Raw genomic sequence first — 72,089 nt, 5'->3', positions numbered from 1 at the left:
AGTAAACATGGGAAGGAACAACATGTTCTCACATGTGGCTAGAGCTGGAATCTGTATATTCTTTAATATAATTAAAGAATAATATTTCTTTATTATTATTACTACTTCTCTGCCCCTCTGGCTGGCTTTCCTCACTGGGAATTCTGGAAGATTTTTCTTCTAATTTTGACTGGGGGAAGTGGAAGTGAGAATTTGCTTTTCTGCTTAAATTTTGCTTTGTTTTAGAGCAAAATAAAAACATTACTAGTAAGATTTGTAAGGCTTAGAAGTTTGTAATTATTTCTTGCAAAACTTTTAACACCTTCTTTAAAGGCATCACATATTAGTCCTACTAGAAATAAAGAATGAAGAGTGATGGAAGAATGTTCTGAATAAGGATGTTTTCCTATTTTTTCATGTTATCATTTGTGAAACTGAAACTGAACTTGAAATAAGTGTTTTCAAAGTTCGACTTCAGCAAACTCTCTGTGTTATTTAAAAAAAAAAAATGTTTCCATGCACCTAGTAAAAGTACATTATGTTTCTTCAGGATTAAAGGTAGGCAAGTCAAAAAACCAAAGCAAATTAAAAAAAAATAAATCAAAAAAAGTGGGATGGTTCCTCCTGAAAAGAGACTGAAGGGTGACTTTACAGCAGAGTTTTGTTTTCCTGTGTGCTGGTGGAGGCTTATCCACGCTTAAACATTTTTCAGTCTGTGAGAGAACAGCCACACAGTTCCTCTAACGTATGCTGATTGAACATTTCTGTCAGCCTGGATTCACCTGAGAGGCATCGCAGTCCTGCTCTACTTCCTCCTCCTTTCTACACCACTGACATGTCCTTCAGCCCTGGCGGGGCTTTATGTCAGTTGGGATCCTTCCCTGATGGGGAAACCCTTAGTGGCCAGTTTAAAGCAGCTGGAGATATCTTTTAAAATGCTAGAGCAGCTGGAAAGGGGAGGGGGTGTGGTGTGTGGTGTGTGGTGTGTGGTGTGTGGTGTGTGGTGTGTGTAATCAAGACTGTCCTAAATTTTGCTTGGAAAACTTAACTTATTTGCTTTGACTTTAGGGACAGAGCAAATGGGACAAGGAATGGATGTTCTTCCAAACATGAAGTGTGGTTTTCATGTTGTTTCTTTTTTAGATTCTTTTTAACAATGAAATCAGAATCCCTCCTTTATCAGCGGTTGGTTATTTTGTGCATGTTTTTCAAGGCCTGTCAAAGGGTGTCAAGACCTATAGGACAAGTGCATTTTAATGACATCCCATCAGACATACAGATAAAGGTACACATTTCTTGTTGACACTTTTCCCTATTCTATGAGCTGCTCAGCTTACAGTGTCACAGTGACATGAGTGTTCAGTGGCCACCCAGTTCTCCCAGACAAAGGCTTGATAATATACAGTTAACAAAACTAAAAATACTTATTTTGTATTTCATAGTACATAACTGTATAATGTAAGCCCATTCATTTTAGGATATGTAATCTGAACCTGTTACAGCAAAGGGGAAGCCAAGCCTTCCATGCACCATTCCCACTTCATTTTTCAGTGCTGTCTTTTCCTTGCAGCCAGGCACTTGGAGTTTCTGTCTGCCTCTTATTTAAAGCAACTGACTCAAGTTCTGTACCTGAGTCCTCTGAGGCTACACTGCAGGTAAGGACCATATCCATGCTTAGGCATGAGGGAAAAATTATCTTGATGCAGTCAATGTCATGAACACAGGGAACTGATGACTTGGCATTCAAGTGCCGAGTCATCAATCATAAAGAATCAATCTTCACTCCCTGAGGAGCTGGCCCCAGGCAAACATAATTCTCTCTCACTGCCACAGACCTGACAGCTCTTGTCCCATTTGTAGGGAGTGTATTTGTACTTATTTCAACATTGATTCACTTGGCATTCAGAAGTATTTTCCAGATTCCCGGAAAATGTCACCTAATTCATCCTCTCTAAAAGGGATGGTGATGCTTGTATATTAGAGTATCCTAATACTTGTTTTCCTAGTAGTATATTACACTCTAAGAGCTGAATGGAAAACAAGTTCCTGTTGGTTCCCATATTGCCTTTTGTGCATGTGATTTGAAAAAGTGGAATGGTAGGCGCACAAGGAGGACTGTTAAAAGCTTTTGAGTGCTTTTAACTCAGGTTTTTTGTGTCTGTCAGCAGGTAGATTAATCAGTAACCTTTATTATTTGTATTCCAACAGCAACGAAAGGCATCATTCTGGACTATGACACCATTGGAGCCAGGACCTGTAGTAACCACAGAATGAAGGCTGGGCCCTACCTGCTTAAAGCTTATATGCTAACTTTTTGATTCAGTAATCTCTTTTTTTTCCTGGGCCAAAATGTCCTGAAAAACATCAAGATAAGTAAGCCCACTGAATTCCAGGAATTTGGAGTGCTGACTCAGGAGCATAGTTGCTGTACTCCTTGGACAAGAGAAAAAAAAATATTTTTTTTCTTCCCCTTAAATTATTCTTAGTCCTAGACAAGGAGTCAGAATAGCCAGGTCTCAAGCACCAGAATATGTGACTAGCTAATTATGTATGAAAGAGAGGAGTGCTTTTACAATGCTCTTTTCTGAATAGGTTCTTATCATAATTTGGGACCTCTTGAAAGATGGTATTTGGAGCTTAGAAATGCTCCAATAATTAGGAATCTGCGTCACATTTTTGTCTTTAGAAGCAGAGCTGGTACTCAAAACCTGCTGGAGAGAGCACTGTTCCAGAAAATGGAAGACCTTTTTCAATGTTCCTGCCATGCTGTGGGGAATAGGAACTCACATCTCCACCACGAAAACCAATCTCAATCACCAGTGCACGCACTGCTTCAGGAGGTTACATTCCTCTCCTCAAATGTGGCTTTCCACTTGGCCTGAACTTATCTAACATTGTGCTACAGGCTAAAAGGATTATCTCAACCATCTCCTGCCCCGACTGTGATCTCCTGCTGCTACCTTACATGAGTTCCAGAAATCATGCAACCGTGGAGTGAGATGATGCAGTTCACTGCTCTGGCTGAAAATTAATTCAGAAAAAAAAAAAACCCTCAATGTTTGATTTTCAGTCAGAGAAGCAAACTGATGAGACTCACCTTGTAGTCACCAACGTGCTAAATCTGACATGAGGTCAGGAATGGGGATGGAGGGGAAGGATGGCTGACTTCTTTCAGGCACAGCCTGAGTTAGATCATGAAACGACAGTGCCCACACTTGAGTTACTGTGTAATCAAGACTGACAAATTCTTGTCTTTAGAAGCAGGTTGTGCAAGAGAATGCAGAAGGGATCAGAGGCCTTGACAACTTCAAACACTGCTGGAAGTACAAAGCAATGTAAAGATTTTTTAGACAGTCATCCAAACTGTTCTTTCCTCCACTTACTGGACAATTGGCCAGATGTCTAACCCTACTCCTCATTTCTTACATTTCTTCCATTTTCCACAAAATGGAAAATCTTTTTATTTTCTTCTTTTTTTTTTTAATATTTAAAGGAATGATGGGGAATAAGTCAAATCAATAATAATCAATTTGAGCATTTAAGCACTGGAAAGAACCCAGGTTCTGTTGCTGTCATTTCTCAGGGTAAGATACACTGAAGTGGAGCTAGAATCTCTCTTTTTTTGGGGGTGGTGGTGGGAGGATTAAAGAGATCATATTCACTCTAGATGAAATTGATCTAAGGAATATAATGGCAGCAACTTAGCCTTCAAAATTTAGCTTAAGTGGGACTTTCATAGTATGGGACAATTGTGTGGGCTGTTCATATAGGTCTGAAATTATCTTCTCGCAGATAAACTGGGGTAATGATGGTGAATTTGCACCTTGTTACTCTGGCACTAAATTCCTGGTCTACAGGGAACTTGATAATCACATTTCACTTGCTAGAAGAATTTTTGTTCCAACTGCTTTGCTGATCTGGAATAAATAATTAGCAATACCAGAATTTAATGAAAAGTTCTGGTTTATCTTTACAGACACAAGGTTTCAAAATACATTTATATAAAGTTTGGGCAAGTCTCTAAACCAAACCTCTGAACCATCCGAGTTTTGTTCATTCTAAGCTTTAATGCTTGGGAAAGTGACCAATGAGGCATAAAGCAAATCTTATTGCTTCATCAGATGGTGAGTGCAATTTATGATCTACTGACAAACCCAGCAGAGAATGCTGAAATATTGTGGTCACGCCTAATAAAATAGCAGGTACAGTCTGCAGATAGGGCAAAGACTAATCTCAGCTTCATGCACTAATCTTTGCTGAAGCCAATGGGAGTAACCTTGGCCTCAGTTCAACAAAATATTTAAGCACATGCTTAAGTCCAGAACTGTGGTTAGAGTGACTACAGGCTACAAATGAAAGAAAGTAAGAGCAAACTCTCAGTGAAACTGGACAAGGTGGCCTATTTCACTCCGTTTACTAAGCCCGATAGCAAGTGCTGTTAAACACTGTTTAAGTCTCCCTTGTAAGAATTTTTTCAGTTTTGAAATGCTCTTAAGTATATTTTTAAAATTAAGGTTTTTCCATTTAGCTGAATTAAGTTTTGAATAGAAAATTTGTCCCACAGAACTGGGACAGTGATGATAGGCAAGTGATCAGGAGGTTCTGCTAGCCAAAGAAATGCACATTAGATCTGTAAAAAGTGGTTTAATTAGCCAGCATGTTTCCAGGAGACCCACGCAGACATTCGTAGTCCTTGCAATAACAGAGATGCAGAGTCTTGCTGAGACAATGAGGGACCTGCTTGCATGATGAATCCATGATTATCTTTCTCTCCACACATTTCTGCTTGTCCTTCTCACCTAGCTTAGGAGAGCTCTTTTCAGAGAGAATTTCAAGGGCTGCTTTATTTGTTAGGAGACAAGGAGGCACTAATAAATTCCTCTGTGTGAGGTATTTAATTACATAATAATGTGTACACTAATCAAGGTAAATGTGTTTGTGAAAACACCTTGATATGGGAACAGTTAATCACCCAAGGCATTGCTTCTTAACACACCTTGGAAGTTAACTTAATTAAATTAATTAGAACAATGAAAAAAATGAACTGTTTATTGGTCTACAATAGCCCGGAGCGAGTGCTTTTCCACCAATGCTAGGAAATCTCCCAGACTGCAAGTAATGTTTTTTTCCTGAGCCTCCGGTTCTTGCACTTATGGCAACTTGTAAGGAGCCTGAAACTGATGGCATTTTCCTCTGCAGCCTTAACATCTGAACCCTTTGTCTGCAGGAACCAGGTGATTTGTACCCAGAAGTACTGTACCTGCTGCCAAGACCCAGAAAATGAGCTCATCTGTGAGCAGATCTGTGAAGCTATGTGCTAGTTAGTTAGAAAAGAACAGTTAATACATAGGGGATATGCTTGCTCACAATCAAAAGCCAACAGAGACATGTGGAAAGACATCTTATTATCTCTAGTAAGCTTTACATTGGATCTCATTATCCATTATTGCTTTCTATCTCCAAATATTGCATCCAGTACAGCCATTTGCTATCCTGTTTTTCTGGTGGATCTAGCTGACAAATACGATTATGTTTTCCCCTGTGGCTTCAGCAAATTCTTGTTGACCACAGCTTTGACAGACATACAGCTGGTCTATAGGAATGTGGTTGTGTGTTTGGTTACACATGAAGCTTCAGTTAGCTGTGTGTGGACACCAGGGCTGACTTAATCTGCAGATTCATGTATAATTTAAGATGCTGTCAGGACAACATTGACATGGAAAAAAGCAGACACACTCTTCTAAGCCTTTCTTTCCTGTTCTTTTGTCTTCCCCTTTTTAGCTCCGGAGAAAACATTCCTATAGTGCTATGGAGAGACAGATCTGCTAGATGAAATATATGTATTTTGCTTGCTTACCTTAAAGCAAAAAAGCTCCTTCACTTGATTCCCAGTGTTAGCCACACAAATGTTTGTTTTAGCACAGGATGGGGAGGATATGCTACAGGAGATGGAAGGAGGGGTTGGGTGAGCATGCGATGGGTCTTTATGAAAGCAGTATCTTATACTGACTTAAATCATGCATGAAATTAATGCTGTAGCAAGTCATGCTGAGTGATGTAAGCAAAAGGGTTGGAATTCCAGCAGACGAATGGTTGTTCATAACTTTTGCCATGCATTGGCCTTTTGGAAGTGACCTAGATCATTCTCTCTAGGACACCCAGGGGAGGCTGGTCAGGGACAGTAAGGCCCGTGGATGCCTCAGGACCCTGACACCTACTTGTCATTTTCTCTCAGATGAAGCAGGGGAGAAAGGGCTTTGTCATTGCCACCAGTCTGAGATCGGGATTAGTCTTTCAAGTAAGAGAATAGTCCTTCTTTCTTCATCATGCTCTTCTGTTTGTGCTTGTAAAAGGGAAGATATAGTTTCTGAATGGACTAGTTTTAAAGAGGTGTATGTAAGTTATCACCAATACTCAAGGAATAATACTCATGGGCCAGGACCGCCTTGTCCTAGTCATTTTGCAAACATTGAACAAAACAATGGGCTTTGCTCCAAACTGGTACTCTTGGGTCAGCTAAGATGCTTCATAAACATGGGACTGGCTCCTGTGTTTGCCAGTCTGAAGAGCAGAACAGGACTGTGCACTCAAAGGTCCAACTCGGTGATCTTTCAAACCTGATTGCACTTCTTGATAGGACACAAATGGCAGCTTCCTGTCCTCCATAAAAACTCTGTCTTTTGTAGTTCACAAGAGTTTAGTAGCTGGTGCAACTGTCCATTCAGAGGAAAACCAGCATTCTCCCCCAAACTAATTTCTTCACATTGTGCATTCTAAGAACTTGTGCAGATGCACAACTGGATCCAGAAACAGGCTCGTTGTGTCAGTGTGGCTTTGCATCCCAATCCACATGTCCTACTGCTCAGCTTTGCAGTTTGAACACAGGCACATGTTCATACAGCCAGATTAGTCCCAGCTCTGGAGCTGATGTGGCCAACAGCAGCTCAAGGCTCTCCTCATCATGCCCTATTGGTGAGTGCTGATGAGCCCTGTGATACAGAGAGCTTGATTTACTGACCTGGAGTGTGTTAGTGGCTGAGTCAAAGGTGAAAAAAAAACCCACAAAAACCAACTGTGAAAACAGTACTGGTATTTTCAAAACCAATTAATGATTTTGATAGACAGTTTCTTCCTAGATAGCAGTTGTTTCTGCCAACTATTCTTTGGTTATCAGGACCTTTGAAGGCATCTCTAACCAGTTTAAGAAATGACTGTGAAGAAATGAACTGCAGGTACACTTCTGGACTTCATTATTTAGCCATGTAAATTAATCTGTCACTGCAATACTTTCCTTCTACTCCTGTTCTCGCTCACCTGTATGATCCACTCTGCCTCATTGTCACAACTGAAACACAGCAGATGAAAAGAGGGAAAAAGAAGGCATTCCTTGTATATGTGACACCAGTGTTCTCTGCTTGCGTTTTCTAATCATGCTTTTTCCAAAATCTCTATTTTCTTCTGCTTCCGGTTTTATATGCACTGTTTTTCTATGTAGGTGTCGGTTGTTCTCACTTTGCTTTCTTGTTCTTTTTTTTCCTCTTTATGTATGTTTTGTTATCTTAGAAATTTTTTGTTAGTTTGTGTGCATGTGCAAACGTGTTTATAATTTTCTTGGGACTCTTTCATCAGAACCTATTATCCCAAACCTATGTTGTTGCTATGTAACAAAGCCGTGCTGCTGTTTCGACATCTCTTTTTTTGCTTTATCACTGTGATTCTTTCCATTCTTAATTCTTTCTCTTTCTCCCAGACCTCTCTCTCTTCCTTCCTCTCCCCTGAAGAAGTCCAAAAGGCATACAACACATACACACATGCGCACACACGCACACACGCACATGCATACACAAACACAAAGAAACACTAGGGGAAAAATACCCTTCAATTCCTCCCATACTGTTTGGTGACTTATTTATTTATTTTCAAGGTCTCTCCTGGAGCTGAGAAATAAGAGACGAAAAGGCGTGTGTTATGCTGAGATAACACATACCTTAGGGGAAGTGTGAAACACACGGCAAAGAGGAGTGCCTTCAATGACCCAAGATGAGAGTTATCTTGTGGTAACATACACCTAGATGTGTCCCATTATGGCTGTGAAGGATGGGGATGGAGGAAGTGGAAATAAAAAGAATCCTAGAACTTAGATTCCTTTTATTGTTATTATTGTTTTTAAGTTAGTCTGCAGCATGTCTTTCTGTCATTAAAAGGAGAGTAGGATTCCAGCCAATAATCCTGTGGGAAGTCCATTATAATCTGAAATAATACATGCAGAGATGATAAAGCCAGAAGGGACACTCATATTTACTCTTACTGTGGATAGTTCCATATCACAATTTATTAAATGTCACTGAGTTACTCAGCATTGGATTCAATGTATTTGATTACTTACCTTCCCAAAAGGCATCTGTACTACTTCTGAAGACATCAAAATACGGGCAATCTATTACTTACTTGGGTAATTTGTTCCAATATATTATGACCCTTACTATTAAAAAGTTGTGTCTTCCTCCAGATTTGATTGTCTACCAGTTTGAATGTGTCCAATCATTTGTGCTTGTTCTGTGATATTGCATTAGATTAAACTACACATCCTACCTTGTCCTACCTATGTTGTAATCAAGTCACTTCCTGGCTTTCATTTCAGAAAATTAAGTTAATTGAGTTCTTTTAACCCTTCATTAAGAACATTTTTGAATCCTTATGATAATTTTTAACACTTTGTTATTCATTGCTTTATGTCAGAACCTTCATTGCTCAGGACTGTCACGACTCTAATCTCACAGTACCATTTACAGAAAATATCATCATTTCCCAATCCCTACTCCTCATTCCACAGTTTAGACACTGAATGAAAGTTTACATAGGTATATTACATATATGTTTTAAAAAAATCACATGGGAATCCATGATGAGTTTCTGGTTTTCAAAAGTGTTCAGAGTGTTGTTTCTAAAGAAGGCAAAGAGGTTTTGGACCTTCCTTTTCAAGGTATGACCTTGGCATGTGTTGCAATGAAACTAATTTTTATATGGCTGCCATGTTTTGAGACAGACAGATGATTTCCCTGTCCCCATCATTACTTACCAGCCTGTCAGTCTCTGCACCATCTGCAGAGTTTAGCTGTAGCGATTTCTTATTTACTTCCAGATCATTAATGAAAATATTGAATAATGCTGCACCAATTACCAAGCCACATTAGAAACAGCTCCCTCCTAAATCCTGGGATCATACAACATTAAGTACTGCATTTTGGGATCTGACAGTTAGCCAGTTCTTAATCCATTTAGCATATGTTTTATTCATATTGTATAGTGAAAATTTTTAAATTAGACTGTTTTTCAGTACTAAGTTAGATATATCCAAACATATTTTAAAAAAGGATGGAATGAAAGGAGTCTTATGATTTATTGGCCCTTTCAGCCATCCAGAAAAAACAAAAAAATCAACCTAAGAAGTTCCATCTGCATTTATTTGCTTTAACAAGCGGCTTTTCTTTCTAAAACATCAAGCTTTTGAAGTCACTGGAACTTGTCAGAGATTTTGGAAAGTAGGCTGATCCAAGCAAAAGGTAACAGAAGATTGCTGTAGTCCTTCCTTTGGTACATGAACTCATCTGATACCACGTGCAAAATCTTTCTAAGTGTGATCTTAAAAACAACTGTTTTTCTGTGTGACCTGGGTGAATTTAATTCAGTATTTGTTGTAGCAAATTGTGCTCAATGCCCAGTAGAATGCAATCCTTAGATTAATAGATTTTAAGACCAGAAGGGAACATTATGATTATGTGCTCTGACCTCTTGCATAGCGCCGGTCATGGAATTTTAGCCAGTAATTCTTGCCTCGGGCTCAATATCTTGTGATGCATAACAGCCTATTACTACAGCAAGTGTTGGACTTCTTTGGTGCATGAGAGTCAACTGTTTTCAGTATCAGTTTGGGGGTAACTTGGGGGTGGTTATGGAAATGGCTATGAAATAACATATACTTTAAACATTTATTTTTTAACGGAAGGTAGAATATTTCATATTCCTTTATATATATATATATAAAACATAGAATCATAGAATCATAGTATCATAGAACAGCCCAGGTTGGAAGGGACCTCCACAGATCATCTGGTTCCACCTTTTGTGGAAAAGGTAGCCTAGATAAGATTATCTAGCATCCTGTCCAATTGCATCTTGAAAACCTCCAGTGATGGGGACTCTACATGTCCCTGGGGAGGTTGTTCCAGTCAATGGTTGCTCTCAGTGTAAAAAATTTCTTTCTTATATCGAGGTGAAACTACTGGTGCGACTTGTTCCCATTGCCCCTTGTCTTCTCCATGTGGCTCCTTGTGAAGAGAGAGCCTCCATCCTCTTTGTAGCTACCCTTTAAGTACAGGAATACAGTGATGAGGTCCCCACTGAGCCTTCTCTTCTCCAGGGTGAAAAGACCTAACTCTTTCAGTCTTTCCTCATAGGGCAGCTTCTCCAGTCCTTTTCATCATCTTTGTGGCCCTCCTTTGGCTCCTCTCCAGTCTGTCCACATCTTCTTTGAACTGTGGGGACCAAAACTGGTCCAGGTGCAGTCTTAGCACTGAGTAGAGTGAAATGATCACATCTCTGTCTCTGCTAGTAATGGACCTGCAGATGCAGCCCAGGATTCAATTTGTCTTGTTGCTGCAGTGACACACTTCTGACTCATGTTCAGCTTGTTGTCCACCAGGACCGCCAGATCCCTTTCAGCAAGGTTGCTCCCCAGCCACACAGACCCTAGCCTGTACTGGGCTCTTTGATTATATTGTCCCAGGACATTTCCATTGTTTAAGTCTTACATTTCTCTTATATTTCTTTTTTTTTAATCTTTTACATTACAATTCCTGTGTTCTGGAGACATAGCGTGCTCCATGCTCTAGCTGACTGAAAAGCCTGAGGACTTGACATGGCTCAAGGTATGTTTACCTTGACAATTTAGTTTGGATCAGAAGTGTGTTTCTGAAGTGACCTTCTGTATCTTTCTCAGTTATTGCACTTTGGTGCACATCACAGAGTGAGTTTGGAGTGTGTGAACGGGATCCCTTTTGAACAAAAGTGATCCCAGTGATGAACTTTAATAGAATAGCTAAAGTGCTCCTGTAGCTTGTATTTATGGGCCAGCCTAGGGCTAGTCTGAATTAAAAAAAACAACTGAAAGGTATATAGTCTGGATACTGGGCCCGCAGCAGCAGTTGATTCTGCGTATCTACTCAAGTTGCATGACCCTGCTTGCTAATGTAAATGCATCCTCAGATATCTCCACATCACCCCACCCTGTGCAATGAATGGCTCTGGGGCTAAGCATACTGTTTTGCAAACAGCGAGAGTCAGCTGCAATCCTCCTTTACCTTTATCTATAAGCCAATAGGCCCCACTGGTGGGAGGAACCTGTGCTGGGAGGAACCTGCTTTGAAGTCAGCTGCAGGGCATGGTTTATCTACAGTCTGAATAATTATCTCATCAATAAATTAAAGCTGACTTTTTTACTGTGGTACCTTTCTATCCTCAGATGATATACAGTTTCAGACAACAGCTCTTCAATGTCATCACCCTTGCTGTGCCACAGACAGGAAGCTGGGTACTTCCATTTATCTCATGCATGAAGACACACATCTAGAGGGTGTGAAGTTGTTCTTCCAGATTAAAACCTGATGGCACTGAGTAGCAACGTCCTGGGGTACTCAGAAACGTGTTTCTAATACCTGCTTTTTACATTAAAAAGAGAAAGATGAAAGCTTAGGGGTCTTAGAAACCTGGAAAAGAATGCCATTTTCAATCTCATGGTACCTTAAAGCCATTATTTCAGTGGTCAGTGAGTGGCACATATGGAGTGTGTTTCTTGACTCTCTATTTCTTAGGATATTGGGGTATGCATCCAAGCTGACATCCTGCTTAGTAGTCCCAGCAGTTCATCTCCATATCATATACATATGGGCATATCATGGGCATGTATACTGAACATGATATGAACATGATATATTCAGTATACATATCATGGGCATGTATACTGAACAAACTACATACACTAGAGGCTAGGAAGACATAGATGGAAATTTTGATGCTGTGAAGAATGTGCTTTGTGAGCTAGCCAAGGCTTTGAGCATTCAGTGGCACTGATGTACCTTGTGTAACATACAGATAACTGCTAGCAATTTTTCTGACTGCCCTTTCCTCAAGGACGATGAACTTGTTATTGCTTCGCAGAGAAAAATGTAGGTCTCATATACTCGTTTTTCAGTTCTTCACTTGATTCTCAGGGTGCTGGTCAAGATGGCAGCCTTTCCAAATATGAACAGAGGAAAAACACAGTAGGGATGTAACAAAGCAAATTCTGCATTTAACAGTAACAGATTTTTATACCAGTCCTGCCAAGAGCTCTCACTATGAATGACGTGGACAACATTAACTTGTATTCCCAGGAACCTAATACTTAAATTCTTTTGAACACACTACTGGAAACAGGACATGCTAAGGGGTTGTCATTCTACTCACTAATAATGCCATATCCATTATTATCTTCAAATGCCCCTTTTAGAACTTTGCTGATCCCGTTGAATATTCTGGGTAGCTGAGTTTTCAAAACATATTCATTCCCAGTAGAGCTCTATGCTCTGTTGATTGGCTGCCTCCTTTCCTGATCATGCTCTGAACTTTAGTGGATGAAATTTTATACATAATCATGCTGCATTCTTTGCTGATTGAGCTGCCTATTATCACTGTTTATATAGCTATTACATTCTGAGTTTGCCAGTCCAGTTTCAAGCTTGTTTTTCCCCCAATATATTATGCAAAATAAACTGAACGGGAATTACAGTATTTCCAACCTGCTGTGTCTTCAGAATCTAAGATAGCAAAATGCTTAGGTTTTCTTTCAAATACTGGGATAAACGATTCTCCAAAGATTGAAGCTGCTGGTTATGGAAAGCTTGTGCCACTTACTATATGCAAAATAGGGAGATTTTCAAAGAAACTGATTGCATCTTTATTTGCTTTATCAAAGAATCTAAAACCATAGCTGAAACTATAGAAAATGCACTTTAGTGGTCTTAAAACAAATGATATCCCCAACAGATTTGTCGACTGCTTAGCACATAAGCCCAGGCTGCTGAAGCAAAAAGCATCTGGAATTTCTACTGCTAGAATATGCACCTTAATAAGGAAAAGATTCAAAAGTTCAATGCCTGAATTGTACAGCTTGGTCAGCAGAGTTTTCCAGCTGAACAAGCGTTGTCTGTGCAGCTGGCTTTGCCAAAAATAAATAAATAAGGGGAATGAATAAACTGGCGCTGAAAAATATTAATCTTCCCTAATAATAAAATATGCAAAAATGATAGTAAACTCTCTCCATTTATTAAATTAAATTATGCATCTCAATCAGCAAAGTGTGCAACAACTGTACTCAAGAAGGGCGTCACTAAATCAGGGGAAGATACAGCCCAATCAGGAAAATTTAACAACTTGATCATTAAATTAGGCAACACTACCAGAACCAAGGTAAATAAAAAAGGGATAAACTGTGCAGGCTGATCTTTGCAGGCTAGAACAGTGAGAGGGAGACTGAAAGACACCATTGGATAATAAATAGGTCGGTCTCCCAGGGGACCAGACCTTTAGCTGATGTAAATGATTATTGCTTTAATGAAGTCACTGGAGCTGTATCTGTTCTTCTAAAGTAAATACCTGGTACAGCAATTGTGTTGTGACTCTTTCTTTATGAAATGTTAGTTCCTTTGTACGCTGATGATCACTGCTACTGCTACCTACCCCCATCAGAAGCCTACTGTGATAGGCACTATAAAGGTAAGCAAGGAATTGAAGTCTAGTTCTTACTTGTGTAGTAGTGCTCTTTTGTGCCTTTCCCCAAATAATTTTCTGTTAAAAAAAAAAAGTAAAAAGTGTAAAAAGTGTTGGATGTACAAAATTCAATGTAAAAATCTTCCACTAGTGCTATGCAAAAGATCAACTTTCATGCTCAAATGGTTTCTACGAACCTTGAAACAGATAAGTCTACAGGGCAGTTCGATGTAGGTGTTACAAATGGCTACAGAGGGTTAAAAGGTATAAGGGGAAAGTACTGAATACAAAGAAAAAGGCAGTGACTCTGAGTGATTCCTGGAAGTGATTGATTCCTGGAAGTGGTGATTCCTGGAAGTGAACAGAAATTTTGGTATTGATTTGAATGGGAGAAGGGACAGGCCAGGCAGGCCTTGCTGATAATTTTTTAGCCTCTCTAATCAGACAACCTGTTGTAGGATGGTGGGTGAGGATGGTGATTAGAGGGTCCTTGTATATTACAATGAAGAGAGAATCATAAAAATAGGTAAGATGATATCAGGCCTTGTATAGCAGAAGAGGCTTACAGGCAGTATTGTCTGTCAATAAATATATCACCCTTTACCGCTAATTTCTAAGATAGGTCTGACCTGTTAATGATGGCTGCAAAGTGAACATGACCCTGCACCATAGGAGGCAGCCACTGTCCTGGAGTTTGCAGTCTACTAGACAGATCAGATGAAAGGATGAAAAGATATGAAGGGATTACGTGGCCAAATTGAGGAACAAGTGGAAGTCAGTATCAAAGCCGCTAAATCACACTGTCCTTACTTGGTCACAAACTTTCGTAAGTGGGTCCTGTAGCACAGGACCCACTAGATTGCTTTTCACTAACCTGTGTCAATTGTTAACTGTCAGTCGTCATTGATCAGCATCCTGTCCGTTTGTGAGGACTGGGAGCCTGAATATTTACTCAGGGCCTTTGGTGGGTGCATATGAGTTTTTCTAGCCTGTGTCAACATGTCATTGCTATTATCTTTACCTGTATCAAGTAGGCTAGAGGCAATCTGTTCTGAAATCATGTCTCCATTTTGCTGGGTAGATATATGCTTAGTCAAATCCTTAAGGAAAGCTGCCACTAATACAGTGTATGGAGGAGCTGAAGTTACTGAGCATTACAGGTGTTTATTTAACCTTGGCATACAAGGGAAAACTATAATGATTTGTTTTGTACCTGAAGCCCCAGAGAGGATTATGTTGCCTGTCTACTGCCTGTATGTGAGGTGTATGAGCAAAGCAACTTAAAAGCCACAGCCAATTTCTGTGCTTCATCAGGATCAAACATTTCCATTAAAATACTAACTTTTAAACATTAACATTAGTCTGAAATAATTATAAAATAATGGTCCCTGTGGCCATTATATCCTTAAGCGAGATGAGGTAATTTCTGCTGTTAGTGTTCTCAGCACTATTTTTCCAGCTTTCTTCTTTAACAATTCTTTTCAATAAATTCAGTGCTCTTGAAAATCAGATACTAATTTAAACAGCCCAAGAAGGCAGGTGCTAGAGAACACTAAAACACAGACACGCATAAAAATGTGCACACACACATACACACACATATACACACACAAAATAAAAGTCTGTATACACACAAGCGTGCAGAAGCTCTCCCGAGGCTTTGTATTCTTGATGGTTTCATAGCATGTCATATTTTACAGGTCATGGGGCCATAAGGGAAATGCATACACAGACTAAATTCAGTTGCCACAAACTGGCAGATGTCTGAAGGAACCATAGTTTCAGGAGCTGACAGAGATACAATTCACAGGAGTTTAACAGGGCTTTGAGAGGTAAAATGTCCTTTCATCTTCTGCATAATTCCCATGGTAAATTACTATTCTGCTCCCACTAGAGTCTTATAGGAGGTGAAATATCCAGCACCTCTGGGGCAGGGCTGGGTGCCCGGGAGACATTGATTCACTAAACACACAGGCATGTGCTTCAGAGCCAGTGACTTCAATAAGAACTGCCCACTTGTTCTCAGCTCTTATTGAAGCCAATGACTCTGAAGCACATGCCTGCGTGCTCTGCGGAGATAAAACTTGAGGAGTTGTCATGTTCCAAGGCTGGTTCGGGTACCAGCACACAGACCCCTTAAACTGGCTTAAAAATCCTACAAAACATAGATACACACATTTCACCACTTTGTCATGCCTTGGAAATCAAGGCATCAGGAAACAAAACAGCTTCTCTATAACGTTGGATAATGGATGAAAAGGTAAAATACATATGATACAACACAGGTTTACCTGAAATTATTCCTTAAGGAGCATTTGGCATTTACTTAATGGTGCAACCACCTGTTATAATAAGATTCAGAAGTTTGTTTATTCATTCACTTACTTATTGGAGAGTATCATTATTTAATTTCTGAAGTGTTGCACTAGGGACATAGAGGATTGGGGAGCATTTGCCCTTTTTCTAGATGCAATAAGAGGGCAATTTATACATACATTTGGGGAAGGATACTTCAAAATGTAAAATGTTTCATTAAACAGAAACTTACCCCAGCTGTTCATTTCATTTTTATACCTTATTGAAAGGAAGCTGCTGCCGATAGCTGTTCAAGGCAGCTGGTGTCTTATTTGAGGCTGTTAGTTGTGAATGGATGATCATACATGTCCATGTATTGGGCAGAGTTTGTAAATCTTCCTCAGGCCAGCTCTCAGCATTGGAAACATCTGCAGACTTTTATAACTCCCAGCTCACTGCAGTGACTGAGTCCTTTGCAACCATTAATGTATCAAATAGCCACATCACAATATCATTAGTGCCAGGAGAGAGGGTGTAATTCATTTCAGAAAATGTAGATGTTTATATATGAGGTGGTCAGTTCAGGACTTCCTTACAGTCAATGGACAGAAAGAAACACATTTAGATCATGTAGATGCATAAAATGGTGTAGGAGAATTGTGCTCTTTTTAAAATTGATTTCTCTAAACCGATGCAAAAAACCCCCCATGACAGACACTTTAGAAGGAAAGGGTCCGAGTTAATTTTTCAATGAAAACTCTTTGAGAGGAATACAAATAAATTATGTTTCCGTAAAGCCTCGTCTCCCTCCTACCCCTCCCCTATACACACGCCAAATAATCCTTTTTACTATAAGGGAAAATTTCTTATCTTAAGGGAAGATTGTGATGAACATTTTGACTAGCTGTGTTGCTTATCACCTCGTTGATCAGTTTATATACTGATATAACTGGCACAAGCTCTGCCACTGTTTCAGGACTGTATGTTTCTTATCAGAAAATGTTTTAGGCTACGTTAAACTTTTTTCTGCATGTCATAAAAATCCACTGAATTTACTGGTAGTTGAACATGTTCCTAAAGGTAAGTGTTGATAGATTTTGTAAAAAAATAATTTTAGCTGACCACCTAATTAAACATTAGCTTTCTGAGTCCTCACAAGGGGGCTGAATCCTTGTTGTTCAGATACTTTTCAGAGTACTAACTTTTGAGTTTGCAATTTGGTAATGTTCTTTTAGCATAATGTGTGTGCAATTTTAATGATGTCCTCAGTGTTCATGTATTGTACATTTAGAAGGCCTTTTTTAAAACAGATACTGCTCTGAACAGTAATTTATTATTACAGTACCTCAGAAGCTGTTTCTCAGAAGTATAGAGCAATTTTAAAAAGGAATTTTTCATATTAATTCTTGTTTGACCATGTCCCTTCCAGTATGAAAAAGCATAATTACTTTATTTTTTCATGTGACCTAACCTCAAACTGTCTTTAGAAAATATTACTCTTAGAAAGTATATATGCAATTTCTTTAAAATATATTGTTAAGATGTTTCTTTAATGAGAATCTGAGTGCAAAATTTATACTGCATGTTACTATCATTATATATCTAATTGGACAAGTGCACAGAAATGGAAAATGGAATTTTTCTGTAAGCTGACAAAAAGCGTGTATGTTTCCAGGTGTAAAGTATTTAACTGTATTAATCTGCAGATGTATAATTGTATTGCCGAGCCAAACAGGCAGTCTTACAATCATTGATAATTAATCTTGCAATTTAATTCTAAATCTCTGCATTTACTGTTCCATTTTCTCTATTACTGAATATTATATTTCCTTCTTAGAACAGTCTCTGTGTAAGTAGTACTTTTCACATAAGTACTTTACTCTGGTGTATAAAGAATAACATGCAATAGTATCATAAAATACTAAGGATAGGATTTATCTCACCTACCTTTAGTTGCCTAAAGATTAGGTACTTGTTCTAAGCTAGATAGCTGGACTCTCTTTATATTCAGTGGAGAAAATGGGCACCCTCAGAGACTGATTTGTCCTGCCTGTGTCAGACATCTGGCTTAAGTTGGGACAAATCACTATTTGGAGTTGTCTGTTTTTCTCTGCTAACTGTGTAGAGACCCTAGGTGATTATTTTAGGCCATTCACCTTTTAGACAGCGAAGGTTAGTTGAGATGAATCCTATCTCTAATTGTGGAAACCCAGATGGCAGGGGAGAAAAAAAAAAAAAGATGAAACAACAGAAACAAAACAACAACAGCTAAAATATGTTTCTTGCATTTATTTGAGAAAGAGGAGGCAGACACTCTATTTAAAACCAGTGCATAATGTTCTGTGCTAATCATGTAAAAGCCACAGCAAAGAAAACAGCGTTCTTCATGTGTGTGGATGTATGTAAAGGGACTAAGCAGTTTAACACATGCTTATGCTTCCAAAATATCTTTTGGATTGGACCCAAATTAAATTTAGTCAGGCCCAAACACCTGTTTAAGGCTGTGATGACACTGCCATATGGTGGGTCAGTTGCTGCACACATGCAGACATGATCAGGTTTATTTGGGCAGTTCAAGTACTAATAACCCAGACACCTATCTGGGACCCAGAGCATGTTTTTGGTGCATGAGATCCATAAGATTCACAGCTATGCTTCTCTGAGGTAGCTAGTTTACAGCTATCTTGGGCTACCTGCCCATGCTGTAGTAACATCTTGCTTTGTGGAAATGCCTGAGGGCTGCCTCATACTGCCACAAAACTTGGCAACATGGGGTGCAAAAACCTCACTTCCCACTCCTCCAGCCGCACGTCTACCTCCATCCCAATGTACCACTTTACCAATACTTGCAGTGTGGTACTCGGTGTAATCTCACATGCATGTTCATAAAACCTGAAAAGGAACAATAAGTACATCACAATTTACAGGCTTCAGGGTTTCCTTTATGCTATTTTAGGTCTTTTACCAAGCACAAAGGAACCAGACTGCTATGTCACACTCCCACCCTGGATGGCTATGTCAGACACTGTAGCATGATAAGAAAAAAAAGATCAAAGCACTTGGCCTTTACAGAAAAAGACTTGTTTCAGCAATGTTTTTAGGAAAAATAAGATAATTAAAAAAGCTTGTTCCTCTTGGACCATAATTAAATGAAAGCACAATTATAAAACTACTTAAAAATAGGGAAAATTATTTAAAACCAGTTATTTTAGGATTTGGAAGTAATTTGCATTTCACAGACTGAAAAAAAGCCCCAAAGACAATCCTAATCTGGGATATATTTTTATTGGTATTTTTATTAAGCTCAAAAAAGTTGTATTTCAAAAAGAAATTAAGCTGTAGTGAAATATATTTACAATAGTGTAATTTCATTTTTTTGACTTGAAAATATGGATATAGAAACAATCAAACAAAAAACTTTGATATCAGCAACATTGGTTTTTTTTTTATTTGAAGAAATAAAAACATTTTAAAGCAGATTTTTGACATAAGTATTCCACCTGTAAAATGTGTGGTCATTTGTAACTGCTATGAATGTATCCAAATGACTGTGTATACCACTTGAGACCCTGTTGTAAGTTCATCTGAATTCACATTGGCTGCTGTGTGTGACTGTGATACTGCAATGATGTGCATTGCCAGCATTTTACCTGTACTTTATGTGTTAATTTTAATAGTAAGCATCAGTTCCTTTAAAATCAAGGGAAAATTTCCCATTCACTCTTTCTGTCTTCAGTCTTTCAAATGGATACTTACCTGTCAGACTTCTCAATTTTGTGTTCCCTTTCTTTCAACAGAGGGTGGAAATCCTCGTTGCTCTTTCTGGTTTGCTAAGGACCAGACATTTGGGTGTCAGGCTAAATGTGCACACTTCCATCTGAGCTAGTCATCTATGCTCCCTTTGTCAAGTCCCTAGTCAATGGACAGTAACTGAAGTAACTGTCTAAAATTTCTCAGATGAACCATACCCTAAAATCGCCTATTTCTCTACTTGATTCTAAAACCCTCTAGGGCAATTGGATCAGCATTTGTTTACCAGTTTCAGATAACTATAATTACACTCGGTGAGTCCTGCCTCTTCTGTTGTCTCAGCCACTGCACTCCAGGATGACTAGTCTCTTTTCCCAGCATAGGTTGAGCTGTGCCAGTCATGAGAAGTGAATGAAACTTGTTCTGCTTTGGCTGTTCATGTTTAACACCGCATCAATAAATGGGCTCAGGTATGGCTTATGGTTTGAGAAAACCTAATGATTTCAATGGCTTGGTTTTGACTCAGTTTGACTCCACAGGCCTACACCTAAAAGACTAAGAATTAAAAAATAAACCTCTACTGGGGACAGTTACTGGTAAATCTGCCCCCTGATGAAACGTTATCTTTATCTATACTGTCTAGTAGGGCTGTATGAAAGAGATGTAACTGTGTAAGCAAAACAGCTGGTGCTAAGCACTTGATGACCACACTATAGACACTTCAAGAGTATTTGCTTGGGACTAGCCATAGCCTGAACCCACAGACTGCAGTCCATTAGCAGATGTAACGTATCTGAAGAACTCCTGGAACATATCTTCTGGTTTAATTTAATCTAAAAGGAATATAGTTCGCATGCTCCAAGACTGCCACGTAACGCAAACCAAGGCATGGTAAATGAAGACAATTGGGAAATTTGCTTCAGAAGCACACTTCTGGTCCAAGGTAAAACACGGATGTGGATGCATCCACTAATAAGTGTGATTAGGGCTTATTATTATACAAGCTGTGTGCAGTTACCTGCAGTCAAGAAGACATATTTTACAGATGTAATTTAACAATGTAAAGGCTATAACCTTAATGGTGAAATGTTTTCTTATTCATTTTTCTGTCCATAGTAAAAAGTAGATTTATGTAATCTGGACTGTTTGTCCCTTGAAGTTATGTTACTGTATTGTCAGGAAACAAACTCTTTTTGTTAAGAAATCTGATTACATGTTTGAGTTATTGACCTTTTTTAACACTTTTTTTTTTAAATGAAGATGCTCATTAAGATCTTTTGTCTACAAAACAAGTATGTTTTTCTATGCCATAGGGCAACCAAATTCTAATTGCTGGCTTCATTATACAGAAAAGTAGAAGTTTAACAATCAAGAGCATTATTACACATACATAATTGAGTTTCATTGCAACTTATGAAAACATAAACTGTCTTAAACACACTTGCAGAAAATGTTGCATCATCAAATCAACACTTTTATTATACAAAAGTAATTGTGTGTAAAGACACCAAACATATGTTACATATACAAGAGAAGAACCACAACAAAACAGAACTCTAATAAGATTCAGAAGTCTTACCAATTCTCAGATCTTCAAGAGTTCTTTTTGCTTTGCTTCTTAAATTAATATGACAGATAATGAAGGCCAGTGTAACTAACACTAATTAAACATACTTCAGCTGCTTTTGGACAAGGCCATTTGAACAAGGTCTAATTTGATACAGAAGATAGGATTCATTCAGAAGTCTGCAGATGAGTTTGTCTATCCTTATTGTCCATCTTAGAAGCTGGAGATAAGCTTTTACTGAATGTGTTTCATTTCATTCTAACCCAAATTTCAAAAAAAATGAACAAATAAGCCATTGCCTAAAATGCCTACTTCTTTCTATGCAGTCAAATTTAGATATCTGCATTGTATAAGTCTCAAGCTAGATGAGATCAATCCAATTTCTCTCAGTCTTCAACACAGATTGTTAATAGGATTTGAACTGGAACCTTCAGTCCAAATCAAAGGTGAAATTGTATTGCTAGACTCTTTTAGTAAGAAGAGGCATTGTGTGTATTGTGAGTCATTGTCAGCTCATCTTCTAATATTCAACGTCTTCTGCTTTGGAGACTCACTGAAGAGTCAATCAGTTTGTCAGCTGAGATGGTAGCCTTCAAACACACCTTTTCCACTCCAAGTCTTGGTTGTAGGACATAGTCTCTCGTCATTTATCATGATATCCTGTGGCAGGCCTTGTTAACACAAAGATGTGACTTAAGTCCAACCTTGTTGTTTGAGTTTGGACTCATTTGAGGTTTCCCTTCTGGAACTCCTGAGTGAAGCAGGTGGAAAACTTTTGCAAGATTGTTTTTCTTCTTGTCGGTGTGTTTCTTCACTGTAGCAATGTGATTTACCATTTACATGGGAATAAGCCTTCAGGTATGAGATAGCCTCAGCTAATTTAGAAGGGAACAGTGCAACACCCCAGGCAAATGTACATCCTCTGTAGACCAGTGCATTATTAGGGGACTCAGATAGATACGCAAGTTTCACTGGGTTGCAGTATTTTCTCCACATTAAGCGTATATAGGTATATATAATCTTCCATTTCCCACTGCCCCACATCTTACATTTTGGATTAAGCTAATCTCATTCTCAAATTTTAAATTATCTCCTAGAGAAAAACTTAAAAATCTATATTTGTATTGTTGTGGTTTAAACATCGTCAGCAACTAAGCACCACGCGGCTGCTCACTCACCCTCCGCCCCCACCGCCACCGGTGGGATGGGGGAAAGAATCGAAAAAAAAGTAAAACCCGTGGGTTGAGATAAAGACAGTTTAATAGGACAGCAGAGGAAGATATAATAATAATAATAATAATAATAATAATAATAATAATAATAATAATAATAATAATAATAAAAGAATGTACAAAGGAAGTGATGCAATTGCTCACCACCCACTGACTGATGCCCAGCCCGGCCCCCCTAGCCAACTCCCCCCTAGTTTATATACTGAGCATGATGTTATATGGTATGGAATAGCCCTCTGGCCAGTTTGGCTCAGCTGTCCTGGCTGTGCCCCCTGCCAGCTTCTTGTGCACCTGGCAGAGCCTGGGAAGCTGAAAAGACCTTGACCAGTGTAAGCATTACTTAACAACAACTAAAACATCAGTCTGCTTTCACATTATTCTCATACTAAATTCAAAACACAGCACTATACCAGCTAATAAGAATAAAATTAACTCTATCCAGCCAAAACCAGGACAAGTATTTAAATTTCACATGTTGCTCTGAGTTTAATTATTATTACTAGTAATATTTACTACTAATGTACATATTATTTTAGGGTACTAGCCTTGTTTGAGATGTCACTGTGTTTTGAAAAAACACATGGAAAGAGTCAACTCTCTAAAAGAAGATACTAGACTCTGAGGAGGATATAATAAATTGGGATGAATGGACTTAGGCAACAGTTCATAATACACCCATAACAGGGAACAGATTTCCTTGTTCCTAGTTCAGAGCCTTGTCCAAGAGACCACAATTCTAATTCAATCTCATCTCAATTAATCTAATCATTGGGTAGTAAGTTCCATATTACACCTTTTCCTGATCCTTAGCAATAAGTAATTAGTTCAGTATAAGCATCTGACATTTTCTCCTGACCATTAATAAAAAACAGTGCAGCTATTGATTCCAGTCAGTAGCACCTTGACTGTCTTCCCCCACAAATAAATGGTGAGTGCAGGAAATAACATAAAGCTTTTTTTTTCCTTGGGACTCGCAGTGTCTCCTTTGCCTTATCCATCAACTGTTTTGCTAGTATTTGTAATGTGCCCTAATGTGACATCTTTGCTTGGTTCCACATGTTTTATATATCAGTTCCTCTAACATTCAAGCAGACTTTATAGAGATCTATTCAGAGACTGATATATGTGCACTATTAATTGTATATATTATATACAGTATATGAAGCGAGAGGGAGAAAGAGAGAATCTGATTACTTTAGGGCATCAGCTCCTTTCAACCAATAATAATTTAACATCTCTATTAACTATCTTTTGATGTTCTCTGTAGAGGGTACATACTGTTTTATATACAGGATGCATAATAAATCCCTATGAATTATGCTGCAATTGAGTAGAAAGTCTATAATGCATAAGTGATGGAGCTGCAAAGCAGCTAGGAAGGATTTTCCTTTCAAAATAAGGTCACGTATTTATATCTCATAGTGCAACATGATGGGTGCTGAGGAGCAAGAGGCACTGAGTTGCACTTTCTGGTGTGCTAAGCCTTTCTGTATATTCACTGCTGCTGGAAAATGAGATGATAGATGATAAGAAGAAGATGAGGAAGAAAAACCCATAACCTTCTGAACCTCCAACCAAGGATTTGGGGTGACTTTCTTCAGAATAGAGAAAATAGAGGATGGGATTAATCTCAGCTATCATTAGCTAAATGAGGCATCTCTTCTCAAGTAGGCTAGCACTTTTAGTCACCTCTATTAGGTGGGATTGTTGAACCCTGAGAGGTGCCCACTTGTGCTACAGGTGCTCTCCCCCCTGATGCCAGAGGGAGCCTAGGGAACTAGCACAGACTAGATGCCTATCTCTTGCAGCCAGTAGGTTGGCAGCGGGGCATCCAGCTCACTGTCTGAAAGAAAGATATTCTGCATCCCAGCTGTATCTCCAATCCTTTGAGACTTCAGAATACATTTTAACTTATTGTGGCAAAGAGACTCTATGTCATAACAGGTAGCGTATCTGTCTGAGAAGAAAGGGAGCCATATTCCAGTATGTGTTGGCATATGACAGATCAGGGACTTGAGATTGATTTTATCAAAGTTGATGCATTGAACCATCTATGCAAGGAGCTGTCACTCACTGTTGCAGATCCCATCCTGGACCAGCCTGAAGTTCTGTTGAAGTAGTACATTAACATAGTAAGTTCTGTTTTGGAAAAATCAGTGTTTTCCATTTCAGAGAAATTTACTGAAAGAAATGCCAACTGTCTCAACTGCCTAGTCCTGCCCTGAAGATCTTTGCTCACCTTCTATCCATTTGAAAACAATCTTGTTTAACCATTTGCATTGCTTAAATTTGGAAATATGGTCACAAAATATTGTGTTTTCCTAGAGTAACTGCGTATTAGAAAAAAAAAAATCTGATATTCTTAGCTATAAATACAACAACAAAAGTTATTTAACTTTATTCATAGTCTTGAAAGTTGTCAGTTAGAAGTAAGGCTCAGAGAATTATCAATTTTAAAAAGTTGTTTTCTGGACATATCAGTTTGTTGTAACTAAAGTTGTCCATAAAAAAGGGTTCATTCCAAACATAGAAGCCTCTCAGCTTGAAAACCAAAATGGACAAAAATGCATGACTGTCAAAACATTATATGTTGCTTTTCAAACCAAACAAATAAACAAACAAACAAAAAGCTAAAACAAAACAAAAATCCTGAGTTGAGGGAGCTGGTTTACATGGTTTGCCTTTCAGGACATTAGTTAATGCATTAGAACTTATCTTAAAAATTAACTGAAAAAGAATTGGAACTGAAAGGACAAAGATTCAATCAATTTTTTTGAGCATCAATTTTTAAAAATCCTGTTTTCCTTATCTGGGGTAAGATTGCATTTTCATATATTCACAGTTGTCACAGATCAAAAAAAATAATTCTGGCTTGGTTTCAGCTAGAACCATTGTCACATCCTGTATGCTATGGCATTTGTATATAATGTCTATGTGTTTGCCAAAGAAACCACATACGAGTCTGTGCCTGTTTCTGTCCACAGTTAGGCAGGCAAATGTATAACATGCATTTATCACATGTGCTTGAGAACGGGAAAGAGACTATGTAGGGATTCATATGTGTGTAGGGACTCCAAAACCAGTCTAATTTTCTCTTATTCACAGAAATCTGTAAAGATTTGAATGCATGAGTGACTTCTCTCTTTCCAACATCACTGCTCTGTAAAACTGACCAAGAGATTTCATGTGCACATGATTTCTTGAGAAATGTAGGATGTTTCTATGTCCTCCCAGATCGGCCTCACACAAATTATAGGTGGAGAAATAACACAGTTTGTCCAAATAATAGGTAAAAAATAAAGTATCTAAACATGAGAAGAGAGTCCTGAAGCGCAAGGTTGAGTGAGAAGTTCCTATCTCCCTATGTCCCTCTTATCTAAATTGGGGGAGAGGGGGCTCTTAATGTGAGCAGAGAAACACTCAAAGGCTTTTCAATTCTGATTTCAGTTTTAGCTGGACACATACTAGAGTTACATATAGTTTAAAAAAAGGAATCTCAGTGTGAGGCAGCTTAAAAACCAGTGTGTCAGCAAACCTGTTTCTTTGTAGGATGAGTCCTTTCTCTCAGGAAGGATGGAAACCTTATTTTCAGTTCTTCAATTGTTTGTGGCTTCTTGGGTTTCAACAAACTCTACATAGTTGTATCAGGATCCTCAGGAAAGTCTCTTTCTGTTTCTTCTTAGGTCTGGCTGTGTCTAGATACCCTGTTCATCTCCAGAGTCCGCCTGTCTCAAGGATTCCTCTAAATGGTTTTCTGCCAAGGCTAGCCTGTCCTCTAGAAGCTTCTCCAGATGAATATAATCAAGTAGATTTCAGGAATAAGTTATTTCCCCTGTATGTACCACCATAACAGCTGAAACTAGGCAAATGGGAACTTCGCTCCCTATTGTGTAGTCCTCTTTTAAAAGAATTTGAGTCACAGGACACTGCAAGCTGACAATACAGGGTTGTCTTTGCCACTCAATAGGTTTTAGGTTTCTCACTGAGAAGTCAACAAACAACAAACAAATGACACCAGTGAGAAAAACAGTTTCCAGGAAGTGTAAACAATACAAAAGAAGAATACATTAAAAAACTGAAAAGGAAAAGCTATTAAAAACCAACAGGAAAAATTAAGTATAAATCTCTAGATTATTAAAACTTCAACTTTTCCTTCAAAAAATTATTACCTTATAGTTTTTAAACAGCTCTAATGCTGATGTGCTTAGTTCCCTACTAATTTTGACTAGTCAGCTGTACTAAGCATGACTACATTGTGAGCAATAGCATTAAAAAATGTAAAACCAGTGTAATACAAAAGGCAGCTGGCCCAGTAGTGCAAGACTAATGCAGTGTAGCCCCTCATTTCTTGTTGCTTCATGTTACCCAGTCAGTTCATCGCCTTGATGATTCAGATGCTTTTTAACTCTATGCGTATGTGAATGTGTGTGTGTGTGTGTGTGTGTGTGTATGTCTACACACACGTATGAGAATGCATGCATGTGTTACACATATATGTGATGTGATGTGACTACCAGTTTGGAGTCTTCGAGATCAGAGTGGCATGGAATAGAAAAAGCAAAAAAGACAAAGACATTGCTCTGGCACAAAAGAAAGCTCTGGCTTTACAATGCGTCAGGACTGAGTCACTCAACCTTGAACCATCCCCCTGACTCTCCAAAATCCTTCTGCAGGTAAGGACACTGCTCTAGAGTGGTATTCACCTGGTAAAAATGCTTACATTTATGGAGAGTGAATGGCTGGGAGGAAGGTAATTAAATATGATATTACACATAACGGTGCAGTGCAGAAATCATGCAGAGTGACTGTCAACATTCAGTGAATAAGACCAACTTGAAATGGAAGATGAAGTCACTAAGTTATTTTTGCACTGAATATCCAGAGACTGGCCTCATCATGGCCTCAGATCTCCAGTTACATTTCACAGCTACACTTGTGTCGCCATTGCTTGCCTTTAGCTTTTCAAAGCTCTATATTTTAAAGGCTCAGACAACAAAACCCACTGTGAGGAAATACTGGCAAACTATTAACCCATAACCAAGGACAGGCTGTGAGCAATATTTTAAAGAACACAATTTTTCCTCTTTGTATTCTGTTCATTGCTGCTTCTTGTGAGATGCATATAGGTTTTCTGTAGATTTTTGACTTAGATTATCTATCTTTTTTTTTCTTGTCTTTACCCTAAAACTTCTGACTTTGAGCAAGTTGCATTCCTACTTCTCATGCTTCCACTTCCCCATCTTTTAAAGGAATGAATAACGTCAGAGTAATTTACAAAGGAAGTTTGATAAAGGCTGGAAGAGTCAAATGCATGTGTTGCTAAAATACAGCTTGGGGGTTCTCCTAGCTGTCACATATTCCTTCACAGGAGTGGCTGAATAGTAATTATGAACTCATGCTTCACATCATGAGTGTGGTTGTTATGATTATTTGGAGAAAAAGAAGAACTTTAACAATTCCCCGAAGTAGCTGGCTGTGCAGGCCTGGCCCTGCGTTTTCACTGCCTGCTTTTTTCTTTTGTTCCTCTTCTGGTCCAGTTCCTCCATCTTCTACACCCCAGAATACTTTCCAATCTTTCTGAGGAAGAAAATCTCCCCCTTTTTCATGGCTGTAGCTTGCTTTTTTCTATGATTATTTTTCTTTTCTTTCTTTTGAGTAGTTACAGCTAAATCTACCTCACTTCAGCTTTTCTTACACCTCTTCCTATAAATATGTCATTCTTCTGCTAGTACTCAGATGCTGCCTACTTTTTACCACTTCTGCTATCATGTCGCGACTCTTCTATCCCTGGTACCCTCTCAGGTCTTAGCTTCCACAGCCATCACCTTTGTTTTCTGCCTCCAAGACTATTTTTGCAACATCTGCTTCAATTGATGGTCAACAACTGCTGCTGTTTTCTCTTCTATTTCAGAATGAGAAGTGAATCTCACCTGGAGCTCTGAGGATTTCTCCTGCACTCCTGGGGATGCTGTTTAGCCACTGACATTTTCCCTGCTAAGAGTTGTCACTGTGATTACTTGTATGTGGCACTTCTTCAGCATGAGAAAACATGCCCTAGCAAGTGACATTTGCCTTTGACCTTTTGTGACTCCTCTGCCTACTATTGCACATTCCTCAAGATAAGAGAACTCATAGTTTTCATGCTGTCTCTGTTTTATATTTAGGTGATTACAGTGGTCAGCTTTCCTCATTGAATGAGAGATCCAAAGGAGCGTTGCTTTGGAAGAGCTCAGAGCAACCAAGTATCAGTTCAGTTCTTTGGAACTGGGTGGGGTGAGAACCTTACGTGTTGAGCTGGAACATTGCAATGATTTATCCTGAAGGGAGGTCCCACTTGCTCAAGCAAAATATTCCTCAAAGTTATAATATAATATGAGGAACCAGGAATTGTTTACTAAAGGGGTTCTGTAAAATGACTGGGAATTGACTTTATGGCCTGAGGATATCCCCTCTTATCATGTGTGAAATCCAGACAATGGGCTCATGGCCCATGTTTTGCTTATAGATGATAGCTATCATGTTAAACTAGCTCAGTCCTTCTCAACCTGTGAACCATGAAGTATTAGAAATCAAGACAGAATCTGGGGAATGATTGCAGGGAATCATCATAGCTTCTCATTTACTTTGCCTATTTAGAAGGTCAAATCTCCAAGTCAGATATCTTCATTCTGTATCTACATGACAACTTGCTTGAAGGATATGGAACTTCCTACCAAGACATGTCAGATTCATCTACCTTCATAAATTTATGTCTGAGAGATCCCTGACAGAGCTGGGACCGAACTGGTCAGTCTATAAAGCACAATGTGATTAGCTTGGGTGACACACTGGATGGATATGTGTAGACAGTTTCCATTTTGTCATTTACTTATTCTGAGCTAATCTCTCCAGAACATCTGAAACACTGCTCAAATACCAAGAGTAGAGGAGTAATAGATGGTGATTGATAGTTTTCACTTTGCTTGCACAGTGTATCCAGCTCCCCTCATTCACTGCCCATTTAGGTAAGTTGCTTTTTACATTTTAACAATTCAGCAGAGACTAAAGTTGAGCTCACACAATTACCGAGCTTGCAACAAAAAACGTCTTTGTTCTGAATTGTCAGAGATTCTTTTCTATCTCCTATTGCTTCCTCACAATATCAGAGATGGTTCCAAATCTGTCAGCCTTGTTTTATTTTGAAAGTAAAGTCAAGATGCCTAAGGAATTTTAGAAAAGCCAAGTTTAAAGTGATGAGAAAAGCGATAGCAAACTTGTATGGAGACCATAAAGGGAACAGTATAGACACTTGGACTGTCACAGCATAGGCATTCATGGTCCCATGGGAATAGTAGGAGAGGGAAAGGGAAATGTTTTAGTTTTTCAGATTAGGATATCCAAGACATTACCAATATCCAAGGTTAGAAGAGTAAGAGGCAGATTTGCACATGTTTATGCAGACCAAGGAAGCCTGGGGAAAAAGAAAAAAAGCACCAAAGCCCACACACTGATCATGGGCAAATTCGTAATTATTCTGACACTGCTAGTGATTACTGCCATGCAGTCTTTTGGAATAGCTGCATCCCTTAACAGGGAATAGCACACTAGCACTGTTAAGGTAAGCCCTTCTGACATGTACTTTTGCAGAAATGTTTGAATAAACAAATACTGCAATAGTTGGAACTGCTTTATTCAGTCTTAATATGCATCTCAGATACACATATCATCTTGACAGGCATGAGCAAATGCCCAAAAGCTGCCTCTTTTTTTTCCTTTTTCTTGAGGCTGGCATTACAGCTATATGTATCTATGCCAGCCCAGTGGCTAACAGATCACATGAAGAAAAGACCTCATTCCTTCCTAAACCCTACTTTTCACCCACACTCATCCAAATGCGCAAGCATGTCTGGCTGGCCATCCTTTAGTACAGAAATGTGAAAATGATGGAAATCCTTCTCCTAATTGGTATGAGGTCATTGGTATGAGGCAAATACACTCAAGCTACAAAGTATTGAGAAAAGCAGTTAGCAGAACAAGAAACATAACAGATAAACAGTGTCTTCTGCAAAAAGCCTAGTTTAAATCAAAATAGTGCAGCCACAGTTTAAGTAACCTTTCCCTTCAACACTTGGCTCTACACACAGATACTGGTTTTCTTGATATGAGTTTGGATGAACAGAACTGTTGGGTTTCCTTACAGAGCAATTCATTTCACTTCCTCTTGCCTCCTCCTGAAGAAATAGGGAGAGCTTAATACAAAGAATTTTTGTGGGTTTTTTTGAATCATAGCCCCTGATATAACTGAGTTCAGGTATCAGCAGAGGTCTCTGGTTTGTATAAGACTAAAAAGGGCAGCAATAATGCAGGAATCTAACTGAAACATGCTGTTTGGAAGTGTCTATTTTTCCTAACTGATTGGCATTTTGTTACTACCAAACAGAAGAAGCAAATTTGCCTTGTTTTTTGCTGGGGAGCTGCTTTGCATTTAAAATATTATCTGGATTAACAGCTGCCCTCTGCCACACACATGCACACCCATGCTTTCATGACAACTTTGCTCCCAGGTTTCACCTTTAAACGCTTACTTGCAGCAAAGCTTCTGAGTGACCTGTGAACCATACAGAAAGTCTCCGAAGCCCTGAGGCAAAAGGGTTAACCACAGATGACAAAGTGCAACTGTCACTCCTATAACTAACCCTTCATGCCATTTTTTCTAATAGGCTTTTACACTTTCAAATTGCTCCATTCTCATCCTGAAAGAAACAGCTACTGATCCTGGGGCAAGAGCAAGTAAAAAATAAATGACAACTTGATTTAGCTGGGATGGCCTGTCACAAACAGACTGGTGATTTGTTGCTTTCTGCAGTTTAGTATACTGTAGCCCAGCCAGATACAGTCATTTGTATGGGAATGGGCTGGCAGCATTTGCTTCCATTCTGAGGAGGCTCTTCAGAAAGGTTTCTGAGCCTGCAGTCTGTATTTATAGCACCCACTGCACTGGTGCAAGTGCTGGCTTTTCCACCTGGTGGGACCTCTGTGCCGCAGGTTTTGAGACATGAAGCCCTCTGTGCTATTCCTTCTATGTTGGGTGCTGGGGCATAGCAGTACACTCCCATGTGGCCCCATCTCCACCTCCTTACTAGCACCTCTTAGTAAAAGGGTTTGTTCACGACCTCATGTGCATTCAGCTTTCTTCTGCTCCACTCTTCCACCCCACGCAGCCCCATGGTGTCTAGTCTGCACCTTTAGACCAGACCACAGAAACAGGGAAACAACAGGACTGGATTGAACAGTATCCAGCTTGGCCAGTGTGTTGTCTCTGAGAGTGACCAAAAGCAAATGCCTAGGGAATAACATGGGAACAGGGCAACTATATTTGTTACTTTCTCAAATACTCTCCCAGCATGTAGCAAAAATTGCTCAAAAGTCTCCTAGTCTCCAACATTTTGAGGGAATTCCTCATCCACAGACATGGCCTTTAATTGATAGCTTTTAATGATTTTTTTCTCTATAATTAGCCTAATGAGTCTTTCAATCTGTGTCATCCTTTTGCCTTTGTACCATCTTTCATTGAGGAGTACCACAGCTTCATTACATGCTATTGAAAGGACACAACCTGCTAACATGCCCGTGTCTTGCCACCTATCTGTCACTCATCACTTTACTCTAAGTTGGTGTTTGCTCTCCCTTTCTTTAACAGTCCTGAATGGAGGTGAAAGAAGGGACCCTTGCAATTTCTATAAATGTCTAAGTACACAAGCTTTACATTTAAAATACTTGTCTTTGTCATCCCAAGGCATATCATCATTCACCATCTCAAAATTTATTATCTAGCTGTCCCATTTTCCTATTTATTTGTCTCAATGGTCTCTGGTTGCACTGATTTCCACATTCATAACAGAGGCCCAGACTCAAGATATATAGCTTTCTGTTTCAGCAGAATCAAGGAAAATCTTTGAGTTTTTAGGGGGAAAACTTTGATTTTCCAGTTGCAACTAAAATAGGTTGAACCACATTATCAAGGGAGACAAACCACATTCAGCTTTTTGACTGACCTTTATGAATTCCATTAATCTTTAATGCGAAGGATGATTTTGATATGAATTTCTGAAGTTTTTCCATGTTTACATCTAAGTGAAAGACATAAGTGAGAACGTTACATGCTCCTTTAACATTGAATCACTCATGTTTAGAAAAGACCTAACGGTTCATGGACACTCCTCAAGGTTGATTCATCACCTGTGGTAAGCAGGCTTTTAAACTAGATGCCTTAACTGTCTAAAGTCAACAGTGATTAAACCAGGCTTACATCATTAAGTATACTAGAGACCTCCCAGATGCAATTTCTTTACTTTGTTGAGTGCAAAAATGCCCCCAAGCCCAAGCTTCTTGCTTTGATTGTTTTCCATAGATATTTACAAATAAATGGAAGAAGTGCAATAGGTGAGCATGGCTAGACATGAGGGCTTGTAGTATATCTAAATGTTATGTAATTTTCTTAAATTGTAATGTCTGCATCAGGGACAGGCATTGACCACTTTAGTACAATTCCTGGTGCAGTGCAGCCTTAACCCATGACTATAGTTTCTAGTCATTACCACACTACAAATAATAATAATTTGTAGTAGTAGTAAACAATATATTTAAAGGCAGGAAACAAATATAACCAATAGCAGAATTGTGCAATGCCAAAATGGCATTAGGAACCAGTAATCTGAAAAAGGAATCTGTTTGAAGAGATCATATTATGATGCTCTGACTTTACTGATTAGAAATTCTATAGGACAGAAACATAATTTTGTTCAAACTACCAGTAATAATTAGTGATATAGAAGTCTAATTATTTGTTGCTTTTTCCTTCAGAAACTCCATTTCAATCATTCAGAAAGTCTTTGTTTATTTATTGCTAACTAGCGTAAAAACCTCAATTTATACCATGAAATTAAAAAGTGGTATTGGTAGGAGCTGCCTTCATGCTGCAACTCTTATCAAGGAGGGGAAAAGAAAGAAGAAACATAGTGCTGCTGTTTGTTAATTAATAATAAGGCAGCCAAGCATTGCAGAACACTAAACCCACTCCACTACAGCTCAGATGTAAGTCTCCTTTTTTTCTTATTATCTATATTTCAGTCATTTCTAAAAGCCCCTGACTGGTTTCAGGGTGCCATTGTACAGGTACAGAATTGATGCATGTCCTTGAAGAATGCCATTCTGAATATAGTCAAACAGAGAGAACTGAGTCAGTGAAGCAGCTTGTCTATTAATACCCAACAATAAAAGTAAGAAAATAAATCTGTCTCCTTTCATTTAGTCCAGGATGCAAGTCAGTTGATCCTATGCCCTCCACCTATTTAAAATCTTAGTTCATATTTTTGACTCACATAATTCACAAATGCTATTTTTTAATGCTAGACAACACTTTTTAAAGGAATCCCCATCTTTATTATTGAACTACTATTTTGTTTTAAGCCATTTACTGTAGTTCATACTATTCAATTATTCAATATTAGAAAACATTAAAACTATATGAAGCCAACAATAGATACAATAGATTGGCAAAGAGAGAGTAAAATTACAGGCAGTATATAGCCTGCTTGTTTTTATTCATAATAATGTAAAATAAGGTGACTGTTTTTTAATATAGAAAAATTCAGAACTGAGACATTTCTTAGAACTGAGACATGGGCTAGAAAATTTCTGTGGGCTGTGATCAGAAAGCATGCTTCAAGAAAAACCATGTTTTGTCTTCTGTTCAATAAGATAATCTTGTACTAGCAAGTTATACACATTTTAAGATAGATTTTTAGACATTTTTATTAAGATAGTTTAGAATTAGTAAAAAATGAAATTATTTTTCTTCATGCTAAGAATTTTTTGACTTTTTTTTAAGTTTTCTTGTTTAAAATGGTGGTTTTTTGATACTGAACCTCTGTTCGTACTATGTAGATGTCCCAAAACCGTCCTTGAAATGTACTTCTCAAGTATACATAAATGAGGTAAGTATACATAAATAGGTAAATAATGACCTATTTTTTTTTCTCTGTAACAGGTTGGCCACCTGCGAGTAATCTTCAAGGTAAAGCTTAAGTTTTGAATCTCAACATCAGTTTTCTTTGACATTAATTATCCTTTTAATCAATCACTTCACAAAAGTCTTGAAGCTGTTGCATATGAATTCTTCATCTCTTCGTTGTATTGCATAGTTCTTCAACAAACCCTCAGGATGTTGTTTAAGATATTGGGGGAGAGGGTTGTTTGATTTATTTTATTTACCTCTTCCTGTGAAAATCCCATTCCTCTTTGCCTAGTTCCCTGAATCTTTAGACTATGTCTAGAAATTAATGTCGGTTTGACCTGACCCTTTGTACACTTCTGAAATTTTTCAAGGCCCTGAAATGCTTTGATTCTTTTTTTCTTTCAGTCCATGATCAGAAATAGAATTCTCTGATGCAAAATTGAAATCATCATTATTCCTGTACACTTCTAATACAAAGTTTCAGATACATATGGACTCAGTTTTTTCTAAATTAAGAACCTCAGTTTTGCTGGAGATCAGTTGTTACTGAAAAGGAGAAGGGTCTTTTTATTCATAAGCTTGTGTTCTGTGGGGTGTTTTTGCCCTTAAACATTTGCACGTACCTATATCTCGCACTGCTTTAAAACATAATATTTCCTAAAAAAAACAAGAGTAAACTAAAAAAACCCTGTATGCTTTGGTTTCCTCTCACTTAATTTTAGATGGGCAAATTAGAAGAACAGTTCCCTTTGTTTCCTGTTCTGGTCAAAATGGAAAAAAAAATCTACCAGCTGAAGGTCCCTCAAATCCCAGGTGTGCTTAGTGAGTCTGTGGAGCTGCTTTTCCTCTTCTATTGACTACCAAGAAAACCTAACCTGATGATGTTCCTAATTTGGAGCCTCTTAATTTGGTACCTCTGTTAAATATCTCTAAATGAGCAGCATAATTCTTTGTCAGCTGTGTGATTGTCTTAAACTCACTGTTTTAAAAATCTGGACAGCGCTCAAGCCAGATGTATTCCAAGCCAGAACTACACTAACTTATTCCCGAGGCTGTGTTGGTATTGGTCAGATACTTGAGATATACCTATTTGATTTGGTCTGAGAGCAATTTTTGTTTTGGTTCTGATTACCAAACCTGCTAACTTTGTCTCTTTACTAGATAACTGTTCACATTCTCATGAGGTTTACTTTTCACCTTGCACCTATGGATGCAGGTATAATTTTCTGATAATGAGTCCATTTTGTACATCCTTAAATAGTTTTTTACTACGGAAAAAAATTTTCTTAATTGTTTGGCAACTAACTTAACTTCATAACATACAGTCAAAAGTACAGGTGCTGAATATCCTAGTGCCAAATATCATTTGACTTAACCAGACAAGCAATCTGGCAGAGAATGAAATGACACATGACCAAAGTTGTGATTTATAAACCTCATGTTCTGCCCATTACTATTGTAATTTTTTGAGACAGTATGGGAGCAGTTTTTTTTTTTGTTGTTCTGTCCTGTCTACATTTTTATTTATTTATTTACCTTTCCATAGGTAAATGTCAAATGACTGTTTTGGACAGAGCAAAATTTGAAACTCCTAGCTAAACAAAGCATCAAATTTCCTTTGCTTAGGGGGGAAAAAAAAAAAAAAAAAAAAAAATTGATCTACTGACCGTGGATACTTTTAATCTGGCTATTAAAATACTCTAAAAATAAGAAAAAAATTATTCTGGAATAGTATGTTAATAATATAAGGAATAGGGGTGGAAAATGAACTAATTTTAAAATGGGACCTGATAAATGTATAGAATGGATTATAAGGTGTAATTGCATTTGGTATCAGAGGACAGGATTTGTCAGCTCAGATATCCTCTCCTGCTTCCTTATGCTGTGTTCTCCTGTTATTCACTCATGCTTTAAATAAAGCTCTTTTTATCAGAGATCATAAGCAAGAAATTGAAGAAAGTCCACCTATTTGGACCATCTGCATATGTCATAATTTCTGTCTATGTATCTTGATTGTAGCATGCCTACTTCTCTACTGTCTTGAGCCTCCTGTCATTTACATTTTTGCAAAGCAAACTTTATGGCAGGTATTAACTACTTGCATTCAGTATTTTAACATTTTACTGCTGCATTTTCCAGGTAGAACTCAGTATAGAATCAGATCCAAAAATGTTGTAGATTACAGGTTTACTGGCAACTAATAACTCTAGTACAGCTGTGGACAGAGGTTTGTGTTTGGATCATTATTGGTAGGGTTCTGCTTCAGCTCATTTCATAAGCAGACTCTACCTAGTAAACATAGTAACTAGAAATGGATGAGGAAAACTCAGTGAGATCCTTGCTGGAAAAGGTGTCTCTTACAAAACCAGCAAGAAAACAATACAAGAAATGTAAGTGATAATGAAATAGTGAAATATGAACAATAGATATGAACTCATCTTGATCAACAAAATGTAGAGTCAAAATATAATAAAACCAGTACTGTGCATCTTACTCATTGCATATGCAGAGACACCTTAACTAACATGAGTAATCTGAAAGAATGAAAGTCATCAGGAATGATGTTTGAGGGCTGTTTAAGTAATGTTACCTGAATATTATCTGATGAGTTAAAACAGAAAATAATGAAAAATATAAATTCTTTCTTTCTTTCTTCAAGCACCTCTTGAAATGTAGGGAGGTAAACTGCAGTCAGAGGACTCCAGGGCCATAAAGTCAGTTATTTCATCATTCTGCCTCCATTATCTTACTCTACACCTTTATGGAGATGCAAAAATGACTCTGCTATCTCTGGACATTACAAGGTCAGCCTGCTATTCAGTTCAGTGGCCTCCTTAAAGTGCTGTTGTCAACTCACGAGGCAGAGTTGGATAAGCTGAGTACAGGTGGCCGGCTCTACAGGAGAGAATAACTGCCTTTCCCCAGTCCCCACCCACCCTGCAGTCTACACTGAACCTGAGGAACTGCAGGAACAAGCCATGGATCAGTAAATTGGCAGAGCTCAGAGATCAGTCAGTCAGTCAATCTTAAGAGCAATTCATTCTTGGATTTGTGGATGCTGTGCAAAAGGATGCTTAGAAAAATCTAGGATAGGGTAGTTATTAAAGAAGATTAAAGGGTATTATCGAGTGCTTCAGCAAGTTATAATTAAAAAAAAAAAAAAAAAAAGGAGAGAGGAAAAAAGAGAGAGAGAGTGAGAAAGAGAGAGTAGGCTATTTTTTCCAGTCAGTGAAGTTTCAAGGATGAGAAGCCTAGTTTTGCTTTGTTATTGACTTCAATATTAATTATACAGTATTTTTTCCACTTAACAAAAAGAATCGGCTCCTTCAATCCAAATTCCCTAGTTAATTTCTTTAAGGTAATAATGCATACATAAGACACAGACTCAATGTTTTTGCCAATTAGAGGTGCGCCAGCCTAGCACACTTGCTGAAAATTTAGTCTCCTCTGAAAATTGAGTGCTTCATGACACATAGGTAGCCCAGGTATGAATCCTATCTTCCTAAATGTAAAAGGTAATTCAGCATTTGCTTCAATCATGCAAAGTGCTCTACAGGGAAGTATCTTTCTGTTTTTTCATCTTGAGGCAGAACTGGATGAATTTTATGGTGTTACATAGAACATCAGACTACATAACCTGATGGTCACATGTGCCCTTAAAAAACTGTGTGTATCTATCTATGTAATGACCTGTTCTTTTGTACATTTACCCTCACTATAGCAGCTGATTGCCCTCAAACTAAGATATTTAAAGCAGAAGGCATTCTTATAAAGCCAGTACTGAACATGCTTCCCAAAGAAAGCAAAATAAATCATAAACCCTTTCAAATTCTGAAGGAATCGAGGTGTTGGTTTTGTTTTTCTTTTTTTAACCTTGGATCTAGATGATATTTACTTGTTTTTACTGCTTTTACCCTGGACAAGAAGACAAATGGCAAGACCTAGCTTCCATGGTCAGCTGGAAACTGGGAGTGTTTTGTTTTTCTAGAAAAGATTTTTTTTTTTCCCAAACTACACAGCAAAATCCAGTCTTGAAGGAGGAACCTCTTTGATTCTTTATCCTGGTTCTGTCTTCAGATGTTGTTTCAGTTTCCAAATAGGTGATGGAGCATGATCTGCTTTGGAGATTCCTGGATTTCTGGACTGTGGACTAGGGTGCCTCCTAATCTAAAAATGAGGATATTCCCATAGACATTAACATTCTCAACACTGCAACACACCCTCATTTTTCATATGCAATGTCCAGCAATGGCATGCAGCTGATTAACACTTCTTGACTGTGCTGAAATCTGGTAGCTATAGCTAATTCCTCTCCTTGTATTCAGACCACATTCAAGACTCAATTAAAATCTTCTCAGCATGTGCTGTATCTTTCACTTATCAATGCTAATGACCAGGTCCTGAAACCTCCATTATACTGTGTGGTGCTTTTTGCTTCCTGGAGCTGTGCTACACAGAATCTGACATAGCAAGGGCTTGTAAAGACCCTTTACGTCCTTAGATTCCAGGCCTGCAAGGTCACTTCATCAAACCAAAGCTCATTGAAAAGAAGGAAGAAAGGTGATCTACCATTCTGGCCTCGGATATTGTAGCTGAAAAAGCCCTTTGCCATTTATATTTCAACTTTCAATGAGTATATGACTCAGTACTGGAAGGATTTGTAGCTGACACTCAATAGAAGATCTCGAATTTTGACAAATCCCATCTTGAGCCGAGAAGAGAAACATATATTGATCCTAAGTGTGCCTAATTCATCTCTGCACTTGTAATCCCAAAAGAAAATGGCTTCTATGACCAGAGGGCGTTCAATATTTTTTCCATCTTGTAAAATAAACAGCAGTTATTTTAGTGTGTCTTCATGCGTCAGGAGCAACATTGTAAGTAAACAAAGCACTGATTTTTTTCCTCTCCTCTTTCCTGAGCAGAGTTATAAGAACTGCTGGGCCTTTTGATTGGACTAATTAAATTGTATCAAATAATTCGGACTGATGAAAGTCTGGAGGCCACAGCACCACAGCTGAGATCTGTGGCTCTGAAAGGAAGCTTCGTTCCTTTATCAGAGAGCTGTATTTCAGCAGGGATCACGTAATAAATTGCGAGGAAATTCATTTCACCCCGATGATCTAGCCTCAGCCGCAGTGTGATGGCACTAGCATTTCGGGGGTGCTGCAAATAATGATACATGGAGAGATAAGAGGCTGAGTGCTGTTGTCAATTACATTAGTGTAAATCTGGAGAAATTATATCGATTTTACTGGTATTGCTTAAGATATAGCCTGAAGTCAGGATCTAGCCCACGATTTTACTTACTGTTCCATTTTTCAGCATGTCATATCAGAACAACTGACTGCAAAATATAAAAGGTTTAGAAGTTCTGTCCTGAGAATCACTCATGACAAGATTTGGATAGGAAGCAACCAACCATCCTAGCTGATGAATATTTTCAGTTTCTAAAGCACACTCAACTAGAAGGACCTAACCATGCAGCATACTGTGCATGAAGTCCTCCTCTAACATGGGAGAAACAGTCTGTTGTGGGAAATAACCAGACCAGGCATTTGAACCTGAGTCTCCCATCATTATTGGGATATTGAATTTTATGGGGCAGCTGGGACTCCTTCCTGACCTAGCTAAGATTCACTAAATATGCTGAGTTCCTGTGAAAAGTTTTCGTTTCAATGAATCAGTCTTTTCTGAAGCAATGACAACAAATGCTGAAAAATTTCCTATCAGCTCCAATAATCACGTGAGGGAGCATCTGGCTGCAAAAGACTGGTGAGCAGGGCAGAGTATTTTATAGACAGGTGAGAGGCATTAAGTGCAACTCAGCAGGGTTTTGACACTTTTAAGCAAGAGACTGTTATGGGAAGGAGAAAATGAGGAATTTATTCTACACTTTAGATTTTTAAGGGCATTGTTATCTTAGAAATAAGGGTAACATGGTGTACATGGATGGTTGTTGAGAATGGATGTCACACACATAAGCACCCAAATTTTCCCCTGTTCTAGATCTGGTTTCAGTTTGCTTCCCCCCTGCCCCCCCCCTCCCCCCCTAGAATTTCTTAAGTCAGTATTAAGTGCTTCTACAAGTTCAGTGGCATATAAAAAGCATCTTGTCAGTGTCTAGTACTTTTTCCTGGACTGAAATCTCATCCTTCTGGTGAAACTACAAAGCCCTAATTCAAACAGGTGCTATGAACATGCATGTACAGCAAGACCTTCCAAAATGCCTGGTTATGTTGAAATAAATGGAGGCATCTGTCTGCAAGACAAAGGTGCATCTCAGTAAGACTACAATCATGGTCCACTCAAGCCATTCCCAAAGAGGTTGTCTATTAGTAGTGAGATAGTCAAAGCAGAGAGATGGCAGGTAGGAGGCAAGATGTGGTGCTCTACTAGCCGATCCAGAAGCCGTTCTTTTGAAGTAGCTGTAGAGATCCGGCCCATGGGACCCAATGGGATTGCTGGATCATACTAAAAGTGAGTGTGATTGTCTCCCACAACAAATTTCAAGTAAGAGGAAAGGAAGGGAAAGTCCTGGATGCCCATGTATAGGCAAGTGAGGGTTCACCTTCAAGCAGGAGTCTGTAGCTTCTTCCAGAAATACCAAATGCCTTCTGAATTTGCAGGTAGCAAGTGCACAAATATTATCAGCTAAATGCTGTCAGAACACAAAAAGTTCATCCTGTGAATTCAGTAATATTTTGGTTCAGAAAAGAAGGATTTAGTTACATGTCTTGTGGACAGAGAGGTGCAAATAAGGAATTTATTCATTGTCATTTTTGTTTAGCAATAGCTTGATGTTATGGGTAACCTAAAACGTGGGTGGCAGGGGAAGCTCTGCATTTCTTCATAATGAAGAAAACACAAAATGTGTGGCAAATTGGATGTTTTGGGGAGAAAAAAAAGATAAAAAATAAATGCAACACTGGATTTTCTTTTAAAGAAAGTTCATATATAATGTTTTGTCTTACATTTTTCATACTTTCAAAGATTTTTATTGTTTTATTGCTTAGGGCAAGATTGCTGCTGCTGATGCACAAGTAAGCAAAAAATAGGACTTAATCTTCTGTGGGTTCTCATGAGTAGCTGTCGGAAACACCCAGTTACTTCCTCAGCCAGAGTATCACATAGTTCTGCTGAAGCTGTCAAAGCTCTGCTGCAGAACAGCTTATAAATGATCTGGAATTAATACTGGACAATAAACAAAGGAAACTAAACTATATTTGCAGACTCATGTTGCAGGGGTAGAAGAATCCAGAAATAGGTGGGACTGTAAAGATGACTGTTGGAAAACAGGCATCATAAGGACAGTGTGTAATGGTCAGGTCATTTAGGTATTCTGATCACCAGGTGAAGCGATGTGAAATCTGTGACATATAGAAATGAACCATAATGCTAGCATTTATTTACTTTCTTTGCTATGACTAATTTCCTATAAAAATAAATAAATACATACATACATAAATAAAGCTATCTGGCAAGCTTGCAGAGTATTGGACATAAACATTAATGGCAGTGCTTTTGCACTTGCATATCACTTTTAATCTAAGGTTCTTAAAATGATCCACATTAATTAAGCCTTACGACTCTTTGTTGAGGTCCAATTCTTTGTTGAGGTCCATAAGAAAAGGCAGATAATACTTGCCAACACTCTCTGAATGTTAGGAAGTCAAATCAATGACTCTAAGATTCTCAGATAGTTTTAAAAAAGTGAGTTGATTCAGATTGTATTCACTCAGAGGTTTGCATCAAAATTCTAGCAAACAAAGGTATCTATGAATTTCCCTCTTTTTTTTTTTTTTAATGACTGTTTCCAAATTTGCTGTTCCTTAATGTCTGGGACTGTTTTCTTTATCAGAAAATGGATGATAGAAAGGGAAAGATGAGCTGCCTGAGATCCTGCCGGATTCTTCATTTTGAATCCCAGCAGATTACAGTTTTCATTGTCCATGGGTGGAAAAATGAAAAACAAACAAATAAACAAACAAGCTGTAAAAATGAAGGACCTGTCCAGGCTGTCTAATCAAACACTGAGGAGCACACTCACAAAGGCCTAGATTCACTGTTCCCTAAGCACCTGACTGGTTAGAATCATACAAAATAGTCCATGATGTTAAAAGCAGGAGCTGAATTTCTCCAGAGGTTAATTCAGCCTTCTTCTGATCTCAGTTAACTGGTGAAGGGACTTACATCTCTTCATTGACTAGACAGGGAGCTGAAGGCAACTATATTCCAACTTAAAAGCCCTCAGATGCTTCACAAATTAGCAGGATTAATTCAAGTCTAAGTCTCTATGTGTGGCTGACGCCTTCATATATTTTTTCCATCAGAAAACCAGCTTGAGAGTCTATGTATCTAATTGAAAACAACTTGAGTGATGGTCAGAATAAGAGTCCTCTCAATGGAAACTCAGTTTGATTGAGTAGATTTTATCTAGAAAGATGACAGTACCCTTAAAAACCCAAGATGTTAACCTGGCTCTTCTGATTCCAGTAGGAAATTTTATCAATTGTTGTAGAGCCAAGATTTCATCCCATTTGTTAGTGGAGACTCCCATTTGAAACAGGCCTGGGTCACCTCAGCTCTTCAGCCCAAGTCAAGAGATTGTTAAATTGCATGCCAGCAGGTTGTTTTATAGGTCTTCTTTCTTTCCCTTTCTTTCTACTGTAAGGTTTTGGAAAACTGCTGACCCTTCTGTTCTGTGAGCACACTGAATACTAGACAGTACTTCTACTTCAATATAGAATTTTCTGTGATACTGTCCTTAACCAAAATTCTCTCTTATTGTTATTAAGCACATTGGGTTTTGACTCTACTTGACTCCTTTTCATATACATGCAGGGACACACCATTAGATACTGTATGTAAATACATATAAAGTATCTTCTCCTATATATTGATTATATTATTCACTGCTATTTCTTACAGATGAATAAAGTAGTATCAAGAGTATTCTTCCCTGTAGCAGGAACAATAATATATTGTCAATAGAAAGATACCCTAATAAGAAGAAAAATCCGTTCAGTGACAGGAACAATAGATTTCATAGGAAACTATGTGACAGAAAAGAGGCATTGCATTGTTTGGAACACCTGTGGTTAATTATCATAGCTGAATACATTAAAATCAGTTTCCAACCTCGTATATCTTCATAGACTGTTTGGCGATATTAAGCGATAAAGGCTTAATAATCAAAAGTACTGAGTTAGCAAATGTTTTCTAATTTTAATAACTTCTTGTTGTAATTACCAAGTCTTGGAGTGAAATGATTTAATTAGAAAGTAATCAAGAAGTGTCTACTGTTAATTGAAGGAATTATAAAAGATCTACATTTTTAATATATTTCTTGGGTAATAAAATTAAAGTCTATGATAATTATTTTATAAACCATGCTGATAAGAAAAGTTTGATACCAAAATGAGATATTGTGTATAATAATTCCCATAGCTGCATTTGCCTTTGGCAAGTATAACCCAAAGCGAGGATACTTTGGACATATCCATTATCTGTCATTTCACATCTTAGCGTACTTAAAAAATGTCCATTCATGCTCACAGCTCCTATGAGAATAGCAATAATTATCATTATACCTATTTTCTCAACTAATAAAGTGAGGTTAAACGCATCAGGATAAATCATGGCTATTTATAGGTTAGATTGAAAAATTTCTATCTAATCTCTTTTTGATAGAAAACTGGATTTCTAATTAAGCTGTTTTTTTAAAAGAAATTGAGATTATTTTCTTTTCATAAACGTTCTAACTTCTCAGAAAGGAAAAAGGTACATTTCATATCAAAACAAAGAGGCAAAAATTAATGCTTCAAAAATGTTCAGCTAAACCTGAAAGAATTTGAATTTAGAAAAAGTCTGCAGATCACCTAGTAGGATTTATAGTTCATATTCTTCACCTTTTCATTATTCCCTGCCAGCTGAGTACTGAAAATGGATGGTATTTCCCAAAATCCTCCATGGTTATGCATTCCCATGCTGAAACATGCTCAGCAAGTCGGGTGTCAAAAATGCTGAATGTGTCATAGGGATAAAACCTTTTTTTCCTGACTGCTGCTATTTCTGTTAAACATTCCAAGACACTGATCATCCAATTGAAAACTTCTGTGGTGAACTGCTATTCCCTCTTGGGTATCTGTTAAAGTTAATTTGTCAATGCACAAGAAGCACAGGATAAAGTTCTTCTAACACAGGTTTGTCAGAATAGACATGGTGAATGTAGGTTTCTGAAATGGTACATGCTCTTAGGTCCTAGGCTTGCATGAAAATCTTGTACTCTGATAAATGCTATCAAAAAAGATGTTTTCCATGAAAGGGAAAAATTACCTGCTTGCAGGAAAAGTAACAGGGCTAAAAACACACACAGAAATGTTTTCCAACCTGCAACAGAAATAACTGGAGAAAAGAAATACATCCTAAAAAAATAATAAATGAACTCATTTTTTCATGAGAATGCCATTATTGGTTTACACCTTTTAGTTATTTCTCCTGAAAAGCACATCTGGTTAATAACAAAACCAACATCACTACTCCTTTGGTTGCTGTTCTTAATCCTGAAGGACTTTTCAGACTGTCAACAAATGATGTCATATGACACACATGGTGAACAGCCACTAGTGGGATGGAAAGTGACATCTGTATAGCTGACCAAAATTCAAATGATCCATCCGACTAAGAAGACCACAAGATGTTGAAGTAGTGATTGACAAACTGTCAGGCACTTCAGACCAGGTTCACAAAGGCATGTACATTTTCATTCCTAATTTACGCATGCTGTTAATACAATTGTAGGTGCAAATAGGACACTCGCATGCCAAAAGTGGATTAAGAGCTGGAAGCACCTGATTCACATATGTATGTGAATTCTCTTGTCAATTCAATTGGCTTCTATGCACCCATACCTTTTCTTAGTTTGGTAAACCTTTAGAAAACCCAACCAATCAACCAACCAAAAATGCCCAAAACTTTTCACTTCTCTAGAAGTGTTCAGATCAAACTAAATGTAAATTATTTGACCATACAGAACTGCTGTTTTTTTTCTGTTCTGCCTTAGACAGAAGAGATCACCTTGACATAAGGCATCTATTTGGAATTAATGACTGGTTGGTGATAATGCTCTCTAGGTGTTCACCAGGCCATCAGCTCCTCCCAGCTCTTCACTAATCCCCAGGGGTTACCTTTGGCCTTGATCATTATTGCTTAAACAAACACATCTTGAAAACTTAGGAGGTTACTTTTCATTTACCTGCCATCTAAATTTATTCTTCAGATACACTCTGTCAGTGAAGGAGATATGAGTCAGTGTCTTCACTGTAAAAGAAAACAAGAAAAACCTCACTCTATGGCATGTTTTATATGAAGAAGAAAAATAATAATTATATGTTACCTCTTCTGGTTACCTTGCAATAGGGAATTTTCTGGATGACTTCTTTTACAGAAGGAAAAAGTCAATTTTATAAAAAGAAACAAAAAAAATTTGGGGCAGTGGAGGCATGGGGGAACTTTTGCATCCTTTAGGATACAAAAAGGGGAGCATTACAAAGACTGTTCCCAACTGGGCATGGATTTATAAGTTATACAGAGCACCCTTATTTACTGAAATGCAGAAGTATATGCATGAGAAATTCCCAGCTGCTGACATTTTGTGAGCTTTTAATAGTACCATTAGTCAATATATCAGTATGCAGCATATCATATTGACTAGAGCTGATGTTTATAGTGGAAAGCTATTGACTTATGGGATGAAAAAGTGGATATAATTCAGCTTCAGGCATTATTGCCCACTGGAGGTTACTTTTTCATGTACAGGGACAATAATTTGCCCTGTAAACTGAAAACTCTAGGCTCACTATATATTTTACTATGTACTTTAATAAGACTTTTTTTGCCCTAAATGTGCTTTACACAGAAGCTGGAACTTCAGCAGTAGTATATCCTATGTTACCATAGCTGATACTAAAAAAACCCAAAAAAACCTTGAGTGGCTCACTAAAATTTCTTAGTTTTAGGAATGGCCAATAACACATTTAGATATAGATGTAAAGGGATACCTCCTACATATCTATCATACTGTATGACATTGCCAGTAGTCTTGAGGTTGGACTTTAAATCCTAAATTGACTGCTACTCATTTATGCATCCTTAGTATGGGATTGGGATCCTTGGTATAGGATTTATCTCAGCTAACTCTGCCTGTTCCAAGCAGCCAAACAGGTTGTGCAGAGAGATTATGCAGTCCTCATCTTCAAAGATTTTGACGGAAGCCCTAAGCAACCTGGTCTGACTCTAGTTTGAACAAGAATTTGGACAAGATGGCCACTTGAGATCCCTTCCAACATGAATTCTCCTATGATCCTATGAACTCAATCACTCTAAAAGTTTATGCAGGCTCTTTCTGCATTCAGTGGGGAGACTCAGTTACAGAAGTCAGGTCACATCAGCAAAAGATAAATGTCTGTTACAAGTGGGAAGAAATGCTCTCTGGAGCCACTATAGAAGGAATCCAGAAGATTAGCCTGGATTAGGTAATTAACAGATGGCTAAAAATGGTGATATGGCGAGGCACTTCACCTTGACTACACAGACTACTGGTATAGTTGAGGATCACATGATTATTCCAAGACATTTTCTTTGTATGGGGCTCACTCATCCTTGATCACAACTGATGACTTAGAGTGCTACCATAATACAGGTAAATAACTGCATAGAATAAAAAGTACCATATGCATTGACTGATGAACTAACGGGCTGGATCCTACTAAAACTTTAGTAAAAGATTGGCTTGCTAACCACAAGACGCATATACTTCAGCTGACAATAGATCTTGATAAGCTAAAAAAATTTCAGAATTAGCTTGTCAATAGCAGAAATGAGTCAATAGCAGAACAACTGCTATCCACTTCTAATCATAGTAATGGCACAATAGACAATATTCATTATCCACCTGTCAAATCTTGGTGTGAAAAAAAGCAGTAATAGATCAAGGATAATATAACAGTAACAGTAACAATAATAGTAAAAACAAGAGCAGCAGTAAAACCAAAAAAAGTCATGTCTTAAAATTAGTGACATAAATCAATGAGTGTTTTCTTGTGTCAATTCACATTAAGATACACTGTATAAGACATAATAACCCAGAGTATCCTAACACAACACGACATCCTGGTTTTACTTTATGAATTATAATTTAAGACTTGATTTTTTTCACCCATTGGATAGTTACTTACTGTAACATAATATGTTCAGTGATTTTCCCCAGGTTTCTTGGTAAAATACTCACTTACCTATGTCCTAGGAGAAAAAGCAGTTCTTTCCTGTTGCCTTTTTTTGGTAGCATTCATCCCAACAGTGATACTATGTAACAGGACTAAATAATTTTAGTCACAGTTTGACAGTTTAGCGCTGACTTCTTTTTACAGGGAGGAAAGTCTTTTGAACTAGAGCATAAGATAGGAGGGGTTTGAGAGCTTAGGTAAGTCAGGTTTTCCTCTTTGTGGAGTTCTGGTGTTGTTTTCCTGCTATACAAACTATTTCTTCCACTACCTGTTTGGCCCTTGATTAGTAGTGATAGCATTACAGGGTGAGCCAAGATGGTGGTGTGTTAGCCACATAGGATTCCAACACTTAAAGGTAGGTGTCTGCATTGCAGGTGTCATGTGTGAGCTGACTATCTGAGATCCCATTATAGTCAAAGGGGATTATGGTCAATATGAACACCTTACCCTAAAACAGCCAGCCACATTTTTTTTTTCAGCCAAGTGGCTTTCTAGATTTCTCAGTGCATTGACTGAATTTCCGTTGACTGCAATGAGAACCAACATATCATTATTACCATAGGTAGGTTTCTGAATCTGGAGCTGAAACCCACCCTTAATACTCAGTCTAGTTGGCTAGACATTTAAGTGTGTAATGTCATTTGACATGCTGCAGTGTATCTAAAACATTTGTGTGGGGTTGGCAGATGTGACACAATTTATAGGTGGGTAAAGTCCTTCCATTCTTTTCGAGTGGGAACCAAAAGGGACACCCAAGGGCATCTCAAATGACACTAGATAATTATGTCTAGACAATTTTACTTTATTCTTAGTGTTTAATTTATGACAATCATTAAGGATATATCTATACTGAGAAATTAAATGGGACCAGGAACATTTCTGGTCATTGGGGTCAAGCAGCAAAATATATTTGGGTCTATGCTGGTGAATTCTCTAAACTTCCAAAAAGGGTGAGTGCACCTGGAGTAGTTACGGGGACTGGGTAGTTTTAACTCCTAAAATGCTCCCAGGTGTTGGCAGTGTGTTAGCTATTATGAACAAAAACTGGACCAGAGACAGTCCTTATATCTCACTAATATGGTCAGACATGCTTGAGAGTCCTTCTGGGCATTTTGTCATTTATCAGTCATAGCTTAAGTGCCTAGCAATCCAACCATGTAGGTAGGCATTAACAGATAAACGTTCCTGGTTTACACACTAGAATTGGTAAAAATTCTCATCTTCCTATCTCCTCACTCCTATCTGCACCTCAGTATATCCAGAATCATTTCAGCCCTGTTAGATAACATACCTCTAGATGCATCAAGTTCTATCAGATTTATTTTTCTCTCTTTCTCTTGTAATTGTCATTCAGTCCTGGAGTTGAGGTATTGCAATAGGTTTGTATAGGTTTGGTATTTTATCCATTCCTCTCTCCATCTCTGTTTTTCTCCTTCCATTCAGTCACAGAGCATAATAGAATTGCCACTGCCAAAACCCTCACTCCATTGGAGTGAAAACCATTCATTTGTCATCTCAATTTTAAGATTCCTGACTTCAAATGCAAGGGTATTCTTCATGGACATAATGGGACATTTAGCAATTCATTCATTTTCTTCACATGCTACTTATTTAGACACTCAGCAGTTGGCAGCTTTGATGTGAGTGGTGGAAATTATAAAGACATTACGTATCATAAAAATATAAATGAAAGAAAACATAGGCCCTGTTTTATATCATACCAAATTGACTAGTGTCATACTCAGGATATTTTGTTTTATAATTTATAATTGTTAGAAGAGGTGTTCCTTTGAGTGAAACACTACCTGTCTGTTTCATATATAACACCAGCTCTTCACTTTTTCTCCTGTAAAGAAATTGCTGTGCAAGACTTAGACACAAAGAAGTAAATGTATAAACTCAAATAGTACACATATGAATAGAACAGAGTATGCCTGTGTTTGAGACCTTAAATATAATTAAGGTCTCTGAGTGTTAGTGAAGGAAAAGAAATAATATTATATGGAGGGAGTGTTAAAACTCAGCTGAAGCAGTCGGGTTATGACTGTTCAGAAATATTTACATAGAAGGGGAAGAAAAATGAAAAAAACCCACAATTTTTCATGCTGCTGTTCTGTCCTATTTTCTGGCCATTTGTGGTGGTTTGAACCCAGACAGCAACTAAGCACCCACACAGCTGCTCACTCACTCCTACCCCTGCAGTGGGACAGGGGAGAAAACAGGAAGAGCAAGAGTGAGAAAACTCATGGATACAGATAAAAACTCTTTAATAAGTGAAGAAGAGAGAGGAATAACACTCAAACACAAGTGATGTAAAGGCAATCAATCACCAGCTCCCACAACCAGACCAATTCCCTGACAGTCTCTGAGCAACAGCTACCTTGGAAGACACATCCTTCCCCACTTCAATTTTTAATTGTGGAGCATGAAATTGCATGGTATGGAATATCTCTTTGGTCAATTCTGGTCAGATGTCCTGCCTATGTCCCCTCCCAGCTTCTTGCCTACCCCTAGCCTACTTGCTAGAAAGCCTTGATGCTGTGCAAGCACTGTTCATCAATAGACAAATCATTGGTGCGTTATCAACACTGTTTTGGTCACAAATCCACAACACAGCATCATATGGACTCCTATGAAGAAAGTTAAACTCCATTCCTGCCAGACTCAGTACACCATTATAAGTGCTGGTATCAAAACAGTGACCCATTTTGATTTCAGAGCACGTATATAGTGAGACAAAACTGACAGGTCTACTCTGGGGAGTGAATCTCTAGACATTTGAAGTAGGTCTTGCATACTTCAATTCAAATAAAATGGCATATTAAAGCAAGGATCATAGTGGGATCAAGATCTACTACAACCATTCAGCCACCCTAGAGCAAGTAAGAATGACATAACTAAGGCTGGATATGCCTTTTTCCTTCATGCACTTTCTGATTTGGTTCTAATGACCTTCGTCTTCACTATGCATTTTTTTAATTAATTTTCTTCAAACTTTTTTTTTCTCTAATAGTTTCTCACTGGAAGCTCAAAGAGTTTTTGGAATCTCTATCTTTGCAGATATTCAAAACTTTGCCAGACAAGATGCTGAGCAACCTGATCTAAGTTGGTTCAGCTTTGAGCAGGGGGTTGGAGCAAGGGACTACCAGAAGTCCTTCCCAACCAATACCACATAGTTCTGCTCTGTGGTTCCACACCAGTCCACTCCTACCAGTGCCAGCAGTCCCATACACAGCTACCACAATTTAGATCACCATTTCACCCACACTATTTATGGTATCTACAAATACTCTGACTCTCAATGAGTGGGTATCCTATCTGTGTTGATGTTCTCACTGCCATCTCAATTCTGTGACTCTGATCTAGTGGCAATTACTGTGGAAAAACAGAGGCAAATAGCAAAGTGTGTTAAAACTCATGCAGATGCCTGATTTTTGCTGTTGTATTGAACAATAGCAGTGAGCCTTGCAGTGAGGCTGTCTTCAGATGTGGATTTTGGGAAGTACTGAACAAATCTAACACCTACTAAATTTACTATACGGAATTTTACCTTCTGAGACTGACACCTAGGTACCAGTCAGGATAGTAAATTGTATCTTAAGTTTGCGAAACTTCTGTGTACTTCAAATTTACATATGTGCTTAAGTATGTTGTTGAGACCTAAAGAAGTAAATCTGGAAGAATTTTTTCAGCATATACTTTCTATTATAGAAATCTCTAAGAACTTTAGATTTTCTGCAGCAGTAAGCACAGGGCACCGAAAGGACACTCTCTTCACACTACTTTGGTATCACAAATAAATGTAGAACTTTTTCAAGGACTGAATAATTTCCTTCAAGCAGCAGTGACATACAACAAAAAACTTTTCAAAAATAGCTTGTTTACTTTCCTTGTGACTTTAACAGTTTCCATAATTATTTCATTTTAAATTGTAAAAATTTATTTATAGATTTACTGCTCAAAATCAGAAGATGGGAAGGGTATTCAGCTCAGCTGTCTTTACTCAAGGGTAAACCTGGAGGTTTAACATCTAGTCCACACCAGCCTTCTAGACTTTGAGTACAGTTAATGACTGAGATAGATACACATTTTGAGAGGTGACTTGTTCTATCAGTCTTAGGCATCTGTTTTACGGTAGGATGAGTTTTCTATTTTCTTTCCACTTCCAAAATCATATTGATCTCATTTGAAGACAGAATAATGAACTGCTCCAGCTGAAAAATTTCCTTGCAAATATCTTGATTATACAAAATTTTTGATAAGAGTGAATATTTTATGCTAAAAATGTCAGCTATTAATTAAGGTATTTTTTACTCCAAACCCTAAACAATACAATTCTGTAACATTATTTTAATTCCTACGGGCATTGTTGTTTGAATGCCGCATACTCTCAGTCTTTTGTATTCTGTCCCCATTCTGAAGATGTTCTTGTGATCACATGAATGCCATGATGCACTGGTTCTTCTCACAAAAAAGGGCATGCTGTGATATGTCTTGTTTATTTTGGCCTGTGAGGAATAATGGATTATAGAGTTATGACAACATAATTAATTTAGATGCATTTATTAACTGAAATATATTGCATTGTTTGACCAAGGCAGTTTCAGCTTTGTTATTTTGTCAGTATTCAACACATGCAAAAGTTTAAAAAGAAACCTATGTAGATTATTGCTTCTCATCAAACAGTGTGTGTAGAAGTTGAAACTCTGAATGACAAGCTTCCTAGCATCCATTGTTAATGAACTTTTCTGTTTAAAACAGATTTTTTTTAGATAAAGTTTCATTACAAGGAGGTACCTGGCAGTATAGTTAAAAAAAGATGGCTGTCAGACTTGAAGAGATGACGTAAATATTACAAATTATTTTACGGATTTTCACTGACAAATAAGCAAACTACTCATATTAAAATTACTTCTGTCAGACCTCATGTCAATCATAAATCAAACTTAAATCCATCACAAGTTTTTGAAGATTCACATACAAAGAGTTGATTGTCCTCTTTTCCCCAAATTTTTGTACTGATGTCAGCTGGAATTTATTGAAGTATTTTTTGTGTTTGTTTGGTTGGTTTTTATCCTCTGCCATTTCATTATTTTTGAAGTCAGGAAATATTATTCTCTCCACAGAGTTAGGTTGAATTGGTAAAATGTATGGCTGAAATATATTTGAACAATTCTGGGTTTATATTTATTCTACTTCTTTTCCTCAATGCTGCTTGAATATTTTAATTTCCCTTGAAAACTAAAGGATATATTTACCATTGAAGCCTGATAATTTTTTGCCTTAATCTTTATCTCTTTCACTTCATATATATTGTTCTCTTACTAATGAGTCTTGAACAACTTCAGGAATACTTCTTTTATTAGCCTTTCGATGTCCAACACAATTTTGATATAAGTTTTTTTGGCTTCTATTGCTTATTAGCGGTTCTTCTTTCCTTACTGATTTTTCTATTATCCTTTTTCATTCAGTATAGTCTAGCAACATTTTATTCAAGTTTAACTTTCACTTGAGATAAAACTTTTCAGTATTTTTCCTATGTTGGAAAAGGAAAATATACAGGCCTTCTTTATATTCATGTTCTGGATCTCTTCCACCCTTTTGTCATTTATCACTGAAAACCTTAGTTACGGACCTACTTTCATCCTTTCATTTAATTTGAATAGAATCAACTTAAGATTGTTCTATCCAGGGTTAATTTTCATGCCTGGTTTATCTTCTTGACTAACCACTACCAAATCTTACAGTGGGATCAGAAATCTTTCAACTCTAGCATGTGACAAACCTGTAGGTAGCTAGGACTGATACGCTGTCACAGTGAAATTATTCTGAAGAAAAGGTATGGCCAGTACACTTCTGATTTTCCACGGTGCTAGAAATGTCTCTACAAGTATAAAAAAGAATAAGCTGCTCTAATCAGGATTAGTATGGGAGAAGGCTAATTGGTCTTTCACCTTATTTTTGCCGTCATTCCTTCAGGGATTAGGTTAAGCCTCAGTGTATGTTTCATCAGGGAATCACGGAGATTATACTTTGTCTCTCTGTCTATCATTCAGACACTTCCTCTAATGTTGACTAGATTTTTATAAGCTTCACAACTCATCGTGTGGTTCCTTTTAGTCAAAATAGGTATATAATTTATGGTACCAAAGGCAGCTGTTAGGGTAATAGAATGCAAGGCGTGAGACAGTAACGTGATTGCTAAATCTTTATTAAGTTTCCTGATTTCCCACCTTTCACCCATGCCGAGTCTCACCTTACCTAAGGCATTTTTGCATCTTTGAATTAAGAAGATGCTAATGAGGTGTCTACGAGTCTGACCTCAGATAAATAAAGCATTCTGGGTAGAACTGAGATTGCCTACTATAAAGTAATATAACCCAAAGTCATGACCTGGTCCTTCAAAATAAAGCTCCACTCAATGACAAAACAGAACTGCTGTAGGAAAATGTCAGTTACTCAGCAAAATTTAAATGAGGCAGAGAGACCAACTCTTTTTCTTTCAGTTCCAGCTAGGAATCTTCACAGATATTGTAAAATTGACTATCATTGTGATATCTGAATGCTTAATTATTCATAGAATTTCCTGTTAGACTAAAGGCCATGAGAAATCATTGTGTTAATTTAGGATGGGATTCATCTCATACAGCTTCAAAAGACTACAACATCTGCAAATGGGATAATAGCACTTTCAATCCAGTACAATAAATGGGCATTTTTAGGGAATGATTCCTTGGCCCTACTTAGATGTTCACCTTAGGATGAGCTGAGTTATGCCCTAGAAATACCAATTTCTGATTTTGACTACAAGATGGACTAAGGGTAAGACTAACTGTAGATATCCATGTTTGTTCAGACAAATCTTACCCTTAACCTCCCTGTACAATCAACGGAAACAGGTACATTCAGAGGATGATTCATCCCACCTAAGATCCATGTCTAAGGAAAGTGGAGTGAATAGCCATGTGAAGGTGTTAGTCTTTCTCTACTGAATATGCAGAAAACTCTTTTTACATAACCATCTTAGACAAAATGCCCAATTTCCAGTTGATTAAAATAAATTAATTGTATTTGAACTTTTAACTGCACTTCAGATAAAGAAATGACTTCCATGAAGAAATTCCAGTTTTAATTCTAGGATCTATGCTTGTACAGTACATTCTATAAACAAACAAAAACTTTATTTCCTTATTTGAAAGTGCCAGATGATGAAAAACCTGCTATAGTTCTTGACCAGTCATTCTACTGTTTTCTATCATTTTTGCTAAAGATGGATATTTCTTTGCAGAACCAGTTTGCCAAGTTTCAATTCCTGACCACTGGATCTTTTCAAGTTTTTCCCTCTAAGACTGAAAAACTTCTATTATCGCATTTTTATTCCTTCAGTGGATATTTATAGACCATGTCTAGTTACGCCTTTATCTTCCTTTCGAAAAATTAAATAGAGCATGGAGTACTTCACTGTACAGTGTTTTCAAACCTGTAATAATTCCTATGGAACTTTTCTGAACCCTTTCCAATCTTTTTCAATATCTTTTCTCAGCTGCAGGTACCAAGACTGGACAAATTTCCTATAATGGTCATACCAATGCCAAGTACAAACTAATAAAAAGATTCCTTTCTCCTATTTGATATATTTTCATTTATGTGTTTAAGGATTACATTGGTCCTCTGCAACATAACATCTTATTGGATCCCATATTCTGCTGATGAGCTACCACTGATTCTCATTTTCTTCTTCAAGTCTTTTACAAGATCACAGCTTCTCAAGACAGAATTTTCCATCCAGTAAATGTAACTTTGATTTTCTGATCTTGGGACAGAAATGCAGCTGACTGAGGTCAGTGTAATTCTGTTCTATGCCATTTTCTTCCAGATCAGGATCTGAGCAAGGATTTTATTTCAAGAAATTGTTATATGAACTTGATAAAGTCCTTTGCTTAATTTTACACCAGGAATTAAAGCTAACCTTAATGTGGTACTAAAATCATTCCTCCTGAACATCTAAACTATATGTTCAACTTTATCTTCAGGAGCCATCCGTGATGATCTTGGAAACTCTGCTTCACTTCTAACTATGCTGGTCCTATTCCTATATTTCTCCTAGTTCTTCCCTGTCTGAACTGTGCTTGTAACCTTCATATTCACAGTAATCTTTGAAAGCAGAGCACCCTTCATCAAGGATGACACATTTTTCTACTCCTAGTTTCTTTCCTTCCTATATCCCTTCTCTGCTTTCCAATTTGTCTGTCTAAAAAAGCTAATAAAAATAATTTTTAAAAAAACCTATTGAGTAATTTCCAGAAATGTTCCACTTCACAAATAAGAGCCACAACGCATGTAAGATTGGTCTGATTGTAAATTGGTTGGAAAAAGGTAAGCCCTGACTACAGGACTGGGAAGAGTAGTTCATGTGGCTTCAATCTTTTGGAAGCAACCGTAGATTCAATTTTATATATCCACGTAGACTTACATGGTATCTCTCTAAGCTTCAATATTTTAATGATGATATCTTCCCATTTCACAACATGATTGCAGGGCTAAATCAATTAGGAGCTAGTGACTAAGGATTCACAGTGATCCAAACCAGGAATTACCTCCAAGTACCAGGCCTGCCTTATGCAGCTGCTTTCACAGATTTACAGCTTTCTGAAAATGATAAGCATGCTGCTTCTTCCATTTTGAACAGAGAGCACTTGAAGGAGATACTATGGTTTCCAGTGATGTGGATGCTAATTCACATCTTATTGGCAGCTACTTAATGTTATCAGGTGTACTAGGTAAACCTTAATAAAGGATTAATGAAGACAGGATGTTTCTTCCTGCTTTTATTATTGCTCCATTAGACTTTCAGTGCATCACATTTTTTTCTTCAGCCTCCCCTCAGTCCATGAACAAGCCACAATCATCCAGAACTAAGCACATTAGAATGGTATTTTCCTAACAACTTCTCAAAAAGGATGGCTTTCCCTCTTCACAACAGTTTTCTCTCATCATCCATAAATGCCAGTCTTTCCCTTGTTACTGATTTCAGAAAATCCTAATAAATCTTCACCAAGGACTTAGTCCCCCTAAAGAATGTTACTATTTCCTCCTCTTATCTAGTTCATTTTAGTGTCGTTGTCTCCATTGCCTGGCAGATCTCTCATCAAAAAACAAGCCTTATTTTCCTGTAATCTCTACTTTCCCTCTTCATAGCCTTCAGGGTCGGTCTCTAAATGTATCAGACCTCTCCTGGTTTTGGTGGTAGCTCTCATAAGCACTTCAGCCCTATGAGAACAATATTAATTCAAGACAGGTAGTAACAGGTACCCAGTCCCCAATGCTGGGCAGAAGCGCTGCCCCTTCCAGCAGCCACTTATCCCACTTACCCCAGAAGTGTCCCCCAACCCTCCAGTCACATGGTCTGTGTACTCCACCTCTTTCCACCATTTTGTTTCAGCTGCTGTTTTATGGCAGGGAGCCACCATTTTTTATAAGGTCATGAGCGACATGTTTTCATACTGCCTTGTGATTGGCTGGCAGGACAGGGCGCTCCTTTCCATTTCCCTGGAAGTGCATCAGAGCAGGAAGCTCCTGTCCACTACATACACAGAGGCTGCTATTTTTTGACATCACACCCCCATGTGTTTTCATAATGTGCTGTGGTTGGCTGATTGCCATTTCTTGAAAATGCCATACCCACATTATCTCAGAGCACCATTTGATTGGCTGCCCATTTCCTTTGGACCAGAAAGTACTCCTATAAAAAAATATATACTTTTTACACATATAGATATGTGTGTGTGTGCACAAATATGCATAAACACATGTGTCATTTATTTATACATAGATACACTTCATATATGTTAATCTATATTTGTATACATATAACATATATGTGTAAATATAAAGATACGTAACAAATATATATATCAATAAAAGTGTAATGATATAATGTATAACACATTCTTTAATAAAAGGTAGTGAAATTAATAATTAAAGTTTAAATGTGAATAGAAAGTAATTAATCAAAAGTAAAAGGCAGGTTTGGGGCCCACCATTTTGCAAGTCTCCTAAACAAACCCTGATATGTTTGGGGTTGGGAGAAGTTCACAGAGGTGTGGGACGGTGTCATTTGGCAGGGGAGGTATGAACATGCTGGAACATGTCTGAAAGCGACATACCTGTCCTAGGAGATGGCCAAGGCTGATGCTGTGTTTTCCAAACACACAATGATGTTAAGTTCATCTTAAAAGCAATAGACATTATGCAAGTGTACCTGGACCATTGCTCTAAAAGGCAAAGCAGGTTCTGAAATGGCTAGGACTTTTAAAACAATTCTTAGCAGGTGGTGCATGCCTTCAGAAATTACAGACTGACCAGAAAAAAAAAAATTGTAAACTAGCCTTTAAATAAGCTGTTAAAGCAATATAATTGTCACCATTTTATTACTAATATATAAGACTTAAGATAAATTCCCATATCGAGTTGACCTGTGCTGCTATGTGACCACTCCAGCCCATGCAAGATCTGTCACTTCTCATACTATGTATATTTCTCCTAACTATCTTAACTATGTACGGAAGACTGTCCTATGAGACCATTTCCGTATCTGCAGAAACAGTTTATACTGACTATTTGCATGTTTTTCATCTGCAGCTCCTGCAGAACTGGCCAGCCTGGCACAGCTGAGCAGATACTGGGCTGGGGTAGACAAGAAGAGCTAAAGCATAGCTCAAGAGAGGAATTTCAGGGGATGTTCTGGTGGTGCTTGGAGAAGTAGTTGACAGCCATGGAACTCTTGGGATGTGATTTCCCACAGGATCCAGTGTAGCCCTACACCCTGACCCTGCCAGGCTGGGGCTGGAGAGCCCAGGCTGCTGGGCTGGGTTCCAGGGTAAAGCTGGAGGCAGCCACAGGGAAACCCACCAGGCAATTCTTATGGGTACAGAGACAGTCCTCCTGTCTTTTCTGCCCATAAATATCTGGGTCATGATCTGCCTGGTGACACAGCACGCACACTGGAGGGGGGAAAGAAAGTGGCACAACCACCTTTCAGGGGCCTGGGAAAGTCCTTTTGAGGGATTTTTCCCAAAAGAAATTGCTTTGTCCCTACCTTGCTGGGTGACAGGCAGAGCTGGAGCTGTGAGAAAGACACTTGGTGGCTCTGGAGAGGAAGGGCGCATTGAACGGACATGTTTCACAACAGGCACAGAAATGTGTGACACAGGCACCCAGTAGTGTGTGGGGCAGGAGTCAAGAGAGGCTAGAGAAGGCCATTGCTAGGTATTGGAGGTCAGAGTGCCTCGCCACACATCTTGGGCCACTGCCTTCGTGGCTCACCCTCTGTTCCCCACATCATGTCCTGCTCCTGCCCAGATTTCCTCCCTGTGCAGGTTCCTGCCCCCTGCTCCCAGATGACCCCACATTGTGACCCCAAGGAGAGCTCCTTCTCTAGTCTTGGTGACTTGGTGTGTGTATCTGTCTAGCTTTTAACAGATTTAGTCTGGAAGATGACAGATCTGCATGAAAATCTACCCTTGCTGAAGTAAATGGCAGACTGCTGAGGCACTCAGATCTCATCAGGAGCCGATATCTCATCCTGAGCTTCTGTTCAGGCACTGGCATTGGCTTAACTTTCTGCCAATCCACAGGTCCCCGATGTTAATGTTTATTTATTCAATGATCTCACTGGACTTTGTACTGTTCACTATGGAGGATATTTGCCTCCCCCAGCTTTAGGCATATAGCCTCTTTATTTATTTATTTATTTTTAGATTCCTTTATAGATGATGAGAATAAATGATGAAAAGGTGATTCATTCTATTTTAGGTACATACCTATCTTAGGATGAGATGGATCACCCTGTGGAAGCATTTCTTCACTGAAAGAATTTAGATTACTATATAAGCCATGGAAATTTAGGTGATTAAAGGTAAATCTGGACCTACATGAAAGTCTGAGATACCATCTCTAGATTCCTTTATTCATCTGAAGGAAGGAAGGAAGGAATAACACCATCTACCCAGTACCAATGCTTGATTTATGAATTCTAAGTAAAAGCAACACAAGATTTTTCACCACTAAGATGATGACAGAGCTTCCTTTTCTCCCCAGAGATTACACTTGATCACTTAGTTTGAGTGAAAGATGGGTATTTGTGGCCAAGTGATAAGAATAACATTTTGAAATGCAGTAAGCAATACCTATACAAATTCATATCTGGTAACTATAAACAATGTTAGGTTTTTGAAAGAAACTAAATAATGCAGCTGGTCTGACCCAGGAGATCACTTCTTGTCGCAGCAAAGAAACCTCTGATGCGGGCTCCAAAGGCACCATGACATTTAATGGAGACATTTTTAAGTTTTGCTTGAATATCTTGCATCAAATGATGCATCATCACTTTCCTCCACAAAGCTATCAGCATAAACTTTGTCCTGTTATCAAAACTCCGCAGATTGCTGGTCTGCTTTTTGAGACTTCTGTTTCTTGCTATGAAGCTTCCATGTTGCCCAAAGCTTAACTGCCTGGATCCCATCTTTGATACAGTGTCATACAATTCAAGCACATGGGCTATCTGAATAATGCCACATCGCTCATTCGCTTGCCTCCCACCGTGGTTCAGTTCTCATTGTCAGCTTCAAAAAAGCACACAGCACGACATGCTTTTTTGCATTTGCTTAGACTGCAGTGGTCAAGCTGAACAGTGAAAAGTCTGTGCCAGTTCTTTTCTGGCATTTGGATCTCATCGACTGCCAGACGCTGTAAAAGAAATAATCTCCCAATTGAAGACAGTTTGTGGTGGAATATGGTGATGGGGTAATTGTTCAAACAGCTTCATTCATCTTTCAGAGCCAGAGTTTTCCACTGTTAAAGTCACTGATTATCAGCTCAGCCAGTGTAGGAGGCTTTTTTCCCCACTCCAAGCTACAGGACATTGAGTTCCATAATTGTTTACAGTCAAATGCCTATGCAATAGTTAATTGCCTTCTGTAAGCTGCTTGGCGAGTGGAGCAAGAGGAATGGTTTAATGAGTAGAGCTAGAGTCCAAAACACTGTGGAGCTTGCAGCAATAGGATCCCTGCTGATAAGAAACAAACACGACTGCTTCTGTGTCATTGTTTTTTTGGCTGCATCAGGCAAGTTTTGGGAAAGTTATTGTCTCCTAACAGGCGGTGTAATGGGCAAGCACAATGTGCTAGTTCACCAGCCTTTCATCTCCAAACCCTAGCTCAAATTCTGGCTCTAGCCACTCTTCAGAATGACTTTAGTACATCCCCATTTATGCTCATTTCAATGCCACAGTGGCTGGCGCAGGCACGCGAAGTTTGCTTCAGGTTGCTGCTGAGGGCTAAAAAGAGTCTCGGAATAACTATATGCTGAAGGCCAGGACAGAGGTGTATCAAGAGCACAGTGTGTGAAGAGATAAGGGCCAGACTAAGACAGAGACCAACAGGCAAGTTGTGGGTATAAAAAACAACATATATGCAAGGGTGCAGTCCTGGCATAGCAGAGAGTTATAAATCAGGACTGAAGTATATTATCTCTCCAATATGATTTTCAGAATGGGCAGAATGTTTTACAGTTTGATCAGAAACAAAAGTATTTTTTAATTACAAACAAACAAATAAACAAAACAATTCTCTCTTTTTTTTACTGTAGCACAGAGCTGCGTTGAATCCTGCAGGGAATACTACTGAAGATCAGGGGATTAGCTATGTTATTGTGTACCCTGAAACCTCAAATTCTTTAAAGGATTTTTCATTCTTGCTTCTTTTGAAGAAACTTACAAACAGACCAAGGAAGAAAAACAAAACAAATTAAAGAAAACTTAGGTGCAAAATAAGTCCTAAGGTAATGGCAAGTTAATACAGGCATGTAGTTAATATGATGATACTATTTCTAGAGTAAAAGGTATTTAAAGATGTTATATCTCTTGCTGGTACTTAGCTAGATAATAGGACCACATTTTTAAAACACTTGTACAAGTTCTTAGCATCAAGTAATTAGGTAGCTCCATTATTTTTATAAATATATCATTATTTAGTTCCTTAGCTTTAAGCATATTACTAGTTTCATTGTACTGTTAACTAAATTCAGAATAGTAATGGACATAAGTAAAGCAAGATATTATGGCTTTTCAGGAACTAAATTTTACCATTCCCATGCTCATTGTACAAAAATCTAATCTTAGATGTCTTGTGTAAATCAATAATTCAGTTAGTAAAATTTAAAAATAAAAAATAAAAGGTTGTTATAGATTTTTAGAAAATACTATTTTGTTCTACATATTTTTGCAGAGGACATATTATTTAAGATTTTTTTCAATTTATTTTCTAAAAACTGAAAACAGAAAGTATGGACTTTGACTTAAATTTTAATATTATAAAGTAAATGTGTGACCTCGTTGTGTAGTGGGAATGAATTTTGGAGGACATAAAGATAGTAAGAAAATACATTAGCAAATACATTAAAATACCAACAACCCTTTGGAGGGGATAGGATTGAAAAATGAAAAATCATTTATTTTCCAAAGCCTTTCAAAGAAAGCCATTTTTCATTCATGTTTGCCAGTGTTAGCTTGTTACCTTAATTCTCCTATGGAAATTACTCCTAGGGAAACCTTTCTATCCAGAAGAACCTATTTCAACCACTAACATTTTCCCAAACTGATTGAGAATTTAGACCATCCCTTGAAGTTCAATAGAAAGCGTTGGTTTTATTTTTGTTAATTTTTCACTGTTTAGGAATTTTGAAATGCCAGTGAAAAAAAATTGATTTGAAAACTCCCAACAAAATTACTTTGACTTTCCATTTGGCTACTTGCCATCATTAATCACTCAATTCATTATATGGAATTTCTCCATTCTAATGATAGGCTTACTGAGGTAGTGTCTCAGAATGGATACATTTGCAAAAGACTGTGCTGGCCAATTAATGTATCACATACTATACTTGAAGAAAAAAGTGACAGTGATACTTAAAAATACCCCAACTTTTTTGACAACTTCTGTCATTATGGATGACAGAAAAATTAAAAGTGAATGCTAAATAAAGTTCGGAAAAGGAATGGAAATAACTTGGGGCAAAAATCAGTTGCCTGAATATGGATGTCTAATGTCCTTTAATCCATTTTGCAGCAGTAGCTAGATGGAGGTGGGATAATTTATGATATCTAAAGCAAGAGATCAGTGTTTGGGCAACTGAATCACAGTCCTAAGATCTGTGACTTTGAAGTGACTTAGGCACCAAATGTCTGTTGAAATGAAAGGGAACAAAGCACTTCAAGAGTTTAAAAGATTAGGTGAAGAAGTCTACATTTAATCATTTTTCACTGATATTTAACCCATATATTTATAAGTTATGTAAACACAGTGAAAATTTGGTAGCCAGAATTTCGGTTTATTTGTCCTCAGGACAGTTTTTGTCACATTAAAGACTAAAAAAAAAACCCAAACCAACAAAACTGGAATAACTTCATATACATTACATACACTTCTTTCTCTTCTTTTTTTTTTTAATCTGAGAAATCTCTATTTTATAGACCACAGGAATAGTGTGTAGGTTAATTTTTTATCTACTTAAACATTTTGAGCTGCAACTCATTGTTGTGGTGATTTATGGCAGCTGCTCTATTGCCAATCTTAACACAGTATTTTTCTTATTACTTAATTGTTCTAGTAGAGCTTTAGCCATTAGTTTCTTAGTTCTGAAAACAGGAAACACGAGTTATCTCTTACAGATGCTTGGCTAATTAGTTCAGAGTCTGTTTAATGGGGACTATTAAAAATGCAAATAAGGAGTGATCAAATAGTGAAAAGTTTTGTCCTGACAGAGTATACTAATAAGTTTCTGCCAAAATAAATACATAAAAAGATGGAAGACAATCTGGCTTTAGATGGCACCCTTAACTATAAAGGGGATAGCACAAAGATAACATGGATGAAAGCCAAATACCTTGTGACATTTAAATTTGGACATAGCTGTAAAAATATACCTTGGGGGAAAAGGGGGGTGGGTGCAGGGAATCCTGCACTGACTTTATGGCAAAGGATCAAGAACAACAGTAAGTCAGTGTTTCTCTGTCTGTGATCTGAGCTGATTCGTAAAACATCAAAAGAATGGGCCATGAAAACCACACATTTTTAATCATTGCATTATATAAACATAGAATCATAGAATCGTTTAGGTTGGAAAAGACCTTTAAGATCATCGAATCCAACCATAAACCTAGCACTGCCAAGTCCACCACTACACCATGTCCCTAAGCACCTCATCCAAACGTCTTTTAAATACTTCCAGGGATGGTGACTCAACCACTTCCCTGGGCAGCCTGTTCCAATGCTTGATAACCCTTTCAGTGAAGTAAAATTTCCTAATATCCAGTCTAAAACTCCCCTGGCACAACTTGAGGCCATTTCCTCTCGTCCTAACACTTGTTACCTGGGAGAAGAGACCGACCCCCACCTCTCTACAACCTCCTTTCAGGTAGTTGTAGAGAGCAATAAGGTCTCCCCTCAGCCTCCTTTTCTCCAGGCTAAACAACCCCAGTTCCCTCAGCCGCTCCTCATAAGACTTTTGCTGTAGACCCTTCACCACCTTCATTGCCCTACTCTGGACATGCTCCAGCACCTCAATGTCTCTCTTGTAGTGAGGGGCCCAAAACTAAACACAGAATTCGAGGTGCAGCCTCACCAGTGCCGAGTACAGGGGAACAATCACTTCCCTAGTCCTGCTGGCCACAGTATTTTTGATACAAGCCAGGATGCTGTTGGCTTTCTTGGCCACCTGGGCACACTGCTGGCTCATATTCAGGCGGCTGTTGAACAGTACTCCCAGGTCCTTCTCTGCCAGGCAGCTTTCCAGCCACTCTTCCCCAAGCCTGTAGCGTTGCATGGGGTTGTTGTGGCCCAAGTGCAGGACCCAGCACTGAGCCTTGTTGAACCTCATACAATTGGCCTCCGCATATGGATCCAGACTGTCCAGATTCCTCTGTAAAACCTTCTTACCCTCAAAGCAGATCAACACTCCTGCACAACTTGGTGTCGTCTGCAAATTTACTGGGGGTGCACTCAATTCCCTCGTCCAGATCACTGATAAAGATATTAAACAGAACTGGCCCCAACACAGAGCCCTGGGGAACACCACTTGTGACCAGCTGCCAACTGGGTTTAACTCCATTCATCACTCTTTGGGCCTGGCCATCCAGCCAGTTTTTTACCCAGCAAAGCGTACGCTCATCCAAGCCATGAGCAGCCAGTTTCTCCAGGAGAATGCTGTGGGAAACGGTGTCAAAGGCTTTACTAAAGTCCAGGTAGACAACATTCACAGCCTTTCCCTCATTCGCTAAGCAAGTCACCTTGTCATAGAAGGAGATCGAGTTAGTCAAGCAGGACCTGCCTTTCATAAACCCATGCTGACTGGGCCTGATCACCTGGGTGTCCTGTATGTACCATGTGATGGCACTCCAGACGATTGCTTCATAACGCCCCCCAGCACCAAGGTCAGAGTCAGGCCTGTAGTTCCCTGGATCCTCCTTCCAGCCCTTCTTGTAGAATGGCATCACATTTGATAACCTCCAGTCAATTGAGACCTCCCCGGTGAGCCAGGACTGCTGATAAAGGATTGAAAGTGGCTCGGTGAGCACTTCTGCCAGTTCCCTCAGTACCCTTGGGTGGATCCCATCCAGCCCCAGAGACTTGTGTGCATCTAAGTGGTGTAGCAGGTCGCTAAGCATTTCCCTGTGGATTATGGGGGCTTCATTCCGCTCCCTGTACCTGTCTTCCATCTCAGGAGGCTGGGTATCTGGAGGAAAAGTGCTCTTACTATTAAAGATTGAGGCAAAGAAGGCATGAAGTACCTCAGCCTTTTCCTCATCCTTTGTTACTATGTTTCCCTCCGCATCCAATAAAGGATGGAGATTCTCCTTAGCCCTCCTTTCATTGCTAAAGTATTTATAGAAACATTTTTTATTGTCTTTTAGGGCAGTAGCCAGATTAATTTCTAGTTGGGCTTTGGCCCTTCTAATTTTCTCCCTGCATAACCTCACAACATCCTTGTAGTCCTCCTGAGTTGCCTGCCTTCCAAAGGTCATAAACTCTCCTTTTTTTCCTGAGTTCCAGCCAAAGCTCTCTGTTCAGCTAGGCCGGTCTTCTTCCCCATTGGCTTGACTTTTGGCACATGGGGATGGCCAGCTCCTGCCCCATTAAGATTTCCTTCTTGGAGAAAGTCCAGCCTTCCTGGACTCCTTTGTCCTTCAGAACTGCCTCCCAAGGGACTCTGTCACCCCATCTCCTAAACAGGCTAAAGTCTGCCCTCCGGAAGTCCAAGGTAGCAGTTCTGCTGACCTTGCTCCTTACTTCTCCAAGAATCAAAAACTCTTATCGTTTTGTGATCACTATGCCCAAGACGACCTCGAATTGTCATATCACCCCGAAGTCCTTCTCTGTTCACAAATAACAGGTCCAGCGGGGCACCTTCCCTAGTTGGCTCACTCACCAACTGTATCAGGAAGTTATCTGCCACACACTCCAGGAACCTCCTTGTCGTGGTTTAGCCCCAGCCGGCAACTAAGCACCATGCAGCCGCTCGCTCACTCCCCCCTGGTGGGATGGGGGAGAGAATCGGAAGAGCAAAAGTAAGAAAACTCGAGGGTTGAGATAAAGACAGTTTAATAGGGAAAGCAAAAGCCGCGCACGCAAGCAAAGCAAAGCAAGGAATTCATTCACTACTTCCCATGGGCAGGCAGGTGTTCAGCCATCTCCAGGAAAGCAGGGCTCCATCACGCGTAATGGTTACTTGGGAAGACAAACGCCATCACTCCAAATGTCCCCCCTTCCTTCTTCTTCCCCAGCTTTATATACTGAGCGTGACGTCATGTGGTATGGAATAGCCCTTTGGTCAGTTTGGATCAACTATCCTGGCTGTGTCCCCTCCCAGCTGCTTCTGCACCTGGCAGAGCATGGGAAGCTGAAAAGTCCTTGGCTAGTGCAGCAACAACTAAAACATCTCTGTATTATCAACACTGTTTTCAGCACAAATCTAAAACATAGCCCCATGCTTGCTACTATAAAGAAAATTAACTCAATCTCAGCTGAAACCAGGACACTCCTGGATGGTTTCCTCTTTGCTGTATTGTATTTCCAGCAGACATCTGGTAAGTTGAAGTCCCCCACGAGAACAAGGACTAGCGATGGTGGGACTTCTCCCAGCTGCTTATAGAATATTTAATCTGCCTCTTCATCCTTTTTGGGTGGTCTATAACAGACTCCCACCATGATATCTGCCTTGTTGGCCTTCCCCTTGATTCTTACCCATAAACACTCAACCCTATCATCACCATCATTAAGCTCTGGACAGTCAAAACACTCCTGAACATACGGGCCTACACCACCGCCTCTCCTTCCTTGCCTATCCCTCCTGAAGAGGCATGTACATGCATGTAAGCAAGAAAACAAACAAGTTGCTATGAGGGAACAATAATCAAACATTCGCAATTTAGCCTATTTTTTATTTCTTTTAAGATGAATACCATTGTAGCAACTCTACATAAGTTGTCTTACATGCTTTTAGGATGAACGGTCTTTGAATTTAAAAAAGGTTGAAAAAACTGGCATAAATGACCTAAAAAGTGGACCTATAACTTTCATGATGCAGTGAATATACTTTTCTTCAGTGTCTCAAGAAACCAGTAAGAAGGAGCAGCATTTAACTGGATGGGAGGCAAATCGTATTTGCAATTCAAATTAACAAATATTAGTATAATTTTATTCACCTTAGACAATGTTACAGACATGAGGACCTTTGTCGGCTGCAGTGTGTTAATCGACTTAGACAATACACTTGGTACAATTTGCACGTTATGAATTGTCCAGAAAATAAATGGTATCTGTCAGTTGTCCTGCAAGGAGATTTCCTGACTATATATTTCAGGGTTACTTTTCCTTTAAGAAAAAATATTTCTAAATCATAAGCAAGTCACTGCAGAAGGAGTGAAAGAGTCTAGAAATGGAAAATCCTCAGCTGCACTAGGACTGCCCTGGAAGAAAAATTCAAAGGAAGAGGTAGGGCTGCTAATAGATAGAATGGACCTTTGTAGTAATTTGGAGCTATTTGTATTTTTGCTTTGATAAGCTTTATCTCACCTTTGCTGCTAACTTTGTCTAGGTCTTCTTGCTCTTATTCCATTACTGAGATGCCTTGTTATTGACTCCCATGCTATTTTTAGGAAAGAGGTTTTGACATCTTTCCCTTCTCTTCCTTTCTCCTCTGCTCCACATAAATCCCAGTCTAATGTTTTACTGCTCAGTGGTCCTTTATTTATTTCCTATTATTTTTCCTACTGATCGGACAGTCTTATTGATTTCCTCCTCCCATTGCTACACTGATATTGTCATTTAAATGACTGTCATATGCTGAAACCTCAGGGCCATATTCCTGCCCATTAGCAAGCTGCCTTGCCCTATTTAAAAAAGGCGTTTGGTGTCCTGCCTGTCTTCTAAATAGGCCTCTTGCTGGCTGTAGCTCCTGTTGGAATAGTCTCTCTCTGTGCTGATTAGAGCCTAGCCCGAACATTTGCTAAGGAGGTCCAAGACAAACCTCTTTATGCACAGGGTAAGTCATGCATAAGATTGGATCCCAAAGGCAGCAGTACAATCAGCAATAGTTTATATACAAGTTAAACAAACACTCAGAGGGGAAAAGGTTTTACGGGGTATAAACATGAGCAGATAACTAGGCTCATGACCTCCTTTCCTTGTAAAATGTTACTCTTCAGCTGTGGTCATGAGCTAACTGACTTTGCCTTCAAGACTCTTGCTTAAGCATTAGTCCCTCTGGATTATTTTGGTGATTTCTGTTGAAACAAAAGGAATGGGATCTGGTGGATTTGGGTGGAAGGGTTCGTAATGAGCAAGCTGTTCCCTCTGGAAATTGCAAATGCTTTTCTGACTCCAAAAAGGCATATGGTGGCTTTAATAGGGGACATGACCTGCATTCACTTAACAGTGTTCAGCATACCATCATCTTTCTCTCAACTCTTCTTGTTAAAGCTCTTCTACTTTGTTTACATTTCTCTATGTACACACACATATATAAGGAAATGTGTTGAATAATTGGATTGTAAAGTAACTAACACACTTCAGAAAGGAAACAGTTCAGAATAAGCAGAAAAGAAACTCAAAACATCAGTGCTCACATATCCTATCTTCTGGGCTACCCCAAGATGAAAAGCTTTTGCTTTCTCTGGTTTTAATCACAAGCCCCAGTGGGGAGCTGAGAAAACTTCTGTGACAAAAGTTTCCTTTGCACTGCCATATCTTCATGAAAAGTTTCAGTTTTGCTGATTCATCATCTTCACACACACACACAAAACCACATTGTGTTGAAAGATTTCTGAGCAGCCCTAGTAATGAATACATCTGCTGCAGTCAGTGAACACAATTATGAGACAAATCACCCATCTTCAATGGTAAAGCTGAGAATAGAACCTTGTTATTTTTGTCTAAGAAAGAAAAAGAAAAGAAAAGAAAAGAAAAGAAAAGAAAAGAAAAGAAAAGAAAAGAAAAGAAAAGAAAAGAAAAGAAAAAGAAAAGAAAAGAAAAGAAAAGAAAAGAAAAGAAAAGAAAAGAAAAGAAAAGAAAAGGAAAAGAAAAGGAAAAGAAAAGAAAAGAAAAGAAAAGAAAAGAAAAGAAAAGAAAAGAAAAGAAAAGAAAAGAAAAGAAAAGAAAAGAAAAGAAAAGAAAAGAAAAGAAAAGAAAAGAAAAGAAAAGAAAAGAAAGAAGAGAGGAGAGGAGAGGAGAGGAGAGGAGAGGAGAGGAGAGGAGAGGAGAGGAGAGGAGAGGAGAGGAGAGGAGAGGAGAGGAGAGGAGAGGAGAGGAGAGGAGAGAAGAGAAGAGAAGAGAAGAGAAGAGAAGAGAAGAGAAGAGAAGAGAAGAGAAGAGAAGAGAAGAGAAGAGAAGAGAAGAGAAGAGAAGAGAAGAGAAGAGAAGAGAAGAGAAGAGAAGAGAAGAGAAGAGAAGGCACAGACTGTTATCTTTTGATCTTAAGGAGCTTTTTACTATCCTCTATTAGCAGATCACTTATTCTACTCTCCTTGGCATGGCCCAGCTGCAAGAGACAGACATGATCTTATATCCACACACAGATGCACACAGAGAAAAAGAGAGAGGGAATCTGTGTATGTCCTTTGCTTACTCCGTAATCTGATAACGCTTCTGTTCAAGAATGAAGGTTAGACCCCACCTGCTAGTCATTCTGCCCAGGTATCTGCTAAACACTGTCTTCTTTATTCTCAGTAGTATGGCTAGGTAGCTGTTATATATCTGCTGTGCTCTGCACATGAGATGGCTGCATATGAATGGGCAGTGAATTGCTCTTCCTTTGTGCCTGGTCTACCTTACAATGCATCAGTGTGAAAGCCATTGCTTCTGAAAATGATAAGAAAGTAAAGAATGTTATTGAAAGATCAAACCTGAGGCCAGATTTTGCCTGAAGACTAAACTGCTTTATGAGTAAAACACTGAGGTTCAGGTAATCAATGTTCAGTGTCCATTTCTACCTCAGATTTCTTTCAGCCCACTGGGGACACTATTTAATTTAGCTGTTTGCTGTAAACCAAAGACTGTGCTCATTCTGCCTCTACCCTCCAGCCTCTCCCTGGTCTTCTCTACTTACACGGTAAGATCTTCAAGTCAGGGAATTTAATGTGTTTGTACAGCACCTCGCACATGGGGACCCACCTCCCACCTGGGGCCTCCATTTGGAAATGAGAGTTTAAACACAGAAGTTGGCATTGCTTGCACCAGCGTAGATAGAGTAGACAGCGTAGATAACCCCTTCAAATACCCTTCTCCTTCCCTCCCAAAAATACAGATATTCCACTGTACCATATTTGACATTTGGGGATGGTGTGGAAACCAGGTGAAAAAATAAGAGAAATAATCACAGAGCAGATACCACCTGCCTGGACTTCTCCATGGGAATGAGTGATCTGACAATTATAGACTTCAGGTGTTGTGAGGAATCATCTTTCCAAACTACTGCCAGGGGAAAAACACTAGTTCTTATCTGATATCTAGACAGTCTAAGAGTTATTTTTGTCCTTGAAACCTAATAGTAGGTTATTGGTAATTATAGGAAAAAAAAAACCCAACTAGAAAAAGGGTGGGATGTCTTTTTTATTTCTTCCCCATCTACTCAGTTCTATGGAAATGTTGTGGGGTTCCTATTCCATGAAGCGCCACTTTAAGGAGACTTTACCCCATTATTATTTCAAATTAAAAGATGCCTGTTCTGTGATATGCTCTTTTTATTTTTTAATCTTAATGTTTATATTATTGTCATAATTTCTCTTTAAACTGCTGCAGAAAGCTGCTACAACACTGCTCAAAGAAATAAACCCCATTTTACACAGCAGTGCATTGCTCTCAGAGGGGGTGGGGAGATATCTCTGCTGCTAGAGAAGGGGGAACCCAAAAATGAAAGCCAGGAGCAGATGGGAGAGGAAGAAGAGGATCTGAGAGGAAGGAAAGGGGAAAAAAAAAGGAAGTGGGGAGGGAGAAGGAAGAAAAAGGGGAAGAAAAAGAATAGAGACAGGAATGGGAGAACAGGATTACAAATGTCCCGCATGAACTTGGGAGAGAAACCTCAGATAAACCTTTCTATATAATATCTCAAAATTTTTTTAAATTTTATTTAGAGATGGGGCTGAGTGCAGCCTAGAAGGAGGCTATTTAAGAGCCCCAACAGCTCCCACTGGCTATTCAAGCTAACTGGAACAGGCAGCAGCCACCTGTGTTCCTCACTGGAGAGCAAGGGGGAGGAGGAGACTGCCAAATGACAAACAACAAAGAAAGCAGAACTTCCATCTCTTTATTAGGCTTTCAGGACAGATCACTAAAAGTCACAGGTATGGTAAATCCATTAGTACCTCTGGAAATGCTAGGGGAGAGGCAGGGGAGGATAGGTACAGGTCTGAGAAAGCAGGTGTAGGCCTTCATGGCAAAGCTTCTTGCTGGAGGGTCTGCACTGATCTCCTTGATTTCAATGGGAAAACCAAGCCCATTTATCATTGCATCAGACCCTTTATACTGAACATTTCAAAGAAATAGTGGGAAGGGAGAAAGGGAGTAATAGGATGGGGAAGAAGAATGTAGAGGAAGGCTGAAGAGGATGAGTAGGAGGCTATGGAATTT

The sequence above is a fragment of the Ciconia boyciana genome, chromosome 4 (assembly GCF_034638445.1).
Source record: "Ciconia boyciana chromosome 4, ASM3463844v1, whole genome shotgun sequence".
NCBI lineage: Eukaryota > Metazoa > Chordata > Aves > Ciconiiformes > Ciconiidae > Ciconia > Ciconia boyciana.
The sequence above is the reverse complement of the archived record's forward strand: the minus strand, read 5'-3'. Positions refer to the sequence as shown.